General features: G+C 51.6%; 5 protein-coding genes and 1 long non-coding RNA gene across 9 annotated transcripts; 5 read left to right on the top strand and 1 right to left on the bottom strand.

Annotated features, from left to right (window-relative positions):
* The first annotated feature begins 3540 nt into the window (after positions 1-3540).
* Positions 3541-5394, top strand: Cldn4 (claudin 4). Its single transcript, XM_013120743.3, has one exon. The coding sequence runs from the start codon at positions 3765-3767 to the stop codon at positions 4395-4397; it is 633 nt and encodes a 210-aa protein (XP_012976197.1). The 5' UTR covers positions 3541-3764; the 3' UTR covers positions 4398-5394.
* Positions 5395-12172: 6778 nt separating this feature from the next.
* Mettl27 (methyltransferase like 27) lies at positions 12173-19470 on the bottom strand. 3 transcript variants are annotated; one of them, XM_013120714.3, is made up of 6 exons: positions 19419-19468; positions 19050-19163; positions 18421-18549; positions 17695-17830; positions 14893-14985; positions 12173-12628 (listed from the first exon to the last, which is right to left on the bottom strand). In XM_013120714.3, the coding sequence occupies exons 2-6, from the start codon at positions 19155-19157 to the stop codon at positions 12348-12350; spliced, it is 747 nt and encodes a 248-aa protein (XP_012976168.1). In that variant the 5' UTR covers positions 19158-19163; positions 19419-19468; the 3' UTR covers positions 12173-12347. The 3 variants fall into 3 exon arrangements, with proteins under 3 accessions (XP_012976168.1, XP_040587393.1, XP_012976169.1); XM_040731459.1 differs by lacking the exon at positions 14893-14985 and having other exon boundaries at positions 19419-19470; XM_013120715.3 differs by lacking the exon at positions 18421-18549.
* Positions 19471-25081: 5611 nt separating this feature from the next.
* On the top strand, positions 25082-25711 carry LOC101844947 (claudin-13-like). Its single transcript, XM_040731635.1, has one exon. The coding sequence runs from the start codon at positions 25082-25084 to the stop codon at positions 25709-25711; it is 630 nt and encodes a 209-aa protein (XP_040587569.1).
* A 4313-nt stretch (positions 25712-30024) lies between these two features.
* Positions 30025-31040, top strand: LOC101844687 (claudin-13). Its single transcript, XM_005080459.3, has 2 exons — positions 30025-30733; positions 30812-31040. Exon 1 carries the CDS (start codon positions 30109-30111, stop codon positions 30730-30732), a length of 624 nt encoding a protein of 207 aa, XP_005080516.1. The 5' UTR covers positions 30025-30108; the 3' UTR covers position 30733; positions 30812-31040.
* Positions 31041-39823: 8783 nt separating this feature from the next.
* On the top strand, positions 39824-46335 carry Tmem270 (transmembrane protein 270). 2 transcript variants are annotated; one of them, XM_040731588.1, is made up of 3 exons: positions 39824-39917; positions 44809-45246; positions 46032-46335. In XM_040731588.1, exons 1-3 carry the CDS (start codon positions 39867-39869, stop codon positions 46317-46319), a joined length of 777 nt encoding a protein of 258 aa, XP_040587522.1. In that variant the 5' UTR covers positions 39824-39866; the 3' UTR covers positions 46320-46335. The 2 variants fall into 2 exon arrangements, with proteins under 2 accessions (XP_040587522.1, XP_040587521.1); XM_040731587.1 differs by having other exon boundaries at positions 39824-39938.
* An 11635-nt stretch (positions 46336-57970) lies between these two features.
* Positions 57971-63724, top strand: LOC121133980. The gene is made up of 2 exons (XR_005870989.1): positions 57971-58172; positions 61536-63724. It is a non-coding gene; the product is annotated as an uncharacterized LOC121133980 (long non-coding RNA).
* Positions 63725-68561: the final 4837 nt, after the last annotated feature.

Below are 68561 nucleotides of genomic sequence, written 5' to 3'. Positions count from 1 at the left end.
GTACAGAGTCTTGCCATGAACTGAGGCTGGTCTCAGATTTGTAGTCAGTGAAAGGTTTTTTTTTTTTTTTTTTTGGTGAAAGTGTCTCAACAAGCCTGGCGGAATCCCAGCACTCGGAGGCAGAGGCAGGCGATCTTTCTTCCTTCCTAACTTCCTTCTTTCTTTCTTTTTGGCTTTTCAAGACAGGGTTTCTCTGTATTGTTTTGGAGGTTGTCTTGGAATTCTCTCTGTAGACCAAGCTGGCCTCGAACTCACAGAGATCCGCCTGCCTCTGCCTCCTGAGTGCTGGGATTAAAGGTGTGTGCTTCCAACACCTGGCTGAGGCGGGCAATTTCTGTGAGTTGGAGGCCAGTCTAGTATACAGAGCTAGTCCAAGGACAGTTAGAGCTACATAGAGAAACCCTGCCTCGAAACGCGCGCGCACGCGCGCGCGCGCGTACACACACACACACACACACACACACACGCTGTGATGGTGGACTTTATAGGTGCATGGAGCATGCGGATAGAGGGATTCGGCCGCAGTGGAAATGTGTTGCACTGGCTGCTGGTGAAGCTTTCATGCCAACAGTTGGTCTCATCTTGCCTCAGCCTACCCAGTGCTGGAATTACCCTCATGTTTAGATAACTTTGTTCTTTGGAACACAGTTTAGCCAGTTAGCCCAGTCTGGCCTTGAATTTGTGACAGTCCTCTCTCAAAAGCTGAGGTCACAGGCATTGGTTGCCACACCTAGCTGGAGCATTTAACTTGAATAAACCATTGCTCTAGGCTCCATGAGCCCCCAGGTCAGAAAGGGGCATGGAAGCGCATCTTCAAGGCTGCACTTGTAGCCTGGAGAGGACACCTGCTTCTTTGATCCTTCTAACCTTGGGGTTCATCAGGTGGCTCAGAGTCAGTCTCCAATGAACTCACGGGCCACACGGCATGACAGAAGACAGAAGAGGGTCTTCTTTAAGATCGAGGACTAGCCGGGCGTTGGTGGCACACGCCTTTAATCCCAGCACTTGGGAGGCAGAGGCAGGCGGATCTCTGTGAGTTAGAGACCAGCCTGGTCTACAAAGAGCCAGTTCCTGGACAGCCTCCAAAACAATACAGAGAAACCCTGTCTCGAAAAACCAAAACAAAAGAATGGAGGACTATGCATCCGCTGCACACAGTTGTGCACACCTGTAAGCCCAGCACCAGGAGGATAAGGAAGAAGCATGGAGAATTTGGGGACAGATTGGGCTACATCCTGAGACCACCAACCTCAAATACAGGGACTAAAAGGAAATATTTAAAAGGATTCTGAAGCCAGGTGGTGGCAGTGCACGCCTTTAATCCCAGCACTCGGGAGGCAGAGGCAGGCAGATCTCTGTGAATTCGAGGCCAGCCTGGTCTATAGAGCTAGTTCCAGGACAGCCTCCAAAGCCACAGAGAAACCCTGGCTCGAAAAAACCAAAAAAAAAAAAAAAAAAAACCCAAACCAAACCAAAACAAAAGACTCTGCTGTTTGGGTCGGAACTGGACTTGCAGGCAGCCCAGCATACTATCAGGGAAGATCTGTGGAAGCTTTGGTCTTTGTGGTGTTTACTTGGCCTGGTAAGAAGAAAAGCACAAGCCAAGCAGTGGTGGCATAAAGTTCGAGGCCAGCCTGGTCTACAGAGTGAGATCCAGGACAGCCAGAGCCACACAGAGAGGCCTTGTATTGAAAATAACTAAACAGCTGGGCGTTGGTGGTACACGCCTTTAATCCCAGCAGAGGCAGGTGGATCTCTATGAGTTCGAGACCAGCCTGGACTACCAAGTGAGTTCCAGGATACCAAGTGAGTTCCAGGACAGCCTCCAAAGCCACAGAGAAACCCTGTCTTGAAAAACCAAAAAAAAAAAAAAAAAAGAAAAAAAAAAAGAAAATAACAAAACAAACAAAAAAGACAACACACACATACATGACTGAGGCGTGCCCCACCAGGCCAGGGTAGATAAAAGGAGCCCAGATCTGGCTGATCAGGGTCTACATCAATGACACCCTCTTCCAGTTCCCCCTTTCTTGCATTTCCCAGATGCCTTTGGGATTCACGCGATCCGGTCTCAGCCTGTCCTCAGAAAGACCTGATCATCGCTGTCCTTTGCATCCAGGCAGGGTGGGGGTGAGGGAGCTTTTGAGACTTCTCCTCTGTACCCCCACCCCCCTAGGCCAGTCTCTGGTCAAACTAGATTCCTTGTCTTGCAAAACATCTGGCCCCCACCTTCGTGATGTCCCCTCCCTCAGATGTCCTCTTTGACCCAGTCCCTGCCGCTTTGCACAGTCCCTTGGAAGGGAGCACACTTCTCTCTTGAGCTCCCTGTCTCCTGTCTGCGTCCCTGGTTGGAGGGTCCCTTTCTCTCTCTCCTTTTTTTTTTTTTTTTTTTTGGTTTTTATGAGACAGGGTTTCTCTGTATTGTTTTGGAGGCTATCGGTCCAGCCCAGCCTCGAACTCACAGAGATCCGCCTGCCTCTGCCTCCCAGTGCTGGGATTAAAGGCGTGCGCCACCACCGCCCGGCAGGGCCCCTTTCTCTTGGTTGGCTTTCATGGAAATGGCTCCCCTGACTTGGAAGAGTAAACACCAGCTTACAGGATGAGTCGTCTTTCTATAGCATGGTAGGGGTTTTAAGTCCTCTTCACCCAGTTCTGACCAAGCACGCTCAGTCCCAGGAAGGAAGAGGGGACAGGATTTTGTCACTGCTACCACCTCCAATTTTAAATTACATGTACTTATTCATTGCATTTGTGTACCGGAGGACATGGGTGTCTCCTGTCACCTAGGTCTCAGGGATCAAACCCAGGTCCTTGCGGCTTGGCAGCAAGCACCTTTACCCACTGAATCCTGTCGTCAGCCTTTCTGTGCCTCTTGTCCTGGCCCAACGTGCCTCACCTCTAAACCCCGAGGCACTGGGGCTGGGTGGGGAAATGAGGACAGCAGGTGATCTGGCTGCCGGGCCCCCAACCCTCACCCCCGCAGGTCCTCATTTCCCCACACCAACTTCCTCTGGCTAATGGTTCGAAAGTTGCTGTGGAGGCAAAGTACAGGTGCCGGCTGGCACATTAATGACAATAATAGCCATGACGGCAGTGATAAAATTGAGAGGGTAAAAGCAACACTAAGACAGGGTTTGTCTTGGACGTTCCCAGGCATTATCCTCAGATTTCCCTGGGAAGTCTCCATTTTCTTGCCGCACTGGAGCCCAACCTGAGTCTTGGGGACCCTCGCCTTCGGCTCTGAACCCTTGATAGGTTCGGCTGCTTGTTTCTCCTAGTGTCCCCACCCGGTGAGCACCCAGGTGCTTTTGGTGGTGACTCAGTGTCTGTCTCTCGACTGACCTCAGCATGAGCCTGGGGGGGCTGGGAGAGATGATAGTTTCCTGTGATACCAGCAGGTGACTCAGGGGCCCAGAAATCGGGGCCACAGAATGCCTTTGTTGGCCTAGGTTCAGGAATCCGGAGAAACTGGTCAGGAGGCAGGCCTGGGGACTGAAACCCCTCCCTCTGCCTCCGCCCCTCCTCCACGGCGCTTTAACTGCCGCACCTGCCGTCTCAGGTCCTGGTGGCAGGTGCGAGCGGGAAGGCTCTGGGTAGCTGGTGTAACAGACTCAGCTCCTCCGGCTGGCTTCGTGACCCTGAGGCTCACCAGAAAAGGCTTGCTCAGCCCTCGGACTTCTATAGCTTCCAGAGAGGGAGAGAGAGAGAGCAAGAGGTATACTTTTTTTGTGGTCTCCAACCTTGATCCCTGCAGAGACTGAGCGATGGCGTCCATGGGGCTACAGGTGCTGGGAATCGCCTTGGCGGTCCTGGGCTGGCTGGGCGCGATCCTGAGTTGTGCGCTCCCCATGTGGCGGGTGACCGCCTTCATCGGCAGCAACATCGTCACGGCGCAGACCAGCTGGGAGGGCCTGTGGATGAACTGCGTGGTGCAGAGCACCGGGCAGATGCAGTGCAAGGTGTACGACTCGCTGCTGGCCCTGCCGCAGGACCTGCAGGCCGCCCGAGCCCTCATGGTCGTCTGCATCCTCGTGGCGGCGGTGGGGATGCTTCTCTCAGTGGTCGGGGGCAAGTGCACCAACTGCATGGAAGACGAGACCACCAAGGCCAAGACCATGATCGGGGCGGGCGTGGTGTTCATCTTGGCAGCCATGCTGGCCATGGTGCCTGTGTCCTGGACCGCACACAACGTCATCCGCGACTTCTACAATCCTCTGGTGGTTGCCGGCCAGAAAAGGGAGATGGGAGCTTCGCTTTACATCGGCTGGGCAGCCTCGGGGCTGCTGCTCCTGGGAGGAGGCCTCCTCTGCTGCAACTGCCCACCTCGCAGCAACGACAAGCCCTACTCCGCGAAGTACTCCGCCGCCCGCTCTGCTCCCGCCAGCAACTATGTGTAAGGTGGGCCACTCTGCTGCGTCCCCATCGCCCTTGTTTCATCCTCGGACTGAGTTCATAACAGCCTGTGATCTCCTGACTTCCCTCGGGTCCTGCCCTGCTCGGGGCCACTAACTGCTGGGGACAGCAAGCCCGGATCGTGCTGAAGGAGCCCTCGGGGGAGCCGTCTGCCCCGCTTGGACACATCTCAAGGCTCCTTTACTCCGGCAAGGACGAAAGCAAAAGTGTTTCCTTGCTGCCTCGGTTCAAATTGCTCGTGGGTACAGGGCTGGAGGAGGCAGAAGCTGCTGGGTACCGCCGTGGAGCGGGGAGCTAGGTCCTGCTGGCCGGGACAGCTCAGCTGTGACTTTGGCCCTCCGGTGGGGTCCTGCTCATGCTGGCACCTGCGCTGACCCTTTCCTAGCCTCCTCACTCTGCCCGCATCTGTTACTCCGGCGCTACTCATGCCGTTAGGCCCCATGTTTCTGAGCACACCTGGCCCTACCTGGAGCTTTGTGGCGGGATGCCTGGATGAGGGGGCTTGAGAGCCGGATGGACTCTGCCCTGGAACCCCAGTGACTGACTGACAACGACTGGGCCCTACCCACCCACCCACCCTCCAAAAGGAGTTCTGTGGAGTGGATGGACGGGTTTGAGGGAAGGGCGGAGGTGGATTAAACTGGTTTGGGGAGTGCTGGTGCGGGGAACCTAGAAGCAGCCCAGGCTGTCCCCACCCCTTTCTGGTACTGTCTTGCTAAAGGTCCTGCTCTCTGCACCCCCTCCCTCCTCAGCAGGACCCTGGGCCTCTTGAGCCGGCCCCTCTGAATTCCCTACCCTTGTCAATTTCAAGGACCCTGGCCAGTCTGCCGAAGGTATCCTGGCAATGGCGTTGCAAGAGGGAGTCTCCCCGGACTCCCCTGCTTTCTCTGCGGTTTCTTGTTTTGTAATTTAAGAAGGTCTATTATTCACAGCTGTAATTATTATTATTTTCTACAATAAATGGTACCTGTGTACAGGAAAGGTCTGCTCTGTATCTGTGGATGGGACAGGGCTGGAGGGATGGCTGGGGGTCCCAGGGGGACCTTGATGTAGTAAGAAGTTGAAGCGCTTTCAGGGCTGAGGATGTAGCTCAGTGGATAGTGTGCCCTGCGTGCCAGAAACCCCAGGTTCCATGCTTAGCCCCAAGTAAACCAAGGGCAGAAGCAAGAGGATTAGAACTTGAATGCCATCCCCCAGTACACCGTAGGTTCAAGGCTAGCCTGGTCTACTTGAGACCCTGTCTCCAGAGTGATTTCAGAGGATTGTAAAAGTCAGAACTAACTCTAACCTGGGGACCACCATGCTTGAGCCCTTTGTTTTTGAGACACAGTATACAGCCCACACTTATCATCAAGCTCAAGGCTATCCCCCTTGTCTCAATCTCCTGTGCACTACCACGATGGCAACCAGGTCTGAGGCTGTCACCAACCTCTTCCCCTTCTGTCTCCCTTTCCCGGAGCAGCCAGGCTGGCCTGCTCTGTATAGGCCACTCTGCAGGTGTCACCATTCTGCCCTTGTCCCTTCCCTAAGCTTGGAATGTCCTTTCCCCCACTGCTGAACCTTTCTGGTCTTACAGGTCCAGTCTGTAGCCTCCTCCCTAGAGTCCTCCCACAGCCCTGGAATGTCTTAAACCTGCACCACACCGAACCAAACCGCCAAAGGGCCACACCTGGACTTTCCCATTCCAGTCCCTTTGGCTTTTTTCTGTTTTGAGACAAGGTCTTAGTGTAGCACAGGCTAGCCTCCAACTGTGTTGCTGAGGGTGACCTTGAGCTCCTGATCCTCCTGCTTCCACTTACCCAGTGCTGGGATTAGAAGTGGGCACCACCATGCCTGATTTTTGAGGTGCTGCAGGTGGAAGATTTGTGTTGGGGGACCCTTGCTTCCAGGCTTGGATTGTCACTTTGATCTTTTTTCTGTTTTGGTTTTTTTGGGACAGGGTTTCTCTGTGGAACAGCCCTGGCTGACCAGGCTGGCTTCAAACTGACAGAGCTCCGCCTGCCTCTGTGTCCCGAAGGCTGGGATTACAAGCGTGTGCGACCACTGTCCGGCTTTGATTTTGAGAGAGGGTCTCATGTATCCTTGGCTGAACTCACATAGGATGGTTTTGAATCCCTCCGCCTCTCCAGTGCTGGATTTATTCAATTTATTCAGTGCTGGGATGGAACCCAGGGCTTCATACACTTGAAGACTTGCCAGTTTTCTAGTTTTAAGGCCCAGCCCACACACGGTTCCTTTGTGGAAAGGGAAACTAAGCCCTTCCCTGTTCATGTGACAGTGTGGCTCAGATCCGCATGTGAAGTCAGAAGACGATCATCGTGGGGAGTGGATTCTCAGCTTCCATTCTCCGAGGGTTTGGGGGCAGAACCCACATCACCAGGCTAGCACAGCAGGTGCCCCTACTGGCTGAGTCATCTCACCGGGCCACTTGTTGCTTCCTGACTCCATGGGTATAATAATTACCACATGCTGGTAATGAAATTATCCAAGTGTTTTAAAGTCGGGTGTGGAGGCCTGTGACAGAATCCCAGCACTCGGGAGGTAGAGGTGGGAGGATCATGAGTTCAAGACCGGCCTTCATTACATAGCCAGTTTGAGGCCAGTCTGGGCTACCAGAGACTCTTAACAGTCTCCAGCTGTCCATTTTCCTTCCATAGTTAATTTTTTCCCCCTCCGTAGTATTTGGGATCAAAATCCAGGGCCTCCCATGTTAGGCAAGGGCACTACTGATGAGCCAACCATGTCTCCTTCTAGTAAGCATTTAAACACTAGTTGGTTGAGTGTGGTGTCACACACTTTTACGCCTAGCACTCAAGGCGTGCTCTGTGAGTTCAAGGCCAGCCTGGTCTACAAGAGCAAGTTCCAGGACAGCCTCCAAAGCCACAGAGAAACCCTGTCTCAAAAAATCAAAAAAACCAAAAATAAACCAACAAACAAAAAAACAAAAACAAACATAAAACCCAACCAGCAAAACAAAGTAAACAACTCTCCCTCCCCCAAGGTGTAGAGATGTACCTTCCTGGGTGGAGCGCTAGCCTAGCATACCAGAGGTTTTGGGTTCAAGCCCAGCCCTGCCCAAAATGAAGTGGTACAGGCACGCAGTCCTAGAAAGTCATCCTAGATGTTGGGTGGTGACTGCTGGAGGGTCAGGCCTCAGCCAGTTAAAGTTCCACCAGGCCTATGTTTATAACAAGAGAGCTGTTACACCCTTGACCTTTCGTGGGCCTGTGAAATGGCTCCACAGGTAATGGGGCTTGCCGCCAAATCTGATGACCTAAATTGCATCCGAAGCCCTTATGATTCTGGAAGTTGTCCTCTGACCTCCATAAGCATGTATAGCTTGGCACATGAACACACTGACATATACATATGCTGTAAGAAATATATAAGTGAAAGCCAGGCGGTGGTGGCACACGCGTTTAATCCCAGCACTCAGGAGGCAGAGGCAGGCGGATTTCTATGAGTTCAAAACCAGCCTGGTCTACAAGAGCTAGTTCTAGGACAGCTTAAAAAAAGAAATATATAAATGAAAAAAAGGATGAAAAACATTTGACTTTTTTCTATTGTTTATTCTCCCCCACTGTGCTAGAGGTAGACTCCAGGACTTCTAGGCAACTATACCATTGCTGGAGCAAACCTTTATCCCCTCACTGGGGGATTCTAGCAAGCCCTCTCCATCTCTAGATCTTTTTTAAAATTTTATTTATGCGTTTTATTTTATATGCGTTGGTGTTTTGTCAGATCCCCTGGAAATGTAGTTATAGACATTTGGAGCTGCCATGTGGGTGCTGGGAATTGTCTGGAAAAATGTCCTTCAGAAGGGCAGTCAGTGTTCTTAACCAAAAGGTTATTTCTCTAGCCCTTCTAGACCTTTTGTTTTGTTTTTTGAAATAGAATGTCACCAAACGGTCCAGGCTGGCTTAGATTTCACTATGTACCCCAGGCAAGGCTTGGACTTCTGCCTCAGTTTCTCAGGTGGCTGGGGTCTGTACAACCAGGCCAACCTAGGCATAGCTCTTTGTTCCAGGCTGACCTAAAATATTCAGCCTCCTGCATTGGCTTCCCATATGACTCAGGAAAGCCAAATCCATGTCGTCATCCCTTTAGCCTAAGCACAGATGGGGGGGGCATGACAATTGTTTATTTTGCTCTCTTCCATCCGGGTTTGGATGTAGCTTTGCCTAGCTCGAACTGGTTGAAGTCATCAAGTTCCTTGCTTGGGGCTGTGCATGTGTCCATTGAAAGTTATTTTGACATCATGGGGCCCCAGACTACAATCTCAGAACAGGCTAGATCACAGTTTTCTGAATGTTTCTCTAGTCACCTTCTCCCACAAATCACAGCACCCCATTTCTTGGTCTTTAAATCATTTTTTTACATTTATTTATTTTCTATTGTTGTTGGTGTGTGTGTGTGTGTATGTGTGTGTGTTTGGTAGAGGACAACTTGCTGGAGTTGGTTCTCCTGTCATGTGAGTCCTGGAGATTGAACTCAAGTTATTCTCTGAGCTTGTTGCTTTGTCTCATAAATACCTTGAAATTCTCTTTACAGAGGCAAGTGAGAGACAGTCTGTGTGTGTGTGTGTGTGTGTGTGTGCACGCACTCGCACCTGTGGTGTGTGAGTATTTGTGCCTGTGTGTGTGTCTGTGTGCACCTCTGTGTGTGTATGTATACAAATACAGGTGTGAAGATTGTTGTGCCCAAACTCTGAACCCCAAAATCACCGAGACATGATCCAATGCAAAAGCAAAGAATCTTTAATTTTATGAGTTAACTCGGTTCCTCTGTCCATCCGACACAGCAGTTACTTTTATTATTTTTTAAATGTGTGTGTGTGTGTGTGCGTGCGTGTGTGTGTGCGCGTGTGTGTGCATGTGCATGCAGGTACCTGCTAGAAGGCTGGAGGTATCAGATCCACTGGGGCTGGAATTACAGGCAGTTGTGAGGCTCCCCACGCGGGTGCTGGGAATTCTCGTCCTCTGGAAGACCAGGAAGCTTTATTAATCCAGAGCCATTTCTCCAGTCCCTGAAATTATCATTATTGTGTGTATGTATGTGTGTACATGTGTATGTGGGTGCCAGCATGTGTGTGGAGGTCACAGGACAACATTGTGGGGTCAGTTCTCTCTTTCCAGCTTTATGTGGGATCAAAGTTGGGTCACTGGCCTTATAAGGTAAGGGTCTTTACCTACTAACCCATCTCAACAACCCTGTCATTTTTTAAAATGTTAATAACATTTATTTACTTATTGTGTGTGTGTGCATATGTGAGTGTATGTTTTCCATAACACATCTATGGAGGTCAGAGGTCAAACTTGTGGGTTTGGTTTTCCCTCTCACAGTGTGGGTCCTGTAAGTTGAACTCAAGTTGCAAGGCTTCAAAGTAACGGCCTGTACCTGCTGAGCCAATTTGTCAACTCTGTGTTTTGTTTCTTTGAGATGGGATCTCACGAATCCTAGGCTGGTTTTGAATTCTGTATGTAATGGAGACGGCCTTGAACTCCTGATCCTCCTGTCTCTACTCCCTGAGTGCTGGGATTGCAGTAATACACTACCATACCTACCTTGAGTTGAGGTTTTAAAGTAAACATCTACTAAAATTCATTTTATTTATTTGTAGTCAGACTTTTATTTGGACCACCAGTTCATAAATAATGACATGGAGGCTTATTATTATTAATTATGGAAGCTTAGTCATTAGTTTAGGCTTGTCCCACTAGCTTATAACTTTCATTAACCTGTTTTTATTAATCTATGTTCTTTCACGTGGCTTGGTTACCTCTATGCTGTACCATATGTCTGACCTCTTCAGTGTTTCCCTGGCATCTCCATACTGCCCATCCTGCTTCCTCTGCATCATCTGGCTGGTGACTCCGCCTTTCTTCTTCCCAGAGTCCTCTCTGTGGCCAGAAGTCCCGCCTAGCCTCTTCCTGCCTAGCTATTGGCCATTGAGCTCTTTACTAAACCAGTCAGAAGGTGCCTTGGTAAAGAAGCACCTTCATAGTATAAACAAACATTCTGCAACATGTATTCATTTAAAACTTTGTTTTGTTTTCATTTAGAAATATTTTATGTGTCTGAGTATCTTGCCTGAATGTGTGTATGTACACCATGTGTGTGCCTGGAGTTACAGTTGTGAGCTGCCACGAGTGTTGGGAATGAACCAGGTCCTCTGCAAGAGCAAGTGCTTTTTGATGTTGTTTTTGGGGGGGGGCGGGAGCATTCAAGACAGGGTTTCTTTGTAGCTTTGGAACCTGTCCTGGAACTCACTCTATAGACCAGGCTGGCCTCTAACTCACAGAGATCCACCTGCCTCTGCCTCCTGGGTGCTGGGATTAAAGGAGTGCGCCACCACACCCGGTACAACGAATGATCTTAACTGATGAGCAAATTCTCCAGCTTCCTTATTTTATTATTATTTTTTTTGAGACAAGGCCTCGTATGCAACCCACTTTGACCTTTAACTCATGGTCCTCAAGTATGAAAACTCATGTGATGTCTGGTTAAACCAACACCTTAGTACTTTTATCTATTAGTGTGTATATGTGTGTAGAGCATGAGTACATGTGTGAGTCCCACAGTAACTATGTAGAGGGCAGAGGACAACTTGCAGGTGTCATTTCTCTCCATTCACCATGTGGATCCTGGGGATCCAACTCAGGTTATCAGGCCTGGTGGCAAGTATGGTTTTATCCCCTGAGCCACCTTGCTGGTCCTAATTCAACATGTTTTGCAAAATCATTGCTTCAAGGACTGTCATACTGCTGGGGGATGGAACGGAACTCTGTGACAGTAGACAGTGGTCTCTTCATTCCTTTTATCTTTCTTTTCTGTGACTGGCATGTGCACAGCTGTTACAACTGAGTGTGGGGGTGCACGCACACATGTGCAGGCATGTAGACGCTGTCCGCAAGGGTGTTCCGTGCAGGGTGTGCCCGTAACTCAGTTCAGTTTCTCATGCTTTGCATTCTTACCCACGGAGCTCGCTCCAGCCCCGAGTTCTGGGTTCACAGGGACTAGAGGAGTTTTTTTCAGTCCCTCTGGGGTATTCCTAGCAGAGCATTCCTAAGGGGAAGCTTTAGGAAGACGTGTGGGTCTCCTTCTTCCTCGGGAATCGTTAGTCGCAGGTCCACGTGGGTGGAGGGAGCAGAAGCGGGGAACAGGGTTTGTACAGCTATGGATAGGTTGGAGACAGCTCTCTGGTAGATGACTTCAGTGAGACAACTCAACTTTATTCCAGAGTATAGGAAATATATAGGATTGGGATGTAGCACGAATAATAAAAACCTAGAGACAGATACTGGGGTTCGAGCTGAAGATCAGAAAAGCAAAGCAGCCGGCCAGTAGCTCTCACCTCTACCAAGGCTGAAATGGAGATCCTGTCTTCCCTGTGACTGGAAACCGAATCTCACATGAGACTCTTTGCTTCTTCTTTGTATACTTCTCTAGTGTTGGGATTAAAGGCATGAGCTGTTACGCTTTAGACTGACTAGTTTTGCATTCTGATCTTCAGTGGTTTTATTAGGTCATAAACAACATACCACCACATTGGGTGGCCTGCTCCTATCACACAGCTGAATTAGTGCAGCATGGCCCTGTCAAAATGGCTACAGCATTAACCTAATTACCATGTGGGCATCAGGGGAAGAATGTGTTCAAGGATCTATGTCAAGGTCATCCTTAAGATAAGTTAGGCATCTGGGCCCAGAGACATCGTCCCGATAAGGCTAGGTAGAGAGCAGGAAGCCCCTGCTGGTGAGGGGTGGGGTGTGGGTGGGGTTGTCCTTCATGTTTCCAAGTTTGGAGATGGCCGATTGGCAGACTGCGACCTCTGACCAGCAGGGCCTCCCAGCAAGATGGACCCATTTCCACAGACAGTACAGACAGTAGAGAAGGCCAAGAGGACAAGCCAGGCTAGGGCCACACACAGAGGATCAGGGGTGAACTGGGGCCTGGACACTGGGCCTCCCTCCCTCGCCCTGGCCTCTCTCCTGCTTTCGGTAAAGGTAGATGATGCCTGGGATGAAGCCGCGGTCGGCACAGGTGCCCTGTCCCATCTCCTGCTCTGAGGTAGCCAGTTCCCAGTGCTCCACAGGCTGGGCCACCAGGCGCTCCCATGCTCCAGCCTGCTCCAGGGAGTCTAAGGTTGCCTCCAGCACCTCCTTGTAGGGAAGGTTGGATGGGTTGCTCCTGGTAGTCAGACATACTAGTCCACCTGGGGAGAGATGGGGGAGGGGGAGGTGAGCTGGATGAACTCAGGGGGTCCCTGCTCAAGACTTCAGTTCCAGGTCAGATTTCTAGGGTTTGGGGCTTAATGTTGTCTCCCAAGGAAACCCCTTCCGTTTCCTCAACCTAATGGTTTCTCATGACCCTCATTAAAAAAAATGTTTTTCAGGGTTGCAGATGAAAACATGGGCCTCAAACATGCTCAAAAAGACATTACAGCTGAGCCACCCCCCAGCCCCTCACTGGGGGATTCTAGGCAGGTGCTCTACCACTGAGCCACACCCCAGCCCCTCACTGGGGGATTCTAGGCAGGTGCTCTACCACTGAGCCACACCCCAGCCCCTCACTGGGGGATTCTAGGCAGGTGCTGTACTACTATATGCTCTCATTGAACAAAGTTCCCTGTTATGGAAGTTCCTAGGTGAACACTCTACTGTGGAGCTATAGCACCAGTTCTATTTATTTATTTGTCAGGGCTATTGGGAACAACAACAAAAAAAGCTGGGTGTGATGACCTAAAAGTTTCTTTATTTTTATCTCATGTGCATGAGTGTTTGTCTGCAAGTATGTATGTGTACCATATGCATCCTGGTGCAGGTGGGAACCCAAAAAGGGTATTGGATTCCCTGGAATTGTTATACACAGTTGTAAGCTGTGAGGATGAGGGTGCTGGGAATTGAACCTAGGTCCTCTGCAAGAGCAGCAGGTGATCATAACCCTGAGCCTTCTCTCCATACCAACATAGAACTTTAATTCCAGCACACAGGAGGCAGAGGCAGAGGTAGGTAAATTCCTACGGGTTTGAGGCCAACCAGGGGTACATAGTGAGACCTCGTCTAAAAAAAAAAGCCTGGCTGACTGAAGAAGGATGTCTGGAGGGTTAGGGACTTGTCCAAGCCACTGCAGTGTTCCCAGTACGGCTGGTTTCTGGCAGATGGGTTGAGTAAGGTCAGGATGCTGCTGGGAGTGGGGGTGGGAACTCAGGCTGGAACAGGAGAGCCCATTTCTTTTAGGTTCATGCAACGGGCATTTCCGGTGCTGCTGAGCCCAACCCATGCCACTATGAATGACCCTACCGATGTCCCAGCTCTTGTTGGCCTCTCTGAAACAGAATCCTGCCCGGACATGCCTAGGTTTAGGGCCAGGAGTGGGACTTGGAAGAGTAAGTATTATTATGTCACAACTTCCTCATTCAGTCCTCAGGCAGGGCAGGGAGACCCCTTTCTGGATCTTTTTAATCTCTTCCCTTGTGACTTCTTCCAGGAAATTCCTTACCACACCTTCTGTGAATGACCTGTTCCCAACCCTTGAAAATGCAACCTCTTTCTGAGAGTGCTGAGCCTTGGCTGCCTTCTCTCACTGGAACAAGTTCCAGGACAGAGCCAGGAATAGGACTACACAGAGAACCCTTATCTTTAAAAGAAATGAACAACAACAACAAAAAAAACAAAAAACAAAAAACTGAGGACACAGCTCAGCAGGAGAGTGCTCACCTAGAAATCCCCATGACAGTTAGGGGACTTTGTTCAACAGAAGAGCACAGTGTTAGAACCCCTGCCTAGAATCCCCCAGTGAGGGGCTGGGGTGTGGCTCAGTGGTAGAGCACCTGCCTAGAATCCCTCATGGGGACTGGGAGCATGGTTCAGCAGTAGAGCTTTTTCCTAGGATGGCCCAATGAGAGATTGTGGGGTACGGTGCCCACTTGAGGCCCTAAGTTCCATCTCTAGCACCACAAGAAAGAGGAAGCCCCAGGTCGCCCCACCTCTCAGTGTGTGGACTTGCATGTGTGTCATCTTGCATGAATAGACGTGGACCTATGCCAGGAAGGGACGATTATCTAAAAGATGCGAGTAAGGGTGGTCCCCAAATCAGTAAAGGGGACTGGACGCTGAAGCTGAACTGACTTCTACTGTGTGCCAGGGTTGAAGCAGGGACCTCAGGGACATGACTGCATCCAGCTGTCATGGTAGTCTGATGGGGAAGGGAACCAAGTCCAGAAGGGTGGAGCTCTTCCTAGCTGCCCATAGACAGGTGAGCTGGCCACCTGTCTGTCCTTATTGTGTGCCTGCCTCTGTTGGTGGCAGCCAGGGTGGAGCACAAGCCGGCAGATGGTGACCTAGGAAGCTGGGCGGGGATGGGTATCCCTATGCAACGCCCTACCCTTCCTCAGTCTGAGTGAATCCAGGGTCTGTGTGCTGTGGAGAGGGGACAGGAGTATGCCTCAGGGGAGGCGTTGGCTGTGTTGTGACTCACCTGGCTTGGTGACTCTTAAGAGCTCGGAAATGGCACTGCAGGGCACCTGTCCCTCACTGAGGGCTCCCACTATGATCACAGCGTCGAAGGTCCCTGCGTGTGGAGTGGGGTGGAGACGCGTGACGATTAGAACGGACTGTCAGCTTGACAGGAGCTGGAAGACAGGGCTCCGGCCTTGTCTGCGAGGGAGTTTCTAGACTGGGTTAATTTAGCAGGAAAGACATGCCCTAAGGGAGGGTGGCACCATCCCTGAGCACCAGCGCTCACCTCTCTGCTTCCCGGCTTCAGCTGCCTCAGGCTACTGATGTGAGACTTCTCCACCAGGATGTGGGGGCCAAAATAAAACCCTTCTTCCCTTAATTTGCTTTAAAATTACTTTATTTTCAGCTGACTAATCAATTTAGATTTAATTTTACGTGTGCGGGTGTTTTGTGAGTGAACGCTTGTGCTCTCTCTGCCTGCACATGGCCTCCACGGAGGTCAGAAGAGGGTATCAGACATTGCCCCTAGAACTGGACGTACAGAAGGCTGTGACCCGCTATGTGGGTGCTGGGAACTAAACCTGGGTCCTCTGCAAAATCTTCAGGTATTCTTAACGGCTGCCCCGTCTCCAGCTCACTTTGTTTTTATTTTTTTTGTTTGTTTTGGTTTTTCTAATTTTTATTTCCAATTATGTGTATATGTGTGTGGATAAATGCACGTGCCTGTAATGCCCTTTGAATCTAGAAGAGGGCAGTGGCTGCCTCGGGGTTGGAGTTATGGGGCCACGAACAGGGCTTGAGTTCTCTGCAAGAGCAGCATGAGATTTTCACTGCGGAACCGTCTATCCAGCCCAATCTTCATTGTTTTAAACTACGTGTGTCATGTGCGTGTCTAAGTGGGTCTGTGCACAGGCGTGCAGGTGCTCATGGAGGCCAGGGGGACATCCCCCTGGGATGGGAGTTACAGGGAGCTGCGAATCATCTGGTGTGGGCGCTGGGATCCCAACTCAGGCCCTCTGCAAGAGCAGAGTGTGCTTCTCACCGGAACCGTCTCTCCAGCCCCATCAAGTTACCGCAGGAACATGACATGGTTTGGTCCTTTCTCTCATCCTCCTTTAGCACCTGCTAAGTCCCTCCCCTGCCCCATTTTTTGGTTTTTCAAGACAGAGTTTCTCTGTGTGGCTCTGGCTGTCCTGAAACTCACCGTGTAGACCAGGCTGGCTCTGAACTCACAGAGATCCACCTGCATCGATATTGGAGAATATTAATTTAAGGCATGTGACTTTTGTTTCATGCTGCATTTGTTTAACTCTGTGAAGCTATGATTCTTTGCCTGTCTAAAACACCCGATGGTCCTAATAAAGAGTTGAACGGCCAATAGCGAGGCAGGAGAGAGGAATAGGTGGGGCTGGCAGGCAGAGAGGATAAATATGAGGAGAAATCTGGGGCGGAGGGGGGGGGAGGCTCTGAGATTGAGAGAGGAAGGAGGAGGACTTCAGGAGCCAGCCACCCAGCCACCCAGCCACCCCCCAGGCACCCAGCCACCCAGCCACCCCCCAGCCACCCAGCCATCCCCCAGCCACCCAGCCACCACCCTGCCACCCAGCCACCCCCCAGCCACACAGCCACCCCCCAGCCACCCAGCCATCCCCCAGCCACCCAGCCACCACCCTGCCACCCAGCCACCCCCCAGCCACACAGCCACCCCCCAGCCACACAGCCACCCCCAGCCACACAGCCACACAGCCACACCCCAGCCACCCAGCCAACCCCAGCCACCCAGCCACCCAGCCACCCACCCCCCAGCCACACAGCCACCCCCCAGCCACCCAGCCACCACCCTGCCACCCAGCCACCCCCAGCCACACAGCCACCCCCAGCCACCCAGCCACCCAGCCACACAGCCACCCCCCAGCCACCCAGCCACACAGCCACCCCCCAGCCACCCAGCCACCCCCCAGCCACCCCCCAGCCACACAGCCACACAGCCACCCAGCCAACCCCAGCCACACAGCCACCACCCTGCCACCCAGCCACCCAGCCACACAGCCACCCCCCAGCCACACAGCCACACAGCCAGACACAGAGGAAGGAGGAAGGAAAAGGCATACCAGAACAGAGAAAGATAAAAGCCCCAAGGCCAAAGATAGACGGGATAATTTAAGAAAATCTGGCAAGAAACAAGCCAAGCTAAGGCCAGGCATTTATAACTAAGAATAAGCCTGTGTGTGTGATTTGTCTGGGAGCTGGCTGCTGGGTCCCTCAGAAAGTTAGAAGGGAACAACCAAATGCACCTCTGCCTCCTGAGTGCTGGGACTAAAAGGCATCTATCACCTCCTCCACCCTTGATACGTTCACGTCTTTGTTTTGTTTGTGACCCCAGTGAATTTAACTGGGAGTGGGCTGCATGAGCTTGGTGCGCGCGCGCGCGCGTGTGTGTGTGTGTGTGTGTGTGTGTGTGTGTCTACCGGAGTGGAGCATGGGCAACCTACCAGTGGCTACGCCACTGAAGAAAATGACTGTCCCTCCCCCAACAACTGCCTGTAGCTCTTAGGGATGGGTGGGGCCTCATGATTAAATTGCTTTTGTCTGATACTTTTGTCAGAGCAATACGAAAAGTAATTAATAGATGTCACGCATGCACTGGCTGTAGCAGGACCTCAGGCACCTGTAGGACCTTGTGTGTGAGGTGAGGTGACTTCAGACTCCGCATTGGAGGGGAGGGAACCGTGAGAAGGCCCATGGAAGACTCCGGAGTGAAGATGGACAGTAGGGGGTATTCTTGGCAGCCTGGGAGAGGGTGGGGTGGAATGGGAAGTACCTTCAGGGTCAGGCAGCGGCTCCGGGCCCAGGGTGCAGAGGCTGAGGTGGCGGTACAAGCCGCGTGCCTGGGCCTGCTTCAGCATTTCTGGGCTTCCATCCACCCCGTGCACCTGGAGGAAGCCCCGCGCCTGCAGCTGGGAGAGAAGGTGGCATCCGTCACGGCTCACCCCTGCCACGGCCCACCCCTGCCACGGCCCACCCCTGCCACGGCCCACCCCTGCCACAGCCCACCCCTGCCACGGCCCACCCCTGCCACTGCTCCGCTGGGTCCTCGTAGGTTGTGACCAGTGAGCCAGAGGCAGAGGAGTGGCAGGGAGCTAGATGTGGCGGCTCAGTCCTGTCATTCCAGCTACCATGGAGGCAGAAGAATCCTAAGTTCAAGGCCAGCCTGGGGAAACTTAGTGAGATCCTCTCTCAAAATATAAAAAGCAAACTAAAGGACCAAGGGTATGTCTCGTTGGCAGAGGGTTCATCAGTAATCCCCCAGTGAGGACTGAGGCGTGGCTCAGAGGTGGAGCACCTGCCTAGACTCCCGCGGTGAAGGCTGGAGCGTGGTTTAGCGACAGAGCACAGGCTCAGACTCCCTGAGTGAGGGGCTGGGGGTGTGTGTGGAGATCCCCTGCCTACAGTTCACTAGCCAGGGGCTGAGGGCTGCTGATTCAGCCCTAGCATGTTGGAGGCCTAGCATGAAGGGAAGGCAGAGAATCAGATCAGAAGGGCTTACCTCCACAGCCACCAGGCCGGTGCCACAGGCCACATCCAGGATCAGGGCATCTCGGGGTGGGCCCAGAAGGGCTCCACTGAGACACTCCACAGCAAGGCAGGGCGCTCGGTACTTCAAAGCAGCCACATCCTGGGGGCAAGGCACTTAGTCTACCACCCTCTAATGTTTGGAGGACTCATTTTGTCTGGTACCTACCTACACACCTGTTGGATTGAGCTGATGCGTGTTTTGGTTGGGGTCCTTCTGGGACCCCAGTGATAGAAGACCCAGGCTTGAGCTGTCTTTTACTGTCAAGGGACCCCACTCAAGCTGGCAGAAACTGGCTACTACTGGCTGTGGCCCGGCTGTGTATACTGAGTGACGTGTAGATAGCGCCTCCTGCAGGCGGTCTCCCTGTCTGGGTTGCAGAATTGAGGTGGGTCATTCTTGGGGGACGTCCAATCCACAGTTAGAGGGAGTGATTAGGGGCCAGTAGGTGGGCAGATCGCTAAGGATCAGGTCTGGAAGGTTCCTTCCCAGGTCTCTTTTCAGCTCCCAGCCTCCCTGGGATGAACGGCTACTATTCTCGCTTTGCAGATAAAAACACAGGCTGGGCCCCCCAAATCAAGGGCCCACGTGCTTTCTTTCACCTGGTCGTACTCCGGAGCCCAGCTGTCATAGAAGCGGAGCTTGCAGGCCTGGTCGGTGATGCGGTGGGAGGCCCCGACCCGGGCCAGCCCTTGGGGACTCCCAGCCATCCTCCTCTGTGGGGACAGAACCCACCCTGTGACGGGGTCCACCACAGTATCCCGTCCTCCCTCACCTGGCGGAGGAGGCTGCCAGAGCTCCAACGCCTTCTTCCCACAGACAAGACTCCGAGTGGGAGACGGCGGGAGCTGACTTGTACATCACGGGACTGTTTGTAGGGGAGGGGTGGGCAGAGGGGTACTCCCGCCCAGGGAATGGGGACTGCGCCTCAGCCCGTCACCCCCGGGCGTGGATCGGGGACTCTTCCTCACCGCAAGGGTCTCCAAAGAGCAGAACGTTCAGAACCCACTGCGCGGATTCCCCCTTTCCGGGTCAGGAGGGCGGTGGGGCTGGAGGAGGGGCGGCACGGAGAGTCTGGCCCCGCCTCCAGAATCAGATGATTGGCTGTGCGTGAGAGAAAATAGCCAATCAAAGAAAGATCTGATAGTACGCCCCCAACTATGAGCCAATGGGCGTAAAGCTCTAGTCTTCATGCTTGGGAAGGTCTCAAACTCTCCCAGCTGGGTTTGTTTTTGCTTTTCACAAATAAAATAAACAAATACATTTCTTAGAGATAAGGTTTCTCAATGTAGCCCTGGGTGACTTGGAATTACTTACGAAGACAGGGCTGACTTGGAACTCATAGACTTCCCAAGTTCTAGAAATAAAGCCCTGTGCCACGACTCCCGGCTACAGTATTTTGTAAAAGATTATTTATTTTTGGGTGATAGTGTGTGGTGGTCAGAGAGAAGCTTTTTCGAGTCTCATCTGTCTTCCACCGAGTGGGTTTCTGGGGTGGGACTCAAATTTACTTTGCTGAACCACCTCACGGGTCCCGGTTTTTTATTTTTATTTTTTTATGGTTTCAAGTAGCTCAAGTTGGTTTAAACTTGGTATGTAGACAAGGATGGCACTGTACTTCTCAGCATCCTGCCTCTAACTCCCTAGTGCTGAGATTTCATCGTTCTCATGGAACTTCCCAGAAGCACCTGAAACACCCTGTGTAGGACAGGGATGTCTCTTAGAGAAGAGTGCTTGCCTAGCATGGTTATACCCACAGGTTCCGTCACCAACACGACCAAAAGACAGTAATGACTATCCTAGCTGTGGTGGTCAGTGCATGTGACCATTTTTAGACCACTCCCCGGATCTCAGTGGCATCCCACAATGCAACTCTGGATCTTAGTCTAGAATATTGCAAGTGGGTGTGGAGAGCCCTGCCTCCCACACACATTTGGGAATCCAAGCCCCTTCATCCAGTGACCCCATTGTCTTTGGGGCTTTGGAGATGCCTCCGAGAAAGGTCATATAGATGGATAGATATTCATGCCCCAGATGTGCTCAGCGGACATCCAGTTTCTGGGCACGTGGCCTCACCTCCATGACGGGAATCGTCCAAAACTCCAAATCCTTGCTCAGGTCTCAACTCCCTCTTTTGCAGCATTTAAAAAATATTTATTTGGAGGAGGTGTGGTGAGCCACAGGGCACAGGTGGAGTCCCAGGGACACGGGACTTCTGATCCTTCTGCCTCCGCCTCCTGAGTGCTGGGATCACAGGCGTGCACCACCACACTTTGTTGATGTCGCGCTGGGGACCGGAACCCAGGGCTTCAAGTCTGCTAGGCAAGCTCTCTACCAACCGAGCTACACCCCAGTCCCACAAAGCCCCCTTTTCTAATGTCCCGTGAAGTCCTGGAGGTCCTCACCTGCATCCTGAGCCCCTCTTGGCTCGCTTGTCACCAAGCTCAGTTTGGAGTTACTGGTGCCCTGTTGCTCTGGCACCTCGCATGCAGAAGATAAGCCTGGGCATTGATAACCACCTACTCCTACTCGGTGGTCGCTAAGGTACCGTGTCAGTCAACACATGGGGGCTTCTAGACTGGCTCAGTGCATTCAGATGTAATGCTTGTACGTGTGATGTTAGGTGTGTGTGTGTGTGTGTGTGTGTGTGTGTGTGTGTGTGTGTGTGTAGGCCAGATGTCTGTGCGCTTTCCTCAATCACTTTTCCGTAGACTGGGGCCCAGACGAAGACCTCTGAAACCCAAAGTGAGCTGAACCTGAGGTCACTAGAAGTATGGAAGTCGCTCAAATGGAGCAGAAGTGACGGCAGAGCCCACAGAGGCCCAGGGGAGGTCAGTGCACGAGGGGAGGTTGAAACCGCAAAGCAATGGAGATGAGCTGACCCAGGCCAAGTAGAGAGGGCTGCCCATCTGCACGGAACACAGCCGTGGGTTGGAGAACTCGAAGAAGACATTGTTTTACCTAGCATACTGACACTATTGGCGCTGGCCATGGAGAAACTGGTGTTTCCATGAGAACGATGGCTCAGAGTCAGTTGGTGGAGGGATTCGAGAGACAGTGGGAATTTGGCTCTGGAGCTGCAGGATTCCAAGGATTAAATCCTTTTTTTTTTTTTTTTGGTTTTGTTTTGTTTTCTATCCTAGATCTTATTCTGTAGATCAGGCTGGCCTCGAATTCACAGAGATCCACCTGTTTCTACCTCCCAAGTCCTGGGATTGACTACTTGTGCCAACACTGCCTGCAAAGATGGACTTTCAAAGTGTCCAGAGAGAGCCGTTACCTGTGAGGCTCAGTTGCTCAAAGTGAGCGATGTCTCTGCTACCCAGTATCTCTACACAGTCAGATGCTTGCGCCAGCCCTCGTGACCACAGCAGGTGACATGGGATCTGGCGACAGAGACCCTGTTTGTTCGAGGTTCTGAAAGAGTGGGCAGATGGAAGGGTGCTGAGTAGACCTTAGCCTCACATTGACTTTTGGTGTGGGAGGTGCTGCAGGCTGTGAGGAAACCCAGATTTTAGAGGCAGCATCCACACTACACATAGGAATCTGCCCTACTTAATGGCTATGAGGTGAGTATGCGGGGACACCATCAACTCCTCCTGTGAATGGCAGGATGGTGTATAGCAGGCTCCAAGGAGGGAGTATGTTCAGGTCCAATGTGGAAAACTGAGACTGTTCAATGTAGTCGGGGGTTCAATGATGCCATCAGGGACCCAACCATGACACTGCCCCTCTCTGTCACCTTGCACTCCTAAGCCTTGGTGCCCAGTCTGTCAACTCATCATGCTGGGACATTACTCTACAGGGCAAAGGGAGAGTTCTGGGCTTGGTGGCATACACCCGAGAATCATCATTGTGGAGGTAAAGACAAGAGGATTGTGAGTTCAAGGCTGACCTGTGTTATGTCACAAGAGCGTGCTGTTAAAAACAGAAAGTGGGAGGAGGGGAAACAGAGAACTTGACAATGTGAATCTAATCCTAGCTGCCAATCACCATGCTAAGCCTTGCACTATAGCCCATTGGCCAGAGAAGGGTCACTGGCCTATGCCTGGGCATTTGATGGCCGTGAGCTAGCAAGGGAAGTTGGGGACAAAGCAGGTTGTTATTGCCACCTTGTCTCCACTTGGACCAATCAATTAGGAGCAGACTTGATCTTTCTTTCTAAATTATCATTCTATATAATGTATATGTAATTATATAAAGATGTTACATTTAATGTGTATATATGTGGGCACCCATATGGAGGGAAGAAAGGAGATTTTTTCAGAGGACTTTCATGCTCTGGACTTGGACTTCAGGAGATTCTGCTGTCCTGAGCTCAGAATAGAGAGACTCATGGCTGGGCATCTATCTTGGAGGACCTGAGATCAATCTGAGAATCCTGGTAATAATGCAGCATACACAAGCATGTGATCATAAATCTAGTGCCAAAGAGGAAAAGACAGGTGGATCCACAGGGCTTCCTGGCCAGCAGGTTTTGCATAGTTGATGTAGTTGATGAGCTTTGGTCCAATGAGAAACCTTGTGTGTGTGTGTGTGTGTGTGTGTTCTTTTTTTTTTTTTTTTTTGGTGTTTCGAGACAGGGTTTTTCTGTGTAGCTTTGGAGCCTATCCTGGCACTCACTCTGTAGACCAGGTTGGCCTTGAACTCACAGAGATCCACCTGCCTCTGCCTCCCGAGTGCTTACCAACGCCTGGCAAGAAACCTTGTCTTACAGGATATAGATGGCATCCTGAGGATGACACCAGAGGAAGTCCTCTGGTTTTCATATGCACACCCCCCCAATCTAGGCATGCACACACACATACACACACACACACACACACAGGCACACACACAGAGGCACACACACATGTACAGAGGTACACACAGGCGTACACACACATACACAGGCACACACATACAGACACACACATACAGACACACAGAGGCGCGCGCGCGCGCACACACACACACACACAGAGTTTTAAAAAAGGCAGTATAGCCGGGCATTGATGGCACATGCCTTTAATCCCAGCACTCGGGAGGCAGAGGCAGGTGGATCTCTGTGAGTTCGAGGCCAGCCTGGTTTACCGAGCAAGTTCCAGGACAGGCTCCAAAACAATACAGAGAAACCCTGTCTGGAAAAACCAAAAAAATAAAAAAGTAAAAATAAAAAAAAGAAAGAGAAGGCGGTATAGACTTGTCCTGAAGCCACATGATATGACGCTCCTCCCTGTGCCCCACCCCCATCATAGCCTCGCACACCCTCAATCTATATCCCAGATGTCAGCGTCAACTGCTGTCCTCACACTGCTGGCGTGAACATCTGCTTCTACAGAGGTAATCGCTGGTGGGATGGAGTCTCTGTCTGCTTTTGTGTCTCTTTGCCCCCATGAAAGCTTCCTCTGGACACTTGAGATGTCCATCTGCAGCTCAGCCCAGATCCCCACTGTCTCCCCTCCCTAACTGCAGTGACTCTGGACCATGGCTCTAAAGCACTGCAGTGGGTCACCATCTCTGTAGGCAGAATGGCCTCGCTGGTGGCCCTTCGGAGTTGCCCATGTGAAATGGGACAATGTTTCCAAAAAATCGGAAGGACAAAATTAGTGAGACAAAAGTAGAATCTAGTGTTTGGCGGGGGTGGGGGGGTGGGGGGAGTGAGGGTAGGGGTGGGGGGTAGGGGTGGGGGGTGGTGGTTTATGGCAAACATGCTAGGTTCAAAGTCTATGTGGCATACTAGGACCATGGCTAATGGGTCACATTAGCTCAGGGCCCACAGGTGTCTCAAGTCCTCCTGGGCATCTGTATAACGGAATGGGTTTGCTGCTGTGTGTGTTTGAGGCTGAGCGCGATCACGGCTGCCTCAAGGCAGAGCTGATGCCACGATTGTAAGGTGGGTGGGCGTCTTGATCCTGGCGCTGGCCCGCAGCTGACGGTGTCCACGTCCTGGAGAGAGCACCACTTCATCTGTGATTGTAAGGTGGGTGGGTGTTTGGATCCTGGTGCTAGCATGCAGCCAATGGTGTCCACGCCTTGGAGAACACACAACTTTCTTCTATGGCTGCTCCAATCCACTGCTGAGCTCCATGCAGAAAGCAGAGCTGGGTGTCTTGCTCTACCCAGGCTGGGCCGGCTCCACACTGCTGATGCTTGGAGGAGCCCTGCCCTGCAAACCCCAGGAGAGAATGAACTGCTCAGTCCCAGCAACAGCCCTGCCTTGCTCCACCCAGCGGGAGAGCAGAAGGTGGGCCTCTCTCTACACGTTGGGTTTGTTTATCCATGAGCTCAGCTCAGACCATGTTCTCGTGTGCCTGAGCTGTCTTGTGACCAAAGTCTTGGGATGACTACAAAGCTCATTTAGCAAAAACAATCCCTGTTTTCCACATAGATTCTTCAAGGTTAAAGTATTTCTAAAGAACAACTGTTTGTTCTAATATGTACCCCATACAGTGACTCTGCTGAAGTCCTACACCCAACATATCCCTGTGTCAACTGCTGATGTCGCCCCCGCTGGCGGTGTGTCTGACTCCAAAGAGACCCGGTTCTCAGGACAGCTTGTTGTGGACACATTAAAAATCCATTTCCAGCCCTTTGGGTCCTGCAGCTGAGGGCCAGATCTGCGCTGTCTTCTGAGTCCAGCGGAAAGTGAGCCATGGCTCGCCCGGAACTGGAGGCAGCCAGCTTCTCTCTGGCTATGCTGGCCTGGATAGGCACCATCGTGTGCTGTTGGCTGCCCACGTGGCGTGTGAAGGAAATTTCTGAACACACATTCATTTGGGAGGGCCTGTGGAACCTGTGTGAGGCTGACAAATTTGAGAGCCTGAAGTGCATGATCTACAACTCACGCCCGGTACTGCCGCAGGACCTGCAGGTGTCTCGAGTCCTGGTGGTCACCTGCATCTTCGTCACCTGGCTGGGTTTGCTCCTGTACATGATCGGGGATGAACGCATCTGGTGTGTGTCGAGTATGAAGAATGAAGAAAAGATCATGATGGCAGCAAGTGTGTTATTCCTGGGGGTTGGTCTGTTGCTGCTGGTGTCTGTGTCCTGGGTAACACACAATGTCATCCTTGGCATTGCCAACCCTCAAATAGTCTCCCAAAGCAAACCAGAGATGGGAGCCTCACTCTACCTGGGCTGGCTCAGTTCCCTGCTGCTTCTGCTGGCAGGGGCCCTTCTGGCAGCGGCCCACATGTGGTGTGAGGCCCCAGCTAACAACGAGCAGCCCAGTCGCTCTGAGGGCTCTGGGGAAGGGCCCTCCTCAGACAACAGCCGTGCATAAGGTGGGCCGATCTCTGTGTTTTGGATTTGTTTATCTGTAGCCAGCTCAGGCCGCCTTGTGACTGAGTACAGTAGCTGCTTCCCTCCGACTGAAATCATCTTTGGCCTCATGGAAGAAGGAGAGTCAGGAAGCTCCTTTCACCTTGAGTGACCTGTGTTGGGGATACAAGGGGAGACTCCTCCCCTGGAACAGACTGCAAATGGCTGGGCAGGGGACCTCCTGGATGTGGTCCTCAGGAGTCAGCACAATGTTCTGGTGCAATCCCCGTGACAGCCGCTCCCTGAGTCATCCACGAACATGGGACCCCATTAAAGTCACTGGTCCCTTAAGCTGGACTGGGATGGAGTCATTTCATGATCAGCAGGTACCCTCTGTCGTCGAGGTGACTAGACTCAGACTGGCACTAGGATGTCAGTGCCAGAGTCCCAGGCTGTTGGGGGATGGGCAAGCAGGGTCTGAGCCCCCTCTGAAACCCTCCCAAACATCTTCTTGTCACAGAGTTCACCTCTGAAACTGCTCACAGTCTGTGTCCCGGGCACTTCTGCCATTTGTTTGCAGAAGATAAGCCTGGGTATTGGTAACTGCCTTCTCCTGGCTGGCAGTCGCTGTGGTACTCTGGGAACACGTAAGTCAGCCCATGGAGGGTGTGTGTGTGTGTGTGTGTGTGTGTGTGTGTGTGTGTGTGTGTGTGTGTATGTGTGTAAGAGACAGAGGGGGGAGAGAGAGAGGGAGAGAGCGAGATCGAGAGATAGAGAGAGTGAGAGCTAGAGAGAGAGAGAGAGAGAGACGAGAGAGAGAGAGAGAGAGAGAGAGAGAGAGAGAGAGAGAGAGAGAGAGAGAGAGAGAGAGAGAGATGGAGAGAGGAAGGACTATGTCGGGTGTCTCTGTGTAATCAGTTTTCCCACTGTTTTCTGAGACAGGGTCTTTTTGGCACCCGCCCTAGGCCTGCTGTGTGTTCTCTACAGAGCATGCCCTACACCTGTGTTTCACATGGGTGCTGGGTTCTGAGCTCCGGTCCTCCATCTGTAGCAATTGCAATCGCTGGCCCCTTTTCAGTGTGTGGCTCAAGGAACCATCCAGCCACTGAGCGTCTGAGTTTGGATGGTGTTGCTTTATCATTTGTCCTTTTTTTCCTTTTCTCTTTCTCTCTTCATAGTTGGGAAATCCTACGTGATCCTGAGCTGTTCTGGAAGGTGTGACCCTCCTGGCAGCTGTAATGACTGGTGTCACCTGCCTTGCTTTTTTGTTTTTAAGACAGGATCTCATGTTCAGGCTGGCCTTGAACTGGTTATCTCTGGGGATGCACCCTCACTCTCCTGCCTCCACCTCCAGAGTGCTGAGACACAGATGTGCGCTCCTCGTCTGGCATGTGGGGCTCTGGGGATGGACCCCAGGGCTCTATGCATGTTAGGTCAGCACTGTCCGTCCCTCTCCAGGGGTCCCTCTTATTAGCTGAGCCATGAGGTCAGGAGGGAGGTCAGGCTGGAGAGGATGGAGGGTGGGCATGACTGTGCCCTTGGTGCCAGGGGTCAATGGCCTGGGTCCAGTGATGGGAAAGGCTGAGGAGGGCTCAGGATGTAGGATGCCTATGATGTGGATAGGTCAGGAAGTGCAGCCCCTGGAGTCCTGGAGAAGTCACAGAGCATCAGCAAGGAACCAAAGGATATTTGACCGTCACGGTGGGAGGCTGGAGGCCCCACGTTGTAGAGGAGCCATCAGGAGAACATAGAACTGAGCACGGCGTGGATCCAGGGTCTCTGGGAACCCACTAACGTGGGTGTGTCCACTGGGGCCTTTCATGGAGGGCAAAAGTAGAATAGCCGTTGACCGGAACCCTGAAAATCGCATGCATCACACTGTGTGAAGATGGTTCCATCCGCCTGCCACACTGTGGAGCCAACGATGAAGGTCTCTGTGACCTCAAGTGAAGGCTCACGGTGGCTTCCTCCTCATCAACGACACCGTCCTGCCACATGAAGGAGAAGCAAACGTTCCTGCGTGAGCAGTGAGATGACATTTGTCTAATAAACTATCAAACCTATTGTACACAGTAACCCCTTCTCCTTTGTATTATTTTTATCGCATGTGTGGTGCTGTGAACAAGAGTGGTCCCCACAGGCTCATGTATTTGAATGCGGAGTCTCAATGGAGTGGAACCCTCTGGTGGGCTCCAAAGGATTAGGAGGTGTGGCCTTGTTGGAGGAAGTGTATCGCTAGGGATGGACTTTCGGCTCTCTTTCCCGCTGAGGATCAGGCTGCAGCTCTCAGCTCTCAGCTCCAGCTCTGGCGCCATGTTTCTGCCACGCTTCCTGCCGGGATGATAACGGACTAAGCCTCTGAAAGTGTAAGCAACCCCAAGCTTTCTTTTACAAGAGCAGCCTTGGTCATTTCCTTTTTTCCAAGACGGTGGCGCTGCCTGGCTTGGACCTTGCTGTGTAGCCCAGTGTGGGCATTTGAATGAGGATGGCTCCCATAGTCTCATGCCTAGTTCCCAATTGGTGGAACTACTTGGGAAACCGAGGTTTCAGATGTTAAGATCCAAGCTCCACACCTGAATCCATCCTGCTCCAAACATGTAAGATGAGTATGTGGGGGACACACAGAATGGTGCGTGGCCAGCCTTGAAGGAGGGACAACGTTTGTGTCCAGTGTGGGACACAGATTGGCCAGTGTGGTCTGGGGGCTCAGTGAGCCACCAGGGACTCAGGCATGTAAGCATTCCTCTCTGTCACCTCCTGCTCCCAACCAATCTGTCAACACACCATGGTTGAGCCCACTGCTCCAATTAGAAAAGGGAAAGTTCCAGCTGGTGGTAGCAGGCACCTTTGATCCCAGCACTCGGGGAAACAGAGGCAGGCGGGTCTCTGTGAGTCGGAGGCCAGCCTGGTCTACAGAGCGAGTTTCAGGACAGTCAGGGCTACACCGAGAAACCCCGTCTCGATTAACAAAACAAAACAAGAAGGGAAAAGTTCTGGGCCTGGTGTGTATGCTTGTGTATCCAGCACAGGGGAGGAGGAGGGGAAGGGTCTTGAGTTCAAAGTTACATCAAACAACCCCTTTTCTAAAAGGTGAGGGGGCATTAAGAAGGACAGCAAACCCTGTAAGGAGAATCTTGTCCTATCTGGGAACCTCTGTGCTGAACCTTCAGGTTCATTCCGTTGGCTCGAGGGGGTGCCATGGCCAACCACGCCTGGCCAGTTCCTGGGAGTGAGCCAAGAAAGCAGGCTGGCGCCAGACCCTGCTACTGGCGCTGCCGGGCACTCTACTTAGACCACTACGCAAGAGCGGGGAGGGGCTTTCTTTCCCTAGGTTATGCTTTATCTTATTACTAGTCTGTGTGTGTATATATGATGTTTGTGTGTGACTCTGTGTACCCATTAGAGAGAAAAAGAGGTTTCTCAATATTAGATGGAAACTCTTGCTCAGTTTAAATTGACTTTTCTGGGTCTGGGCTCAGAATTCCATAGATCCAGGGTTGAGAGTATAGCTTGGAGGACCTGAGTTCAACTCTCAGAACCCACATAAAAATGTTGGGTATGGTGGTGTTTGCTAGTAAACCCAGTGCAGTGAGGTCTGAATATGAAGCAATTCTAGGCTCACCAGCCAGCTAGCTGGTTGCCTAACTGGTAAGCTCCAGGCCAATGAGATCCCCAACATGCAGGTGCACCCACACATTCATGCATGCACACAGAAACATGCACATAGTTTACAAGCATGCTTGGGTACACACACACATTCAAGCATGCACACAGAAACATGCACATAGTTTACAAGCATGCTTAGGTACACACACACATTCAAGCATGCACACAGGAACATACACATAGTTTACAAGCATGCTCAGGGGCACACACATCCATTAAAAAAGAAAGTAAGAGCCAGGTGTTGGTGGCACACGCCTTTAATCCCAGCACTCGGGAGGTAGAAGCAGGTAGATCTTTGTGAGTTCAAGGCCAGCCTGGTCTACAGAGCGAGTTCCAGGACAGCCTCCAAAACAATACAGAGAAACCCTGTCTCAAAAAACAAAAAACAAAAAACAAAAAGAAAGAAAGAAAGAAAAAGTAATACAGGGATCTGGTCAGGCAGGTGAGGTGCCAGGGACTGGAGCTCTTCCCTCTGCCCCGCCCCCCTCTCCCAGAGCCTCACAAAAGCTCCATCTGTTTCATGAGATAGGTCCCTGTGTGGACCGCTGTGGCCACACTTGATAGAGTGGGACATCTGACTCTACTGAGATAGCCGTTGGTGGCAGCGGCATCTCTTACCTGCTCCGTGCCACTACGCCTCACAGGGAGAGGCTTTAGGTGTTTTAGAAGCCCACCTTCAGCTCTTGGAATCCTGCATCCCTAGAGTCGGACCCCCACTCTCTTCCTGGTGCTGCCCCCAGCAGACTCTGAACCATGGTCAGCATGGAGCAACAAGCTATCAGTTTCTTGGTGGCTACCCTGGGCTGGCTGTGCGCCATCGTGAGCTGTATCCTGCCTGTTTGGAGGGTGACATTTCCGGAAGATGAGACGAACCCAGATGCCAGCATTTGGGAGGGTTTGTGGTACATGTGCCAGGTTCAGAAAAACAGCCAGATACAGTGTACATTGTACGACACCCTGCCAGCAGTAACTCAGGACCTAAGTGTGACTCGAGTCTTCATGGTCATCTGCATCATTGGAACCTGGCTAGGTTTGCTTCTGTGCATGATCGGGGATGAGCGTCTCAAGTGTGTAAGGAACACGCAAGTTGAAGACAAGATCATGAAGGCAGCCAGTGTGCTGTTCCTTGGTGTTGGCCTTCTGGTGCTGACGTCCCTGTCCTGGGTAACATACAACACCAGTCATGGCTTCTCCAACCCACTGCTGGGCTCCAAGAAGAAAACAGAGACAGGTGCCTCACTCTACCTGGCCTGGGCCAGCTCGCTGTTGCTGTTACTGGGAGGCACCGTGCTGTGTTTCGACTTCCGGTCATGCAGTGACCTCAGTTCCACCGCGGACTCGGCTGACGAGGCCTCAGAAGCCAAGAGCTGTACATAGGGTAAGTCTCTCTCTCTCTACCTTCTGAGCTGTTTAGTTTTTGACTGGCCTCAGACCGTCTTATGACCCTATTCTGCAGGTTTTTGATTCCTGCCGTGAGCAGGAGGTCCAGTAGATTTACAAGACTCAAGACTTCTCCCCAGGTGAGAAACATGTCCGTGGAGGTGCCCACAAGCTGCGTAGGGGTCCCCAGGGACGAATCTAGATGAGTTGTCACCGTGGTGAGGCAGGCTTCTTGCTGGTGAAGCTACCCGAGCCGCCTGTGAACCTGTAAGTGACCCCAATAAAGTCATTGCTCCTCCAAGCTGGAGTTGCTCGTTTGGGCTGTGGTTGATTTCTTAGTTTGGACTAACTGGAAATAGGCCAAATGGGAAACAGAAGATGCTTGCTGTCTGTCTGGGGATGGGTGAGAAGAGGCTGGCCCACTGTGACACCTTCCTAAAGGCCTTGTCACCAGGCTCAACTCTGAGATTACTGATAGCCTACGGCCCTGGCACCTCTGCCCCTTGCTTGCAGAAGATAAGACTCAGATATTGATAGCCACCTGCTCCTGGCTGGCAGCCACTAGGGTACCATTCCAGCCCGACTCTATGCATCGTGTATTGTTCTACACGTATGCGTGTTTGTCCACATGTGTGATGTAGAACATATGTATGGAGGACATATGCGAATGTCACTTTTCTGCCCACTCTTTGAGACAGGCACACACTGAATCTTGAACTCATGGAATCTTCTAGATTGATGGCCCTCCCTCATGCTCCAGGGATCCTCTTGTCTGTGTTCCCCAGGGCTAGGGTTACAGGTGTGTGCCTCCACATGCTTTCTTTTACATGGGTGTTGGGTCTGAACTCGGGTCCTCACACTCAAGTGGCCACATGTTTTAGTGGCTGAGTCCCTCAGATGGACTTTGGCCCAGTGATCACCGCTTCTCATAAAACTGTTGGCTTGAGTGCTGGTCCAAGCAGGGCTGATCAGAACTCTTTCTTCAGAGGTTCTGAGCTGTGTGGTGAGGACGAGGACTGTGTGTGGAAGGGGAGGGGTGGGTGTTCCTCACGTGGCTTGGCCTCCTATGAACCCATGGTTTTTTTTTTTTTTTTTTGTTATTCGGCTCACAGCTGTGACTAAATGGCTGTCAAAACGACTTCAGGAAGGAAAGGTTTACTGTGGCCTGCAGTTGGAGAGCATGTGGTCCATCATGGGGGGAAGGCGTGACTGTAGGAGCAGATCGTGAGGCAGCGGTCACGTGGCATCCACAGTCAGGAAGCAGAGAGAGATGGATGCTGGTGCTCGGCCCACTTTCCCATTTTTATTCTTTCTGAGGCCTCAAAGCATGAAAGGGCGCCTCCCACAGTTAGGGATGGTCCTCTCATGTTGGTTAGCTCTAGGGAAATTTCACAGGCATGCAGATCCTAAATCCCAGAGATTGACAAGATTAAGCCTCACCAGGGTGTGCCCCTGCAGGGGACCTGGCTGTCTCTGAGGGCACTCACCGTCAGAGCTTCTTGGAACCCCCCTCTGTGGAGTAGAGATGGTGGCTGGCCCTTTATGTACTTTGGTATTGGATTCCCATTGAGGTGAGAGGTCTAAACTTCTCCCCCATTTCACAAGCAGATCCAGGTTTTAGTTTCCTAAGAGCAAACAAGTCTTTTGTTTTCTTTGTTTTCCCCAACAAAGGGCCATTAGTCAGCAATGCCCCTGACAGCAGGGATGAGGGAGAGAGGACAGAGGCGCCTGAGCCAGCCCCCACAGTATCTCAAGATGGTGACCAGAAAAGGACTGTTCCTGTCATCCCCTAAAATATGCTCCGACTTATCCAAGAATGTCCAAAGATGAAAAGACTAGAACCCCAGCCTATCAACCATGTACTAATATAACTGCTGCCTGCTTGCTCCGCTGTGTTTGACATGACCTAACTGTTCTGGAATTCCCTTAGCTACGCTTAAAAGGAGCCTGTGTATTCCTCTCAGGGTTGCTATTTTGTACAAATGGTTGACCTGACCCCACATGCTGGATGTTTCTGAAGGATATACGTTTTTTCTTTTTTCTTTTTAGGTTTTTCGAGGCAGGGTTTCTCTGTATTGTTTTGGAGGCTGTCCTGGAACTCGCTCTGTAGACCAGGCTGGCCTGGAACTCACAGAGATCCGCCTGCCTCTGCCTCCCGAGGGCTGGGATTAAAGGCGTGCGCCACCACCGCTCAGTGATATACGCTCTTTGTGTTTGCATATTATTCCAGTCCAGGGTCTTCAGCGATTCTCAGACCCTTTCAGAGGCCAATAGCACACGATGAACATAGGATGAATGAGGTCTGACTACCTCTCTAGCACCTTGGGCGGCAAGTCTAGCTTAGTCAGTCAGGGCAGGTCCAAGGAGAGACCCAGACTCAAAAGAGGGAGACAGCACTGCTGAGGATCACACCGCTGGTGGTCCTCTGGTACCCGCGCACATGGATACAAACCTGAACTCGGGGACACACTCATTTACGTGCACACACACATATGTACACACACATGTGCAAGCTCACACACACACACATACTTTTATAAGAAGAAATGTATGGATCTGATATGGGGTCAGGGCCTGAAGCTCCTCCCTCAACCCCAGCCTCTGCCCCACACAGACTCTGAGTCGGTTTCACTGGATCCCTGTGTCCTGACCTGGGCGGACTCTGAGCCATGGCTCCCCTGACACTGTATCTAGCCGGTCAGCATGTCTCAAGGCCACGCTGGCCTGGCTAATTTCCATTGTGAGTTGTGTGCTATTCAGACGGTGAGTGATGAAGGCTCTGGAAGATGAGACGGCCATAGCGGTCTAGGTTTGGAGTGTTGGTGGGAGATTTTTCAAGGTTCAAGGATGTGGCCGGATGGACTGCAGGATACGATTACCAGGCAGCTCTGCCATGCCACAGAGCATTCAGGGTCGTCACCTGCATCATTGTAGCAGGGTCAAGTTTGCCACTGGGGGTGACTGGAGACAAGTTCCGAGAGTGGAGGCTGAATGATAGAATTGGGGTCACAGTCATGATGGGGTGGTTTAGGGGCTCCTGGAAGTCAGCTTGCTGCTGCTGGCGTCCATTATGGCTTCTCTGACTCCCTGTTGATCAGAAAACAGATACAGGGCCTTACTGTACACAGCTGGGCCGATTCAGTGCTCCTGTCTCTGCAGCAAATGCCTGTCCTGACTTCCTTGATGATGGACAGCGTTGTGGAAGTGGGGGCTGAATGAACCCCATACATGAACAAGTGTAATTGAAAAGTAAACTCAATTGTGATTCCTTCTTAAATGTTTAAAGTTTATTTATTTAGTCAGTTATTGTTTTTTTGGTTTTTTTGAGACAGGGTTTCTCTGTGGCTTTGGAGGCTGTCCTGGAACTCGATCTATAGACCAGGCTGGCCTCAAACTCACAGAGATCCGCCTGCCTTTGTCTCTGCCTCCCGAGTGCTGGGATTAAAGGCGTGCGCCACTAACGCTTGGCAAGTTTACTTATTTTTACGTTTGTCATGTGCAGGTCATAGGGGTCAGTTCTCTCCTTCCACCAAGCCTGCCCTGGGGATTGAACTTAGAACATCAGGGTTGGTGGCAAGCCCCCTTGGCTCACTGAGCCATCTCACCAGCCGGCTTCTGCGTCTTTAGCATACCCTGCCTGCTCACTGCACCATGACTGGTTTACAGTTCTTTTTGGCTGGAGGATATGGCTACCTGAATAGAGATCCCCAGGAGATTAAGGGAGCTCTCCAGCTGCTGCCGGCGGCGACAGTGTGGGGCCGTGTCTCTGCACCTGCCGCAGGTGCAGGTCCCCAGGCTTTGTGGCTCCAGGCTGGAGACCTCTTTCAAACCCTATCTTAGGGTTTCTAGTGCTGTGATAAAAACGCATAACCAAAAGCGATTTTGCAGCTTGTAGTCTGTCTTCCTGGGAAGTCAGGGCGGGAACTGGACAGGAACCTGGAAGCAGGAGCTGATGCAGAGGCCGTGGAGAGATGCTTGCTTATTGGTTTTCTCTCCACAGCCTGCTTTATTCTTTTGTTTTTTGTTTTGTTTTGGTTTTTTGAGACAGGGTTTCTCTGTATTGATTTGGAGCCTGTCCTGGAACTCGCTCTGTAGACCAGGCTGGCCTGGAACTCACAGAGATCCGCCTGTCTCTGCCTCCCGAGGGCTGGGATTAAAGGCGAGCGCCACCATCGACTGGCACAGACCTGCTTTCCTATAGCACTCAGGACAACCAGCCCGGGGATGGCCCCACACAGTGAGCAGGGTCCCCTCACACAGTGGGCAACCAAGAAACCGCCAGTCTGGTGCGAGCGTTTTCTCAGCTGAGGTTCCCTCTTCCCAAATGACTCTAGCCTGTGTCATTCAGGACCTAAAACTGGCCAGCATCAAATCTGAGAGAATTACGTGTTGAGCAGCCTGTTTGTAGGCACAGAATCAGTTCTAGAAGGAGCTGGGGAGAGTGACAGGGTCGACCGCCTGCCACTAACAGGACTAGGCTGTCCCAGAGCAGAGTAGGGTGACACCAGTGGAGAGGGGGAATCACGGGGCAGGCAGGTTGTGGCATCGTGGGCAGAGAGACAGGTGTTTCCCTTCACCCGCGTTGTCTGGCCTGCTTCATGATCAGCTCCCCCCTTGGCTGGGCCCCTCCCCCCTTTTACTTTTCATTTTATCTCCTAGGTGATCTCATGTTGCCCAGGCTTGACTCACTGTGTCGTCAAGGATGAGTGAACTCCGGGTCCTTCTGTCTCCAGCCTTGGAGTGTGTGTAGGGATTACAAGTCACCACATCTGCTTTATACGGGGCTGAGGACCAAGCCCAGGGTCCTCAAGAATGTGTGATAGGCAATCAATCAGTCTATCAACTGAGACGCCTCATTCCCAGCCTAATTTTTAATCTAAACTATCTATCATCTATCTATCACCTATCTATCTATCTATCATCTATCTATCTCCCTCCATCCCTCCCTCCCTTCCTCCCTCCCTCCATCCCTCCATCCCTCCCTCCCTTCCTCCCCTCCTTGTTATACTGGGGATTAAAGTCAGGCCTTGCACATCCTAGGCTAGTGCTCTACCCTGAGCTCTACCCCACTCCCTTTGAAAAAAATTGATGGGGAGGCCAAGTGAGATGCCTTAGTGGGTCAGCATCTGCCATGAAAGCCTGATGGCCTGAGTTCGATCCCCAGGCCCGTATAAAGGCAGAAGGACACAATCAGCTCCGCACAGTCACCCTCTGACCCCTGTGCTCAGTCTTCCACGGCTCAGAAACATATTGTGGTGGTTATAACGGGAATGGTCCCCACAGGCCGGAATGTCTGGCCACGTGGTCCCCAGTTAGTGGAGATGTCCTGGAGGATTAGGAGGTGTGGCCTTGGAGTAGGCGTGTCATTTAAGACGGGCATTGAAGTTTTAAAAAACCCGTGCCAGGCTCAGTATGGCTCTCTGTCTCCTGCCTGCTCCCCAGCCTGCCCACCTCCCAACGTGCTCCCGGCCAAGATGGTCATAGACTCGTCCTCTGGGATGGCGAATAGCCCCCAGTGGCACGTTTTCTAATACAAGCTGCCTTGGTGACAATGTCTCTTCACGGCAACAGAACAGTAACTAAGACACACACCACAATAAGTAAAAACTAAAGATTCTGACAGGATCTCCAGTCTGGTCTGGAACTCACCAATCTCCTTGCCTCAGCCTCTCGAGGGCTGGTATTGCAGGCATGCTGTTGTGTGATATCTCATTTGTGTTCTGACAAATTCAGCTTGCCTGGAGGTCAGAGGGCAGAGTTAGCTGGCCTCCAGTTAACCATAGAAGCTGGGCGGTGGTGGCACACATTTTTAATCCCAGCACTTGGGAGGTGGAGACAGAACACGATTAGGTGGGGTGTAGACGGACTCTCAGCTCCTTTTTAGACTGAGGAACGAGAGAGAAAGAAGCAACTGGTGGCCTGCTCCAGGTTCTTTGATCTTTCAGTTTTTTAACCCAATACTGACTCCTAGTTTTGTTAATATTATTTACACTACGCCTCAGCATGCACCCCCACACTCAGCTAGGTTTTTTTTTTTTTTTTTTTGGTTTTTCCAGATAGGGTTTCTCTGTATTGTTTTGGAGGCTGTCCTGGAACTTGCTCTGTAGACCAGGCTGGTCTCGAACTCACAGAGATCCGCCTGCCTCTGCCTCCCGAGGGCTGGGATTAAAGGCGTGCGCCACCACTGCCTGGCTTCAGCTAGGTTTTAATATATTTACCATGTGCACTGCATACCCAGAACAATGCATGTAGTATTTCATAATGATCTGAAAAGAAAAGAAAAAAGAAAACCATACATGAATGCTGTCATGCTACAGCTAGCTCCCTGGAGCTTTCCTTTTTCAACTAACTTTTTCTGGATCTTCCCATGCCCGTAGAGCTCTCATTTATTCTAGCACCCTTGAGTCATCCCTCAAAGGACTTTCCAAGTTTATCCTTCTCTCCACCGATGGGGAGAACCTTCTGTAGTTCTGCTCTTGTTACTCACGAGTAGATGTTTCTGTAAGGGGTTCTTTTGCCAATGCGTGATGTGAAGTAAGATGAGCAGAAACTAGAGCACTAGTCCTTTTTTTTTTTTTTTTTTTGACTCCCTCACTGGGGGATTCTAGGCAGGGGCTCTACCACTGAGCCACACCCCAGCCCCTCACTGGGGTATTCTAGGCAGGGGCTCTACCACTGAGCCACACCCCAGCCCCTCACTGGGGGATTCTAGGCAGGTGCTCTACCACTGAGCCACACTCTAGCCCCTCACTGGGGGATTCTGGATAGGCGCTATACTGCTGAACCACCATTCAGCTCTTGGTCAATTTCCAGTTTTAGTTTCTCATGTGTTTTGTGGGCAACTTTGCACAATTGTTTCCTGTAAGGATCTCTGTGACCCTGTGTCAGGCTCTGGGCTCTGCATGATTTTCTATTTGTCCCATAAAGCCATTGGTGCATGGTGTACGACTCTTGTTTTTCCCTAAGAAAGGGGAGATAGATAGTATCTCACTGTGGCTTTGATCCACATTCCTCCCTGGTTACTAATGAGATTTGAGCACCTTTACACAAACTTGACGGTGCTTTCCATTTCTTCTGTTGTTAACTGATTTGCCCTTTGCTCTATCGGGTCCTTTGATTTAAAAAATGTTTTAAAGCTTTTCTTTCTTCTTTCCTTCCTGTGGGTGTGGGCAGAGAAATGACAAGGGTCTCTCTTGTGGAAGTCAGAGGACAACTTGGGGCAGTGGTTTCTCCTTTTCCACAATTTGGTTCCTGGGGCTGGGACTCAAGTTATCAGGCTTGATATTAAGTGCTTTATCCAAGACCTCTGGCGTTCCATTCACTCGTTCCTTCCTTCCTTCCTTCCTTCCTTCCTTCCTTCCTTCCTTCCTTCCTTCCTTCCTTCCTTCCCAGTGGTGGGAGCAGAACACGGCAACCTGTCGCTGTCTCCCCAATGTTAGTCTTAAGAGCATGTGCCACCACACCCAACTCCATTATTTTATTTCTAATCCTTTCTTCTATTGTTTCCTGGAGCATACAAATTGACCCACGTGCCATTATACATATCCATATGGAAACTTGTGCGTTTTCTTGCTAAACATGGCTTTACCCAAGTCACACAAATACAAATCATGCTGAAAAACTTGGAACGGGGGTGGGGGGTTGGGGGGTGCAAGTCAGAAGAGCCGGAAGTTAGCCTCAGATACACAGGGAAATGGAGGCCAAGCTGGGTGCAGCTCTTGTCTGGCATGTGCAAGGCCACGGTTTCAACCCCCCAGTTCTGACAAACGAAGAAGGGGTTAAACTAAGGGGAGACTGGACGGGTTGTAAGTGTGTGTGGGGGTATGGGGTGGTAGTGCATGCTTTTAATCCAGTACTCAGGAGGCAGATCTCTGAGTTCAAGGCCAGCCTGGTCTACAGAGTGAGTTCCAGGACAGCTAGGGCTGCAAATAGAAACCCTGTTTCGAAAAACCAAAATAAAATAAAGGGTGGAGTGAGAGAAAGACTGTGAGTCTCATTATTTCTGGGTGGTTCCTCTTCTTGTAACCCAGGCATTGACTGTAAATGCACAAGCAGTGCTCTCAGATGCCCCAAGAGGCTGTTACCAGGAAACTGGTTGGGCAAAAATCAGAAACGTTTTCTCCTGCATGCCTGCCGAGCGCCCTGCTCGCCCCGCGGTGTCATCCGCCCCCTCGCGGCAGCGTTGCAGTACCGCACCCGCACGGAGCGCTCCCAGGTCTCGCTCTGGGGATGCGATTATGCTTCTTCATCCGGGATCCAGAATGGTGCTCCCTGGCGTGGTGGTTCCTCGATGCTCCCAGCTGTTCATCCCTGGTCCTCTGTATGGGGAAACTCCAAGACTGCACACCACCAGAGTGCAGTTCGTTCTCCAGACCGATGTTGATGGGGAGAGAGAAGGGGCAGGGAGGTAGGCGGGGTGGGGGCAGGGCTGAGGACAGATGGGTCTCAGTTGAGGGAGCTAAACTGGGGCTCCTTCTGCGGCAAATCTGCCACCCTCGGGCCCAGCCTGGAGGGTAAGGCCATACAGATACCACCCCACCCTCTATTTTCCGTCTTCCCTCCCTACCTCCCCACCACCCATGCCTGGCAGGTAAACTAGACTGATTCTGAATGTGGTCTCAGCTGTTTCCCCGGGGGTCTGCAGCCACAGGATGCCCAAAGCCCAAAACCTGCTATTAATGCACCTGCTGGGAACGGCTATCCTGGACTACAGGATGAGTCTGTCCCCGAACACAAGTCAAGTCAATGTTAAAAAGGCTAGGGGTCACTCCAGCTGCTGGGAAGTAGAGGCAGGAGAATCAGGAATTCAAGTTCATCTTTTTCGCTACATAGCTAGTTTGAGGCCAGCCTGTGCTCCCTGAGACCCTCTCTAATAAATAAGTAAATAAAAAGGTAGAAAGATGTACAGACAGGTAGAGAACTGATCCTAGAGCTCGGCCGTCTCTCTCTGGTCCGTGATCACAACGTAGCCAGATGTGAGCCAAGGTCTCAGAGGAGCAGGAATGGGGGCCTAGGGAAAGGGGTTGTGGCTCATGTGGCAACCGGGTCCCCATGGTAACTAACCCCCCACCCTGTGGCATCTGTGAGGTCACCCTGCCTCTCCTGGCTGGAGGAATGGATGGAGGCCAGACATGGAGGCCGCTCCCCGGGTCAGATCCGGCCTCCTCAGCATTCTGCTGCAGGTCGGGAGTCTCTCTGTGATGGTGAGCATGGTGGGGAGAGGGGACCTGTAGGGATTCAGCGCTTCCTAGCCACCAGGGAATAACCAATGACCTCCTGGAAGCCCCATCCCCAACTACTGTGGCGTGGTCTTTATCAGCAATCTTCCTCCCTCCCCTCCCCTTCCCTTTTCTCCCTTCCCCTTCCTTCTTTTTGTTTATTTATATATATCTATTTTGAGACAAAGTCTCCTTGTGTAGCCCCAGCTGTCCTGGTACTTGCTATGTAGCGCAGGCTGGCCTTGAACTCCCGGAAATCTGCCTGTCTCTGTCTCCCCCAGTGCCAAGACTAAAGATGTGTGCCATTACACTTGGTCCTTTCTTTCGTTTAAAAAGGTTATATTTGATTGATTTATTGATTGATTGTGTGTGTGTGTGTGTGTGTGTGTGTGTGTTGGGAGTCAGTTTTCCCCTTCCAACATGTGGGTCCGGGGGCTTGAACTCAGGCCATCAGGTTTAGCAGCAAGTCCCTTTACCCACTGAGCCATCTCATGGGCCCACTCCTCCCCCTCCTCTCTTTCTTCCTCCCTCTTCTTATTTCCTTCTGGTGTTAATGTGTGTGTGTGTGATGTCTGTGCAAGTGTGTGTGATGTCTGTGCATGTGTGTGATGTCTGCATGTGTGTGTGTGTGATATCTGTGCATGTGTGTGTGTGATGCCTGTGCATGTGTGTTTGTGATGTCTGTGCATGTGCATGTGTGTGATGTCTGTGCATGTGTGTGTGTGATGTCTGTGCATGTGTGTGTGTGATATCTGTGCATGTGTGTGATGTCTGTGCATGTGTGTGTGTGATATCTGTGCATGTGTGTGATGTCTGTGCATGTGTGTGTGATGTCTGTGCATGTGTGTGGGTATGATGTCTGTGCATGTGTGTGTGTGTGATGTCTGTGCATGTGATGATGTCTGTGCATGTGTGTGTGTGTGATGTCTGTGAATGTGTGTGGGTGTGATGTCTGTGCATGTGTGTGTGATGTCTGTGCATGTGTGTGTGATATGTGTGGGTGTGATGTCTGTGCATGTGCGTGGGTGTGATGTCTGTGCATGTGTGTGGGTATGATGTCTGTGCATGTGTGTGTGTAATGATGTCTGTGCATGTGTGTGTGTGATGTCTGTGAATGTGTGTGGGTATGATGTCTGTGCATGTGTGTGTGATGTCTGTGCATGTGTGTGTGTGATGTCTGTGCATGTGTGTGATGTCTGTGCATGTGCATGTGTGTGATGTCTGTGCATGTGTGTGTGTGATGTCTGTGCATGTGTGTGTGATGTCTGTGCATGTGTGTGAGTGTGATATCTGTGCATGTGTGTGTGATGTCTGTGCACGTGTGTGTGAGATATCTGTGCATGTGTGTGTGTGATGTCTGTGCATGTGTGTGTGTGTGATGTGCATGTGTGTGATGTCTGTGCATGTGTGTTTGTGATGTCTGTGCATGTGCATGTGTGTGTGATGTCTGTGCATGTGTGTGTGTGTGATGTGTGTGGGTGTGATGTCTGTGCATGTGTGTGTGTGATGTCTGTGCATGTGTGTGGGTATGATGTCTGTGCATGTGTGTGTGTAATAATGTCTGTGCATGTGTGTGTGTGTGTGATGTCTGTGAATGTGTGTGGGTATGATGTCTGTGCATGTGTGTGTGATTTCTGTGCATGTGTGTGTGTGATGTCTGTGCATGTGTGTGTGATGTCTGTGCATGTGTGTGTGTGATGTCTGTGCATGTGTGTGTGTGATGTCTGCATGTGTGTGTGTGTGATGTCTGTGCATGTGTGTGTGTGTGATATCTGTGCATGTGTGTGGGTGTGATATCTGTGCATATGTGTGGGTGTGATATCTGTGCATGTGTGTGTGTGATGTCTGTGCATGTGTGTGGGTATGATGTCTGTGCATGTGTGTGTGTGTGATGTCTGTGCATGTGTGTGTGTGTGATGTCTGTGAATGTGTGTGTGTGATGTCTGTGCATGTGTGTGTGATGTCTGTGCATGTGTGTGTGTGATGTGTGTGTGTGTGTGATGTCTGTGCATGTGTGTTTGTGATGTCTGTGCATGTGCATGTGTGTGTGATGTCTGTGCATGTGTGTGTGTGTGATGTCTGTGCATGTGTGTGATGTCTGTGCATGTGTGTGGGTATGATGTCTGTGCATGTGTGTGGGTATGATGTCTGTGCATGTGTGTGTGATGTCTGCATGTGGCATGTGTGTGTGTGATGTCTGTGCATGTGTGTGTGATGTCTGTGCATGTGTGTGTGTGTGATGTCTGTGCATGTGTGTGTGTGATGTCTGCATGTGTGTGTGATGTCTGTGCATGTGTGTGTGTGATATCTGTGCATGTGTGTGGGTGTGATATCTGTGCATGTGTGTGGGTGTGATATCTGTGCATGTGCGTGGGTGTGATATCTGCGCATGTGTGTGTGATGTCTGTGCATGTGTGTGTGTGATGTCTGTGCATGTGTGTGTGTGATGTCTGTGCATGTGTGTGTGTGATGTTTGTGCATGTGTGTGTGTGATGTCTGTGCATGTGTGTGATGTCTGTGCATGTGCATGTGTGTGATGTCTGTGCATGTGTGTGTGTGATGTCTGTGCACGTGTGTGTGTGATGTCTGTGCATGTGTGTGTGTGATGTCTGCATGTGTGTGTGATGTCTGTGCATGTGTGTGAGTGATGTCTGTGCACGTGTGTGTGATGTCTGTGCATGTGTGTGTGTGATGTCTGCATGTGTGTGTGATGTCTGCATGTGTGTGTGATGTCTGTGCATGTGTGTGATGTCTGTGCATGTGTGTGTGATGTCTGTGCATGTGTGTGTGTGATGTCTGTGCATGTGTGTGTGTGATGTCTGTGCATGTGCATGTGTGTGATGTCTGTGCATGTGTGTGTGATGTCTGTGCACGTGTGTGTGATGTCTGTGCATGTGTGTGTGTGATGTCTGCATGTGTGTGTGATGTCTGTGCATGTGTGTGTGTGATGTCTGTGCATGTGTGTGTGTGATGTCTGTGATGTGTGTGATGTCTGTGCATGTGTGTGTGTGATGTCTGTGCATGTGTGTGTGTGATGTCTGTGATGTGTGTGATGTCTGTGCATGTGCATGTGTGTGATGTCTGTGCATGTGTGTGTGTGATGTCTGTGCACGTGTGTGTGATGTCTGTGCGTGAGTGTGATGTCTGTGCATGTGTGTGTGTGATGTCTGTGCATGTGCATGTGTGTGATGTCTGTGCATGTGTGTGTGATGTCTGTGCACGTGTGTGTGATGTCTGTGCGTGAGTGTGATGTCTGTGCATGTGTGTGTGTGATGTCTGTGCATGTGTGTGATGTCTGTGCATGTGTGTGTGATGTCTGTGCATGTGTGTGATGTCTGTGCATGTGTGTGTGATGTCTGTGCATGTGTGTGATGTCTGTGCATGTGTGTGTGATGTCTGTGCATGTGTGTGTGATGTCTGTGATGTGTGTGATGTCTGTGCATGTGCATGTGTGTGATGTCTGTGCATGTGTGTGTGATGTCTGTGCATGTGTGTGGGTGTGATGTCTGTCTCACTATGTGGTCCATGCTAGCTTCAAACTCAATGTATAGCCCAGGCTGGCTTTGAACTCCTGACTTGCTGGGACACCAGGCATGTGCCTGATGCTTGGCTTACTGTCCTGGTCCTTCAAGAGTCTGCAGACCCTGGACGCTGACACTCCTGTGGGTCATCCATGAGTGGAGGCTCTAGGCTCTGCCAGGGAGGCTTCCTCTTCAGGAAGGCAGTCTCAATTACAGCCTCAGCCCCCATTAACCCCACTCTGTGGTGAAGGGAAGACACTCGTGGACAACCTGCCATTCAGATGAGAGGCCTGGAAATCTTGTCTCTCCCGCTACACCCCTAACAGTAGGTCTGTCATCGAACTCTGTCACCCCGTCTCCCGGTCTCAACATCTCTCTGTCTCGTGATTTCCAGATGCCTCATGATGCCAAGGCAACCAGGGGCATGCCCTGGTACTTAGGGGAAGTCACACAGCCTGTGTTCAAATCCTGAAGAGTTAAGGGGGAGGTCACATCGACTTACTTAATTGTAACTTTTTGTTTTTTGTGACAGGGTTTCTCTGTGTAGCCCTGGCTGTCCTGGGACTCCCTCTGTAGACCAGGCTGGCCTCGAACTCACAGAGATCCACCTGCCTCTGCCTCTCGAGTGCTGGGATTAAAGGTGTGCACCACTGCTACCCGGTTTGTTTTTATTATTTATTATTGCTGTGTGATGTGTGTGGTGGGTGCTTGTCATGGCACCCATTTAGAAGACGGAGGAAGATTTTAGGGGCGTTGGTTCTCTCCTTCTGCCTTTACATGGGTTCCAGGATTACACTGAGGTCACCAGGCTTGTGGGGCAGGAGTTTTAACCACTGGGCCGTGTCCATTTGTTCGTTTGCTTGGTTTCATGCAGACCAGGCTAGCTTTGAACTTCCTATGTACCCTGCTCCTTCTCCCTCTGCCTCCCAACTGCTGAGACGTCAAGTATGCGCCACCTTTCTTGGTTTTAACCATGGCTGAGCTACATCTCCACGCTTGGAAGTCACTCTTTAAAGATTATAGGCTGGGCAGTGATGGTACACACCTCTAACCCCAGCTCTCAGGAGGATCTCTGTGAGTTCAAGGCCAGGGTATTCTACATAGTGATTTCTAGGACAGTCAGGACTACATAGAGAGACCCTGTTGCAAAAGAAACCAAAATCAATCAATCAATCAATCAAACAAACAAACAGATGAGGGGCTCCTTCTGTATATTCGTAACTAAACTGAGACATGACGCATAACGACTGGGCAGCCCCTATGTCTGCAGCACAGGTTGGGTCCCGCCCCAGGTGGGAGGCACTGGTAACACTGGTGTCCCCGTCTCCCTGCAGCTGATCGAGAACCGCACACATTTGTACCGCTTTCTGCTTCTGAAGATGGCGGCCTTTCAGCACTGGGTGTCGGGGCTGGCCCAGGAGGCCCGGGGCTCCCGCAGTGACCAGGCCCACCTGCTTCCGGGAGTCATCATAACCTGTCCCCTGAGCTTGGCCCTTCAAGCTGGACTGGCACTGCTCTGGGTCCCCCTGTGGCTGCTGCTCTGGGGACCCAGGCTGACATACAAAGTCGGGCAGTGCAGTGCTCGCACCGTGAGACTGGCCCTGTGGTACCTAGGTGCCTGGGAACCTCTGGGAGTGTACGCAGCCACCTTCAGGGACCTGTTTATCTCCTGTCTGCATAGCCTGATGCTGGTGGCCTTGCTGATGTTGCTGTTGACCTGGAGGCTGGTGCAGAAAGTCCATCACTTTAGTCTGGGCTGGTTGCCCAGCCAGGTAGGTTGATAGGGATTCAAGCTGGGGATGATGAGAGACTGGGGACTCTGGTGTGTGACTAAGGCTGCTCAGTACCAGACCTGGAGGCCACTTAGCATGCTCTCTCTCTCTCTCTCTCTCTCTCTCTCTCTCTCTCTCTCTCTCTCTCTCTCTCTCTCTCTCTCAAGATTTACTTATTTATTATGCATACAGTGTTCTGCCTGCATGTATGCCTGCATGCCAGAAGAGGGCACTAGATCTCAATATAGATGGTTGTGAGCCAGCATGTGGTTGCTGGGAATTGAACTCAGGACCTCTGGAAGAGCAGCCAGTGCTCTTAACCTCTGAGCCATCTCTCCAGCCCCTAGTTTGCTCTTTTTAATTTTTTATTCTTATTTTTAAATTGAGAGAGAGAGAGAGTGTGTGTGTCTGTGTGTGTCTGTGTGTGCAGGTGTCTCCAGAAGCCAGAAGAGGGCATCAGATTCCCTGGAGTTGGAGTTACACACAGCTGTGAGCCACTTGATGTGGGTAATGGAGACCAAACTGAAGTCCCCTGCAAGAGGACTTCATATTCTTACCCACTAACCCATCTTTCCAGCCCCATAGAATGTTACTGAAACATTATCATTTATGTGTGTGTACACAGGTAAGCATGTGGGCATGCTTGTGCCTGCACACAAGTAGGCGTCAGAGGAAAGCAGGATTTTTTCCTCTTCTATCATGTGGGTGCTAGGGCTCGAACTCAGTTTGCTGAGCCATCCCTTGGGCTCTCACCAATGCTCTTGCTTGTCCGGACCCTCCTGCAGAATTCTGTGTTGCTGGAAGCCCTGACACTGCTGAGACGTGTCTACCTGTGGGTGGAGCACACAACCACACTCGCTTCCTGGAACCTGGCCTATCTTGTCACGTGGACCACCTGCCTTGCCTCGCACCTGCTTCAGGCTGCCTTTGAGCACACAGCCCAACTGGCCCAGGCTCAGGAGGCCAAATCCCAGGAGACCCCAGGATCCCCATCACCTCAGTTCTTAATTCCAGAGCCCTCCACCACTGAGGCTGGGCACTCCCCATCCCAGCCTGGAACCCCCGGAGAATAAATGTGCCCCCACCTGCCTTTTGGACTCGCTGTCCTCCTACCTAGCTGGGCTGGAAGGCTATTCTGTTTCATATGTGTGCATGTATGGATCCGTGTGGGCCTGTGCATGTGTGGATCCGTGTGGGCCTGAGCATGTGTGGATCCGTGTGGGCCTGTGCTTCTTGGCACACATGGCTGAAGTCCCAGGCCCAGGCACCTCTGGGATGGAAATTACATTCCCCAAGTGCCTTTCAGGTATCACAAATCAACCTCCTTAGACACTTTACATGTCGTTTGCCTTGTCTCCTAGCAACCCCAGCATCTGGCTTGACTTTCATGTTCCACACACACAAAAAAAATTGAGCCTCAGGGATTGGCTATTTCCAAGGTCACAGAACATGTCCCAGCCCACTCAGGTCTCCAGGTGGCATTGCTTCCCAGGCCTCTAACTCTAAATCTATGCCCTTGGTTCGTAGTTCTCCAGGGAATAAAGGGAACTGGGCAGTTAGCGACTCTGGCCTCTGGGGGGTGCCAGGATCCCACAGTTTAGAGATGTTGAAAAATTCTTTTGGGTATCACTCTTTTTTTTTTTTTTTTTTTTGGTTTTTCGAGACAGGGTTTCTCTGTGGCTTTGGAGGCTGTCCTGGAACTCACTTGGTAGTCCAGGCTGGTCTCGAACTCACAGAGATCCGCCTGCCTCTGCCTCCCGAGTGCTGGGATTAAAGGCGTGCGCCACCAACGCCCGGCTTTTTTTTTTTTTTTATTTATTTTTATTCTTTTGGGTATCACTCTTAAGAAGGTCTGGAAGTAGATCATTCATTCACTCTCACAAAGGTATAGATCTACCCACTCCTCATTCATCTACACACCTGCCAATCAGTCCATAGGACCTGACCCTCCCTCCGCCCTCCCTCCCTCTCCCCTCCCTCCCTCCCTTATTCCTCCATCCACTCAAAATTCATCCATCCATCCCTCCAGCCATCTCAAATCCACCCATCTGTCTTCCATCTAAAAGTTCACCCACCCACCCCACCTATCCATCCATCCCTTCCCAAATTAATTCTTCTATCCCTTCACCCCCAAATCCATTTATTTATCCCAAAATGCATCTGTCCACCCTGCCCTCCATTCATTCACAAATCTGATAGCCTATTCTTTCCTCTATCCAAAAATGTCACATCACAGAAAGACTGCCAATCTACACCTGTCCCCACGCCCCAACCCAGACAAGAGAAGACTTATCCAGTCTCCACAGCCTCTCACTGGTCCTTCCAACACATTCTAGCTTAGGCTCTGACCTGGGCCTTAGGTGAGTGATTCTTAGGCTGGTTTTCTGAGAGTCAATCCTCACCTCCCACCCCTTTCCCTAGTTCAAGGCCTGGCGCCTGTGTGTGTGTGTGTGTGTGTGTGTGTGTGTGTGTGTGTGTGTGTGTGTAGGTTTGGAGAACCTTGGTTCCCCCACCCCAACCTATTCCTCATTGTCAGGGCAACTAGTGCCTCCTCCCTTATGGCTGTGAACGGTAAGCTAGATGTGTCTTCCAGGTCCTTCCTCCACATACAGAAAGCAACTTACCGGCCTTTGAGAGACAGCCGAGCGGGCTCCTTTCCTTCAAGGCAGAACAGTTGCTGGCGTGTGTGTGGGATGGCCTACCAGCTCCTGTGTAAATCACACCTCTTCTAGATTCCAGAGCACCCACAACTTCCTGGAGAACCTGGGTTCCCAGTCCCGAGAAGGTGTTTGAGCTGCCTGGGGACACAATGCTAAGCAGGGTGGGGCTGGGGGCTGGCATGGCGTCAGCCCTGGCGTTGAGCTGCTGGGGTAAGAGTCTATGTGTGGTACTGGTGTGTTTTTCCTGTTAGCAGCTTGTTCCCCCCCTTGTGTGCGTGCGTGTGTGCGTGTGCGTGTGTGTGTGCACATGCACACATGCAGGTACTTGTGGAGGCAGAGGTTGACATTCGTTGTCTGTCCCCTCTATCATGTTCCACCTCTCTCTGGTCGCATCTGAAGATTGCTGGTTTTGCTAGACCCGGCTGGCCGTGGGTCCCCAGGGCTCCATCTGTCTCTCCCTTCCCAGGGCTGGGATTGAAGTCATGTGTCCCGCACCTAGACTTTTTTACATGGGTTTTAGGCGTTGAAGCCAGACTTCACACACACATAACATACACTTTATAAACTGAGACCTCTCTACAGCCCTTATTTTATTTTATAGGCACAGGCTCTGGTTACATAGTCTAGGCTTGCGTTGAACTTAAACCTCACACTGAATTCTCCTGCCTCTGGTTCTCAAGAGATAGGATTACAGGCATGCACCACCATGCTTGCCTAACTTTGATATTTATTTACTGTCTGTGTGTGAGATACAGGGTCTTCCCGTGTAGCCCAGGTGGACTTCAACCTCACAAGCATCTTGCCTCAGCCTTCCAAGTATTTGTTTTGTGTTTATTCTCATTCCTCCAGGAGATGAAATTCAAGGCCATTTCCAGGGTAGGCAGGTGCTCTACCACTGAGCCACACCCCAGCCTAGGCGGGTGCTCTACCACTGAACCACACCCCTGGCCCCTCACTGGGAGATTCTAGGAAGGTGCTCTACCACTGAGCCACACCCCCAGCCCTTCACTGGGGAACTCCCAGCCCCTCATTGGGGAACTCTAGGTAGGTGCTCTACCATTGAGTCACACCCCAGCCCCTCACTGGAGGATTCTAGGCAGGTGCTCTACCATTGAGTCACACCCCAGCCCCTCACTGGGGGATTCTAGGCAGGTGCTCTACCATTGAGTCACACCCCAGCCCCTCACTGGGGGATTCTAGGCAGGTACTCTACCATTGAGTCACACCCCAGCCCCTCACTGGGGGATTCTAGGCAGGTGCTCTACCACTGAGCCACACCTCAGCCCCTCACTGGGGGATTCTAGGAAGGTGCTCTACCACTGAGTTACACCTTGAATCCTGTGACTCTTTTCTTGCCTTCCCATGTGGCCTTGGATCAGGCTCTGCCCTGTCTGGGTCTCAGTGTCCTTGTGTCTACAACACGATGAGGGAGAACTCACCAGGCCTCCTCGTCCGATATACCCCAGCAGAAAACTAGCCCAAAGCTGCAGACTGGTTAGGCCTCTTGTATACACAGTCCTGGCCACTGGACCTTAACACAAGCTGCATGGAATCTGACCCCTGGGATCCCTGGCCCCAGGATATTGCTGTATTTGCTTTAGAGCCTTGGAGATAAATTCCCCAAATCTTTTAAAGACCCTGGTGGTCTGGGGCCTGGATTTGGGAGGAAGGCTTAGAATAACCTTCCTATTGCTGCCCTCCCCCCTCTCCCTCCCCCTTCCCCTCTTCTTCCCCCTCCCCCCTCCTTTCTCCTCCCCACATTGTTGTATCATCGTATCATCATCCAAGATGAACAACCAGCCCTCTTCCTAGGACCAGCTGTGACTGTGAGCAAGAGATTCTCATGACTGGATTGGCTGTCTGCTGGCATTCCCCCGTAAGGGGTGGGGAGACTCATGGGTTTCTCTCACCTGAAATTTCAGCCATCCCTCGCCGCCATTTGTATGGAGTTCTGCCCTAATTGCACATGGCTTTGGGGGGCAGAGTACATAGGCTGGGGAGACCAGTGGGAGGGGGCTCCGTCTATACAGCCACAGAGGTGTCATCAGACAGACAGGACGCAGAATTTCGGGGTGGCTGCTTTGGGGTCACCCATTCTCCTGCCTGAAACCCTTCGCGCAAACTGTATAGGTAAGCCTAATAAACTCCCTGGGGTGGACTTCGGCTTGTTGCTGGGGCCTCACGAGGAGGACTATGTGTTCACATTTCTCACAGGGAAGGACTTTTACTTAGCAACACAGGTCCATGTGCGAGTGTAGGCATGTGGACCACTGCGCATGTGTGGAGGTCAGAGGACAATCTTGGGTGTTGGTTCTTGCTTCTTTAAGATGGGTGGTGGCGGCGCACACCTTTAGTCTCAGCACCCAGGAAGCAGACACAGGTGGATCTCTGTGAGTTCGAGGCCAGCCTGGTCTACAGAGTGAGTTCCAGGGCAGCCAGCACTACATAGTGAGACTCTGTCTTGAGAAACAAAAACAACAAACTGAAAACCACAGCCTCGTGCTGCCCACTTCATACAGCAGGGCAGCTGGCCAAGAGATTCTCATGTCCCGAGTTTCCTATCTCACACCAGGAGCACTGGGGCTGGGTGCTATTACACCTGGTTTTATGTGGGCCCTGGAGATTTGAACTCAGGACTTTATGCCTTTGTAGCAAGCATATCCACTGAGCCATCGCCCCAGTCCTTCAGGTGCCTTGTAACGATGTATAAAGCAGACATCCTGGAGTAAGAACACCTTGGGCTGGAGTCTCAGCTGTAGACATTTTTAGCTATGTGAGGTGACTGGGCAAGTTAATTCTGCAAGCCTCAGTTTCCCCGCTTGTGATCAGCCATTGCGCCCACCGTCACAGGGCTAGTTTAGTCTATGCGCTTGTCATGATGCCCCCACGGCCCTGGCTGTCTCCTCTAGAACCACTCACTGGCTTCCTAGGTGCCACAGTCCACTGATAGAGACTCTTAGGCCCTGTGGCCGAGGGTCGCCAGTTCTTCTTTCTCAGGCCTGGAATGTGGAGTGGCCTCTGGCTTTCTGGAAGAAAGCAAGTGGGGAGTAATAGGGAAGGCGGGGAGGCCGCGGGCTGGGTGAGGGGGGGAGCAGGCTGGAGGGCTGGCCGGCAGTTCCACGCAATCTGTCTGCTATGCAGCCTCGGCCCGGCCTGTATTTATTTATGCTTCGCGTATATTTATACCAACCCCTTTCTCATTATTACGGCAGGAAACGGCTAGAATTGTTACATACCTGGCGGCCTAGGGGTCTCGCTCGGCCAAGACACACAGGGCCCTTGGCTGTGCCGCCGTGATTGCCAGAAGGCCCCCATCCCCAGTGTCTGGCCCCTTCACTGACCCGCTTGCCAGCCCCGGCTCTCAACCCTGTCAGCCTGGGTGAGGGACTGATGTTTAAGTTTCTCCCCGTGTCCTTGCTCCTCACCCCATCTGACCCCAAATAAGGCAATGGCTTCAGAAGTTATATAGGGGCTGACTGGAGATGAGCACCTCAGGAAGAGTGATAGAGAAGGGGGCAGTAAACGATCAAGTCCCCCGTGTAGGGAGGGAATCCTGGTTACCCTGGTGTGAGTGTGGGGCCGGCTTCCCACCAAGCCCACCCAGCTTCCGTCTGAAGCTATCTGCTTCCCTCACGCCGTGAGAGCGGTCTCCACGGTCTTTCCTGGTTGCCCCAGGCTTGTCCAGAGTTGGGGGGCTCAGTTGTGGATTACATGCCCCCTCTGGGGCCCTCAGACTCCACTCAGAACCAGCTCTGCGCTTGGCCCCAGGTGGGGCTTGCCAGAGCCGAGAGGCGCGGCCCCCTCCCCAGAGCTCTGGCTTGACACACCCTATTAGGGCTTCATGCCTCAGCCTGGAGACTCCCTGGCCAGACTCCCCACCCAGGCCACATGATGCCAGCCCTGCTGTCCCCAGCGGGCCATAAAGAGCCCACTGTGCACCTTACATCCTCGATAACTGTCCTTCCTAGCAGGACTTAGGGGATGCTGTCGATCCACAGCCTCTACTGCCTTGTGGTTAGGTTGGCTTGACCTTAGACCTCTGCCTCCTAAGGCCCACCATGCCTTCCTGCCTGGGACTCAGGAGAGGATGTAGTTTCCTTCTTGTCTTGTGACCTTTGCTTTTTAATTTCTGCCCCTGGTGGTAGGAGATTGGGGGTTGGGGAGGATCTACTTGGGCAATTTTTAAAACTTAGAAAAGAAAATACATATTTAGGGGCTGGAGAGATGGCTGTGTGGTTGAGAGCACTGGATACTTTTCTGGAGACCTCAGGTTCAAATCCCAGCATCCCCATGGCAGCTCACAATCATTTGCAACTCCAGTTTCAGGGGATCTGGTACCCTCTTGTGACCCCCACAGGTAGTAGGCACACGTGTGATGTACAGACATACAGGCATGTCAAACACGCATAAGAAACAGTAGTAAAATAATCGAAATATTAGAAATTTACATTTGTTAACAGGCTGTGTGTGTGTGTGTGTGTGTGTGGAGGGTGTATGTGTGTGTGGTGTGGTGTGTATGGTGTGTATGTGTGTGTGTATGTGTGTGTGTGGTGTGGTGTGTGTGTATGTGTGTGGTATGTGTGTGTGGTGTGTATGTGTGTGTGGTGTATGTGTGTGTGTGTGGTGTGTGTGTGGTGTGTATGTGTGTGTATGGTGTATGTGTGTGTATGGTGTGTGTGTGGTGTATGTGTGTGTGGTGTGTGTGTGTGTGTGCGTGTGTGGTGTGTGTGTTCAGACAAGCTGTCTTGGACTTGCTGCGCAGCTGAGCCTGACCTTGAACTTCTCATCCTCCTGCCTCTACCTCTCAAATGCTGGGACTACAGGCAAGAGCTGCCAGGACCAGTAGATATGATGCCAGGGATCAAATCTAGTGCGTCATGCATGCCAGGCAAACACGCTACCAATGGAGGTCCATCCCCAGCTTGAGGTACCTACACTCTGAGGGACCTCAGATCCTTTGTCTCCGCTGGGGCTCAGTTTTGACCAGTCTCTGGCTTATAGAGCCCTGGGCAGGTCAGGCTTGGTCCTTATTTCCACCACAGGGCTCTGCCGGCATCTGCAACTTAGCATTTGTGAATCCTGAAGCTTTCCTGATCCAGGACCAGAGTGCTGGGATTAGGGGTGCTGGATGGCACCCTCTAGTCTAAATAGAACAGAGAAATTCAAGCCCAGCCCTCAGGTCCCTGATGCAGCAGCTGGATCCTGCAGCCAATCTTGTTCACAAAGTGCACATCTGGGGTGATGTACTCCCCACCCCCCAGCCCAGGCCCACATCTGGAGACCAAAGCTGGCTCTCTGGCTAAACACAGAGCATCTGGACATGAAGAGCTGTTTCTAGGTTAACACGGCCCATCTGGGCCCCTTGCTGCTGCTCCGCCCCGTCTCCACAGCGGAATGCTGGCTGCACATCTGGAGGGCTGGAGCCCGTGTCCAGCTGGGTCAGGAGCTGTCTCTGTCACCATCACCACTGTCTGTCTGGGGTCCTTGCCCTGAGGTAGGGGTCCTGTTTCCATAATTTCCCCAGACTTTCCAAAAGGCACTGTTCTCAGGGCTTCGCCTGAAGGGCTTACCTTGGCAGCAGACTCATCTCCACATATTCTGTACACATGTATCTTGTCCGGATTGGTGACAGCTGCCACTCTGCACCAGCCCACCCGAGAGAGGCTGTTGGCATTACTTAAAAGAGCCTCTGGGACCACTGGATTGCCTGTCCAAATGCCCTCTCCTGGAGTTTCACCAGCTGGAGGGGAGGGGGGACAGCCTTGGGCTCTGCCTTGGAGCCCGCCTCATGGGAGCAACCCTGAGTCTAACCCTCCATGCCAACATCCGTGCTTGGCCAGTGGGAGCAGGTGGTCTCCCCAGAACCTTGAGATGCAGTTGAGGAGAAACCAGGAAAGAAGACTACTAGAGGGACCTGGGCTAGCCTGCAGAAAAGATGACCACCCCAAAGGTGAGTGACCTCCTGAGCAGGGACTCAACATCACAGCTGGATTTTTTAAAAATGAGACAGGGCCAGGCTGGAGGGATGGCTTAACTGTTAAAGGCCAGGCTCACAACTACAAATATAAGAGACAGGGCCTCGGTTAGCCCAGGCTATCCTCAAATTCCCTTTGTTACTCAGAGGGATTCCTGGTCTCCCTGTACACTAGGCAAATACACCACTGGCTGGGCCTCATCCCCAGCCCTTTAACCTGCTCGTGTTAAGTTCAGCCACTGACAACTATTTTAAAAAATTACGTCTACTCCTGGGCAGTGGTGGCGCACGCCTTTAATACCAGCACTTGGGAGGTAGAGGCGGGAGGATTTTTGTGAGTTTGAGGCCAGCCTGGTCTACAAAGCTACACAAAGAAACCCTGTCTTGAAAAACAAACAAAAAAATTGCATCTGTCTATTGGATGTGTGTGCACGCACATGCACGCATGTCATATTGCACACGTGGCACACATGTCATATTTAGAGAGTTAGAGGACAACTTCTGGGGCCAGATTCTTTTCTTCTACCACATGGGTCCTGGGGGAAACTCAGGTGACTTTACCTGCTGAGCCATCTGGCTTTGCTTCAGGATATACAACCGTCATGAGCTAAAGCACTTGGGACTCCAAAGTCACACCCCCTGTCATGAAGGGATGGGTCCAGGCTTCCCTGTTCAGGATATGGCCGACATCATTCTTATATTTTGTATTAGTATATATTAAATCCATAGTAATGGGTTTTGTTATGGCATTTTCACATGGATGTCACCCTCAGTACCCTGTTTTGTCCCCCTCCTACTCCTGGTGGTCCCCTTCGTCTGTCTTCCCAGCTAGCCCCCCTCTGCTTCCGTGTCACTTGTGCTTACAGGAGTATAGCTATTTACCAGAGCAGAGGTGCTTACCGGCAGCTACACCACTGAAGGAAATCTCTCTCCCTCCCCCAGCAACTATTCCCTGCACATAGATCTTTGGAGAGGGGCGGGACCTTGTGAGCCCCTCCCGCACCCATGATGGATGCCTTGAAGGCCCGATCTTGTGCAGAGGAGTTGAAGAGTGTAACAGCCACGGCGTGCCTGGAAGACAGCATTTCAGAGCACTTATACCCCGTCCTCGGCCTGTTACATTCTCTCCATCCTGTCCTGAGTCTGTTGACACCCACGCCCTCTTCAGGACAGAGCATCCAACAGGCAGAGGCTACTCTTGCAAGGATGTTGGACAACCTTTAAAGGTCAGGCTTTGGGACTTTCACTGGGAGAGTCCTGTGGAGGGTGCATGCAAGTGTGTGTGAGTGTGCATGTGCGTGTGCGTGTGTGTGTGTGTGTGTGTTTATACACAAAACCATGGGGTAGAGAATAGATGTTTGGTGTACAGGGTGGATGAGTGGATAGGTATGAGGAAGACAGCAAGAGAATGGTACTGGACCACAGAGAATAGATCCTCCCGCCCCCTCGCCCCCTCCCTCATCCCAGTCCCCACCCTCCCATCCCCCAGTCCAGAGCCTGACCACTTTGATTGGCCTTTGCTCTGGCGCTGGCTTACAGCCTCCTCAGCCTGGTGATGCTGTATCCTGTGGTCCAGGCTTATCGTAGCATCACTGGACCCGATTGAAAGGAATTCTTTACAGCTGCAGCCTCTAGCCTGGGGCCTTGAAGGAGCAAACAGCTAAGAGCAAAAGCCTTCTCTTGCCCCTCCCTGGCCACGGAAAATGTGAGTTAACCAACATGTGCGTTGGAGACACTTGTAATAATAATGGACACGGACAAGAATTTTCTTATTCATCTATTTTTTCATGTGTATGTGTGTATGCTATGCATGTGTGTATAGTTTCTTTCTTCCTTTTTTTTTTGCAGATGGCAGGCACACGTATGTGTGTGGTCATGTATGCATGTGTAAATAGTTCTTTCCTTCCTTTCTTTTCTTTTCTTTCTTTTTTTTTTTGCAGATGGCGGTCACACGCGTGTGTGTGGTACGTATGCATGTGGAAGCCAGAGGTTGATGTCAGGGTTCTCCCTCAGCTGCTTTCATCTTCATGTATTAAGATGGGGAATCATTCCCTGGGAGCTGGAGAGGTGGCTCATCAGCTCAGAGCACTGGTTGCCCTTCCTGAGGACCTAGGTTCGATTCCCAGCACCCATAGGGCAGCTCACAACTGCCTGTGACTCCAGTTCCAGAGGGAATCTGACACTCTCTTCCGGCCTCGGTAACACTGCCCACACCTGGTGCACAGACCTGCATTCATACGAAATAAAGCAGGGCATCCACTTGACCCCAGATCATGCTGATTTGGCTAGCCGAGCTTACCAACTCGCCCTGGAGACTCCCTGTTTCTGCCTCCAGAGAGCTAGCCCTCGACCTGCCAAGTGCCTTGATTACAGACACAAGCCACCACACCGGAGAGAACATCTCATCCCACACATTGCCCCCAACACCTTTGGGGGGAGAGTCCCTTGTCACCCCTGTTTTATAGTTGAGGAAACTGAGGGTCAGCAAAAGCAAATCACTTGTCCACGTGACTGACAAGTGTCCCAGCCAGGGTAGCAGCTCAGAGAGCTCCTACTTAGCATCCCTGTCAAGAGGGCTGAGAGGAGGCATCCCCCTTTCCCCGTCCCACACTCCAGTAGCAGGAAGTAACATGAGCTGAGCTCAGCATGGTGGCATGTGCCCACATTCCCACCCCTCGGGAAGCTGAGGCAGGGGGACCAAAGTTTGAGGACAGTTTGGGATATGTAATGAGATCCTGTCTTTTCTTTTATGAGACAGAGTCCCACATGGCCCAGACTAGCCTTGAACTCTCTACATAGGCAGGGGTGAATCTGAACTTCTGATCCTCCCGAGTCTGTCTCCCAAGCGCCGGGATGCACAGCTGGATAGACCCACGCCTTGCTAGGCTAGGCCTTCACACAAGCTCGGCAAGCAAGCGCTCTGCCAACTGAGCCCCCACCCCACAGCCTAAGACTGCCAGTCAACAACAACAAGAACAAAAAATCCAGAGCCCAGCCCTGGGCTCCCACTCCCTAGTGGGTTCTGCTCCTCCCAGCCTGGCCCTGAGGGCAGGTCAGGGCCTGCAGAAGCAAACTCAGGGAGAACAATGGGAATGAAAGGAACGGAAACCCTCTAGGAAGCCAGCACGGGGAAGGAGGCCAGGCTACACGCTGTCCCAGACGGGCTGGGTCCTGGGGTCCCTAGGGCAGGGGGCACAGTGAGGACAAAGTGTGCCCAGCTGGCCTCTGCTACTTCTCAAGGTTGAGAGGCTTGTCGTCTCAGCAGCAATATCAGCAACAAAGCTCCCCAAGTCCAGGTGAGCAAGTTCCAGCTGTCTGCATATCCAGAGCCCTCCTGCCGTCATCCCTGGCCGGATACCCAGTGCACACTGAGCATTGGTTATGGGATGCTTGCTCTGAGCTATTTCTGGTCTCTGGGGCTGGGTGTCTCTGAATCTCCATCCGTGAAAGGATGTGCCCTGCCTCAGTTTCCCAGGCTCTCTGTGTGGCCCTGGCTTGCATGAAGCCCTAGGTTCTACCCCCAGCTCTTCATAAACCAGCCACCGCTGGCACACATCTGTAACCACAGCCCCTGAAGAGGGGGAGGCAGGAAGGTCATGAGTTCAAGCTTGGGCTATGAGACCCTCTCCCCCAAAACAAACAGGAGAGAGAGAGAGAGAGAGAGACTCTCTGGTTCTTCTCTCCAGCTAATTCTCCCAGACAAACCAGGCCAGTCCAAAAGGAGGCCACCAAAACAAGGGAAGATTGCGAAACCCACATCCAGGGAAAGAGGCCACCAGAAGTATCTTTCCAGGACAGGGGGCCATGACAGGCAGCCAGGCCTGTGGGTCATAGCCTGCCTGGGCCCGAACTATTTTTGTACTGTCTGGAAGTGGGTGTGGGGGTGAGGGTGGGGGTTGATGAAACTCTTTCTTTGCTTGACCCAAACACTTTCCCCCTTAAGCCGGGGCTCCATGTGGTTCGAATTCATTGTCACTTAATTCAGCACTGAAGGCTCCATGCCACACCCCTCCCCCTCCAAGGAAAGGATGAAAACATACAGTTGCTGGCAGGCGGGCGAGGTGGGCGTGAGGGCCTGTGACAACCAGGCTGGCTGCTTGACCTCATCCGCCCCTGGCTGGCTGTCCCTCCATCGCCCTGGCTCCTTCCATCCCAGTCCCTGTGTCCCCGAAGGCAAGAAGAGAAAGGCAGTCATCCAAGTCCTGGCAGGGCTGAGAAGGGGCCCTGGGGTCACCAGCTTTTTCCTTTCTACCTCGGGACGCCTGGAAACGGGAAATGGACATGCCCAGAAGGTTTGTGTGCAGGAATGTCCGGGGTCACATGTGGCGGCGTCACATGTCACACATGGACCCGTTTGTGTCGTGAAGTTAAAGAAAGTCCTTGTCTTTCCTCCCCTCCCCTCCCTCCCTCCCTCTTCTCTCCCCTCCCCTTCCTCCCTCTTCTCTCCCCTCCCCTCCCCTCCCTTCTCCCATCTTCTCTTCTCCTTTCTCTTTCCTCTCTCTTTGAAAGAATTCTTTATCATTTTATGTGCACCTGTGTGTGCTTTGAGTAGTTTATGTGTATCATGAGTGTGCAAAAGTCTTTGGAGCCCAGCAGAGGGCATCAGATACCCTGGAACTATAGTTGCAGGTGATTGTGAGCTGCCAAATGTGGGTGCCCGAAACCAAACCTGGCTCTTCTTGAAGAGCAGTAAGCATTCTTAATGACTGAGCTATCTCTCTGTCTCTGTCTCTCTGTCTCTGTCTCTGTCTCTGTCTGTCTCTGTCGCTCTGTCTCTGTCGCTCTCTCCCTCCCTCCCTCCCTCCCTACCCCTCTCTTTTTCTTGAGACTGTCTCAATGGTAGTTAAGCATAGCCTTGAGCTTCTAATCCTCCTGCCTCCACACCCCAGCGCTGAGGTTGTGGGTGTGCATCACCACACTTAGTTTGTGTGGTGCTGGGCCCACCCAGGGCTTTGTGTACCTAGCTACATGCCAACACTTTATCTTTTCAGACCTGGCCTCACATTGTAGCCCAGCGGGTCTCAAATTCCCAGTGATTCTTCTGCCTCAGTCTCCCAAGAGGCGTGTGATTATAGGCACTGACCGAAACACTTGGTTTTCTCTTGTTATTGTTGAGAAGGATTTCACATAGTAGCTCAGACTAGCCCGGAATGTTCTACCTCCCTGCTTCTGCTCCTTGAATGCTGGGATTGCAGGTGTCTGAATGGGCCAAAATTATTCTACTTTTCCTGTTGGTTGGTTTACACCTGATGTTAGTCATCTAAGGACAAGAATACCAAGGCTCAAATCAGAGAGGATCATGGGAAGTACAGCAGAAAGAAGACCTACCCAAGGGAATGGGAATCTTTTTATTTACTTATCTGTGGTGTGTGTGTGTGTGTGTGTGTGTGTGTGTGTGTGTGATCCACATGCCTGTGCAGATGTGTTAACACCTGAGTATCATTCTTCACCGTATTCCTGTGACACAGAGTCTGTCACTGAACCTGGACCTAGGCTGATGGCCAGCAAGTCCCAGAGACCCTCGTGGACTACCCTCATTACCATACTGGGATTATAGGCACGCCCTTGACTGTGCCCAGCTTTTTACATGGGTGCCGGGATTTGAACTCAGATCTTCCTTGCTGAGCTATCTTCCTGGCTGTGACACTGAAAACTTTAATCAACCACAGTGCTGGGAGTTGAGATTGGGGCTCAGCTGGCAGAGGGCTTCCCCGACACGCGTGAAGCCCTGGGTTCTGTCCTTGGCATCATGTAAACTGGATCTGGATCTGGTGGAGGATCAGAAGTTCAGGGTCATCCTTGGCTATCTTGAGTATTTCAGGCCAGCCTGGGCTATATGAGACTCTGACTGAAAAAAATAAAAAAAAACTACAAATAGAGTGGAGGGCAGGGGCAGGGTGGGGGTGGAGATGGGAGTGGGGATCCGGGACCAGACATGAGGTGACACTTGGGGACAGAGACCGGCAGGTTTATAAGCTGCAGACTAGCCCTGCAGTTCATCTCTGGGGACCCTGATGGCACCCTGTTCTCAGCATGCTCCACCCTCGTGCACTCCTTTCTGGGGTTCTTAGCCAATACGAGCTTGGCATTTCTCAGGAGGAACCAGCTGGGGACAGACAAGAGACCTCCGATTCCATACACACACACACACACACACACACACACACACACACACACACACACACACACACGTCTGCCTCCATCCCCCTCCACCCCTCCTTCCATTGTAGGTCTTTCCAGGACAGGGTGGGCTGGTCCACCCAGGATCTCCAGTGCCCAGCTGGGTCCAAGGGTGCAGAATGCTTGTTGAATGAATTAATGCATTTTTCAAGTCCAGTCAAAGTGCTATTTTTATGGCTTGTAGGCCAGATTAACCCAGGGCCATGGTTTTCTAGATAAATATTGGCAAACCAACTGTAGTCGTTTTATATTGGGACCCTACTTGTCTCCCTCGTCTCTGTCCCCCCCATCTCTGTCTTCCTCACCTGTCTCCATCTTTACCTCTCTCCTTCTGTCTCTGTCTCCTGTTTCTCCCTTCCTGTTGCTATCCATCTCTTCCTGTGTTTTCTGAGTGAGTCAGGGACTTCCTATCAAGCCCAAGTTGGCCTTAAATTTACTCTGTAGCTCAGGGTGGCCTGGAGCATGTGACTCCCTGGCCTCAGCCACCCTAACGCTGGGATGACAGGGACCCCATTCTGTCTTGTCCAGGTTATCAAGGCAGAGCCGTCAGAGAGACCACTCCCGAACTCTCCTTTCTCCCACATCAGGGTGCCCATGGCTGCCTTTTGCTCTGGTGACCCCCTGCTGTGCCGTCCCATCCAGCAGACAGAGGCAGCCACAGGGTGGGGCTCCCGGAGTTGGCTTTCCTGGGCAGGGTCACAGTTCCTGGAGCTGCAGGGCTGTTTGGGCACAAACATTTCCCTGCATTGTCCTATTTCCCAAGACAGCCAAGAGACCAGAGAGAGGAGGGAGTTGTGGTTGGAGTTTTCTGCCCTCTGCTTCCAAAGAGGACAAAAGTCTCCACGCCGTCGGGTGCAGAGAAACCCTGAGAAGATGGAGTCAGGAAATGCAGCTGGGCATAGGTGGGGAGCATGTGCACACTTGAGCCAATCTAAGAACTCAAGTTCATCGAGACAGGGTCTCCAAGAGGCTGAATCTTTGTGTTCCTTTAAGTCCTCTGCTTCTCTACCTTAGACCTCTTAACAAGGTGTTCCTCTGATTTTTCTTTCTCATCCCAGAGCTCTGGAAAGTTCCTTTGTGTTTTGGGCATGTGTTCCCCAACAATACTCCATTGTCCTTGTTTTGGGGAGAGATAACACTGGATGTGAATCACACACACACACACACACACACACACACACACACACACACACACCTTGCATGCAGGACCTCTGAGAGTCTGAATGGTCATAGAGCTTTTAACCTTCTGAGAAGGAGTCTTTGACATCTGAGTCATTTTTCTCTTTGTGGATTCTTTTTTTCTCCTTTCAGGACAGGCAGGACATACTCTGGATATGAGAGTTTGAGAGGGCACCTTGGGGATTGCTGGGTGTAAAATAGCAATTTGTCCAGCAGCAGTGATGGCTTTGAACTACAGTGATGCTTTTTGGTTTTGTCATTGTTACTGGTTTCCTCTCTTTTTGCTTTTGTTTTAGACTTGGTTCTCCTGTGTAGCCCACTCTCGGGGTCTTCCTGCTTCGGCTTCCCGTGCTAAGATTATAGATACGTGTCATCACACCACAACTACACGCTTCTTTTTTGCTGTTGTTGAATGGAAAATTACACTTCCATTTCTAGATGACTCCAGTGTGGCCATCCATGCAGGCAATGTGTCCTCGCCCCTGCTCCTGAAGGGAGATGAGTCAGCTGGCTGATGGGACAAGGAATCAACACAGACCCTATCCATCTCTTCAACTTGTTCTGGAGACACAAGTCATAATTAGGTCACCTGTAGCCAAGGTTGGGCGAGAGCCAGGCAGCTGGGAAAGTGGAGGCTACTTCTGTCATCAGCAGATCTGAACTTTCCAGCCTCAGGTGGCATCTGATTCCAAGGAGAGACTTTGGGATGAGCTGACAGAGCTCACAGCATGTACAGGCTGGGGCTGGTGGCACAGGCTTCTAACCCCAGCAGTACGGAAAGCTGAGGCCTGCGGATGAAAAGTTTAAGACCAGCTGTGTTATAGAGAGAGTTCAAGGCCAGCTTGGATGACTTGAGACCTGCCTCAAAATAAGGAGTTGAAAAAGTATCCTTAGAGCCACTCACTGCCTAGAATCCCCCAGTGAGGGGCTGGGGGTGTGGCTCAGTGGTAGAGCCCCTGCCTAGAATCCTCCAGTGAGGGGCTGGGGTGTGGCTCAGTGGTAGAGCACCTGCCTAGAATCCCCCAATGAAAGGCAGCTTTCCATATCCTACTATGTCTGCTGTCCTTGAATCCCTCTCTCAGGGTAGAGACTCCGGAGCCCAACTTAGGCTTCATTGAGGGAGGTTTCTATTGAAAGGAATTTTTGCTTGCTTGTTTTTATTGCTGAGACAGGGTTTCAAAATGTAGCTTAGACTGGCCTTGAACTGTTTCACTTTCCTGCTGGTGTCACAGTCATGGTCCACCATGCCCAGCTGCCATAGAGGATTTATAAGCAAGTTAAGTGTGGTGCTCACCGGATTGGCATCCAAGCTGGTGTCCCAGTTCTCCTGATGCAGACTCAGAGTTTTGCTCAAACCAGAGTCTTCCTTAGTCCTTCCTTATACCTTAGTACCAATTAGACATGAAGGAACCATTCTACCGGAGCCGTATGTATGTGTGTGTGTGTGTGTGTGTGTGTGTGTGTGTGTGTGTGTGTGTGAGGCAGCGTCTCTCACTGGTCTGGAGTTCCTCAAATAGGTTAGTTGGGCTAGTCAGCAAAGTCCTCAGGGATTCACCTGCCTCTGCCTCCCCAGTGAGGGGATTATAAACTCACAGCTTTTACAAACAACAAAAAAATAAAGTGGATGCTGGGGATGGAGTCCAGGCCCTCACCTTCGAATATCAAGCACATTATGGACCGAGGCAGCCCTCTCCAGCTCTGGCTGGTTCAGTGATCTGACATGTCTATCAGTGTTGTCTGGGTTGACCATAAATGTATGTAAGTCAGCAAACCCTAGACTTGAACCTGAGTGTGTATCTGATCCCCTTGAAGGTTTGGTGAACAGGTTCTGATCCAGTTTGGGCCCAAGGACCACCCTGCCCCCAACAATTAGATGACTAAGTAGTCAGTCCTGAAGTCATCATATACATGCAAGGAACTTACGGATTTAGAGACTAAGTAGCTTGTAGTTATCTGCTTATATAACAACAAAGAGAAAGAGACTGGAGGCCATGAATTTGAGAGAGGGAGAAAAGGGGGATAGAGACAGGGTCAGAGGGGGACAAATAATTGTGTTAGTCACTGTTCTATTGCTGTGAGGAGCCATTATGACCAAGGCAACTCTTACTAAAAGAAACCTGTCTCACAGTTAGTCCATGATCATCATGGTGGGAAGCAGACAGGCATGGTGCTGGGGCAGTAGCTGAGAGCTTTGCATCCTGAGACACGGGGAGCAGGGAGAGGGAGGGACACTGGATCTAGTATGGGCTTTTGAAATCTCAAGGCCCACCCTAGTGACACACTATCTCCAAAAACCTCACAACTACCCCAGCAAGTCCGCTCTTCCTAATCCTTCTAATCCTTTCAAACAGTGACTCCCCGGTGACCAGGCATTCAAACATATGAGCCACCACAATAATGCATTTGATTTCAAGAGTAAAGATGTTACTAAAAGGGCAATATCCTAAATATAATGAAATTTCTAAATTAAACAAAATAAAACAAAGAATTTCCCTTCTCTTCTCTACTTTCCCTTCCCATCTCCTCTTCTAGTCCATGAATTTTCCATCCTTTGGTTCAACCTCCCATACATGCATCACCTACCTATCCCTGCACTGTGTGTGTGTGTGTTTGTACATGTGTGTGTGTGTGCATGCGCGTGTGCCTATGCCTGTCACCTGTGTGTGTGTGTATACATGTGTGTGTGCCTATGCCTATCACCTGTGTGTGTGTGTGTACATGCGTGTGTGCCTATGCCTGTCACCTGTGTGTGTGTGTGTGTGTGTGTGTGCATTGCCTGTACAGGCATGTGTGGAGTCCAGAGGTGCACTCTGAAATGTCTTCCTCAGTTAGCATTTTCACCTTGAAACATTTTTATTATCACTTTTTTTGTTTGATTTTTCAAGACAAGGTTTCTCTGTGTAGCTTAGGAGCCTGTCCTGGAACTTGCTCTGTGGACCAGGCTGGCCTCGAACTTACAGAGACCTGCCTGCCTCTGTCTCCGGAGCTCTGCGATTAAAGTCGCGTACCACCACCACCGCCGGGCTATTACTTTTAATTATATGTGTGTATGTCTGTGTCAGATCGGTGCACATGAGTGCAGTGCACTCCGAGGCCAGAGGTTTGAGATCCCCCTGTTGCAATTACAGGCAGTTGTGAGCGATTCAACTTGAACGCTGGAAACAAACTTGGGCCCTCTGCAAGAACAGTGCTCTTAACCCCTGAGCAGTGTCTCAGCAGTCCTCCATCTTTTGTTTTTGGAACAGTCTTTTAGTGAACCTGGGGCTCATTGTTCTGGCTAGTGTGGCTGTCCAGTAATTCTCAGGGACCCACGTGTCCCGGCGTCCCGGCTCAGGGATTACAGATACCCCTTGTCACAGAAACTTTTCATTTGGGTGCTGGGGTACAAGTGCTTGCTTTACCCTCTGAGGTCTCCCCAGGTTCCAGTCTTTCTGTTTCTGAGACACAGTCTGCTCTGATGTCCAGGCTGGTCTCTAGCTTGTGCTGGGATTCCAGATGTGAGCCCCAGGCCCCGTGAGCATCCATGTGCCTTTTAAGCAAGCATCTGGGGGGGATATCAGTGTCATCGATCATGGGGACCACACTTTGAGAGTAACAGGCATTAGCTATGCTCAGCTATTAGCATCCACACTGAGTCCAGAAGCTTCTATTTGCAGGAGATGTCTAAACAGAGTAAGACTTGGACTATGAGGTTGAGAGGGGCTATGTTGCAAGAGGCAGGCCCAGGTTCGTAGAACCAGTTGGGAGGCAAGGAGGTCAAGTGCTGTCTTTCCTGATCCAGGCTGGGGGCCTCAGACATGAAGGTCTGGGGCAGATGGGAGGCAAGCAAGCCTGGGGAAGTCTGGAGCCATGCTGCGATTGGGCCAGAGCCCAGTGCACCTGACCCTGGGTCTGGGAACAATGGCTGGGCCGGTACTGCCTGGCTGGCTGCCTTAGTACATGTCAGTCCTGTCTTCCCAAACTCTCCCCAGCTCCCTCTCCGGCGCCCATCCCTAGCCACTGGCCTCTGGACAACTGCATTCCTTCAGGCTGATTTCTTCTCAGTGGCTTTGAGCACACATTCTCACAATGAAGCAGGATGTGGGGACCAGGAACTGGGGGAATGCTAAAGAATGTGAGAGCCTGGACTCCCTTGCAGAGACAAGAGGGCCTTTAGAGGACTAGAAGTCTCCTTTTCCTTATTTGTCATACCATGGGGCTCCTTCTCTATGTGGCCCTTGAACAGGAACGTCAGCTAGGCACCTGCAGACTGAAATTTGTGACATGACAGGCTTAGCCACAGAGACAGCTTCTGCCCGTTGGTGGCTGACGGTGCCACCTCTAACTTCAAAGTGTTGCTGAATCACTGAGTATGGATTTGACATTGTGGCTTGGGGACAGGACTTGGTAAGGGGTCATACTTTTGTGCAAGACTTGAGATGTCCCAGCCTTCTTCTTGACACCTGCGGGGTCCCGGAAATGCCCCAAACAGGATCGTCCCAGGTCAGAGGAGGGGATGGCACTGGGCTCTGATTCCCTGCCCACCCTCTCAGCTCAGCCTCCTAATCTGCCCCCCTCCTGTCAAAGCCGCAGACATCGAAGACAAACCCATACTGACGTCAGGGGAAGCGCCCACGGGGCCTCGGTCTCTCCCAGAAATTTGGCTCCAGTGCCCACGCGTCGGATGTCTGTGGTTTTTAAAAGGTGAAAATAGCCCACAGACTTGATCCTGTTTCTATCAAAACCTGGCTAGGGCCTGGGGAGATGGCTTAGTGGGCAAGCGCTTGCCTTGCATAAGTGAGGACCCAAGTTCAATCCCTGTGCTAGACAGTATATGTTTATAACCGCAGGCTTGGAGGTGTATGTTTCTAAGTTCAGTGCCAGGAAAGCAGAGACGGGGAGATTCCTGGGGCTCGCTGGCCAGCCAGTGGAGCCTACTTGGTAAGCTCCTGCCCAATGAGGGACGCCGTTTCAGAAGCAGTTGGACAGTGCTTGAAGGATGACATCTAGGTTGTTCTCCGGCCTCCAGACGTACCTGTACACACATACACACAAAACCTGGCTGGCTAGGCTCTGGGGTCCTTGGGGGTCTCCCGTACTCCCACACTTGGAGACCTGTTTTTTTTTCTGTGTTCTCCTGGAAGCTTTGGAAGTCCCTGGTCCTGCTCTGCCTCTCCTGACCAAGGTTCTGGGTCATTCCCCAGTCAGTCCTCACCTGGGTTCCTCCAGGCACCTCCTTTCTCCTCTGTGGCCCAGTACATAGTAAATGCTCAGTAAACATCTGTGGGTGGGAAGGGTTAGATTTCTTTTTCCGTAGATTTTCTGTCTCTGCTCATTACTCCCACTTCCTGTGGACAATTGTACCACTAGCTTCTTGGCATGTGTGTGTGTTCAAGCACATGTTTGGGTACATGTGTGCACATGGAGGCCAGAGATAACTTTGGCTGTCATCCCTCAGAAGATGTGTGTCCACCTTGTTTGGGGGAGACAGGGTCTCACAGTTAACCTGGAGCTCGATGATTCTTCTAGGCTAGCCGGCCAGGGAACCCCAGGGATCCTCATGTTCCAGTCTCCCCAGCGCTGGGATTATAAACTCAAACCCCCAAGCCTGGCTTTTTCACATGGGTTCTGGGCATTGAACTCAGGTCCTTGCAGTCTACGGATTGAGCTGTTCTTGCCCAGCACCGAGTCACTGATTACTGTGAGGCTTTTTTTTTTCTCCTTTCTTTTTTTGTCACTTGATGTGGAGGCTGAGATTTGCTTAGGGAGCCAAATGACGCTGCTCCTGGATAAGGCTGCCTGTCAGTGATGAACTCGGTCAACCTGACCTGGTCCAGCTACAGCGAGGATGGACTCTTCGTCCGTGCAGAGGGCTGCAGTCATCAGGTTCGACCAGGGGTCAGCACACAGTTAACAGGCTTGCCTTGCTTCTTGATGCTGGCTCTGAGGACCGGCCCTCAAGGGACCTACAGTTTGTCTAGGATGGATGTGGGGAGAAAGACTGAGCCGTCCTTTTTATCTGGAGCCTATGTATGTATGTATGCATGTATGTATGTATGTATGTATGTATGAATCTGTGTATCTATATATGTCTATCGATCTGTCTCTCTGTGTGTGTGTATGTATGTATGTATATAACTGTCTACGTATTGAGATTCTTTTGCAGTCCAGGCTGGCCTCAAACTTGCACAACTGAGGATGCCCCTGAACTTTCAACACTCCCGCTTCTATGTTGAGAGTGCTGAGATTATTGGCATGTGCCACCACTCCCAGTATGTGTGGCGCTGGGATTGAACCAGGTACTTAGGCATGCCGAGCCTTCCAAACCTGTGTCGGGACATACGGCTTCGCCGCCGCTTGTCTGGACTCCTACGGCTCCTTCCCTGGACCGCAGGGAATCTGACGGTGGTTTCCTGTCATTATGAACTGTGATCTGACGCGGGCGGTGGTTCGAGCTCTCCCCACTGTCCACGCATCCCATGCTCCCTCTCCCTGGTTCATCCTTGGCTCCTTCAGCCTCTGCCGGCACAACGCTGTCTCCGGTTTTCTCCTAGTCCCTCCACAGACGCCACATCTCCGTTCAGCTAGCGGCAACACGCCTGCCACTCCAGGATGACCTCAAGCTTCCTATGTAGCCAAGGATGACCTGGGGCTTCGGATCCTCCCGCCTCTACCTCCCACGTGCTGGGAAGACAGGCTTGCACTACCGTGCCCCGTTTAGATGGCTATGAGGATGGACCCCAGGGCTTCATGCATGCTAGGCAAGCACCGTCTTTTGTCTCCTCCTCAGCAGTGCTGGGGACACAGGTGTACATGGACACATGTGGCTTTTTACATGGGCGCGGAGGATCTGTACTTAGGTCCTCAAGTTGCCAGGGCAACAACTCACTTTACTGACTGCGGCATTTCCCCACCCCCTCTCCTTCCCTTTTTCCTCCCTATTCCCTCCTTCCAGCTTTTTCTTGGGACAGAGACTCACCATGTAGGCCCAGACTGGCCTTGAACCCATGACAATACTCCTGCCACAGACTCCCAAGTGCAGGTGTGAGCCACCACATCTGGCTAAACTTAATAGGTTGTTTTTGTTTGTTTGCTTTGTTTTCTTTTCGAGACAGGGTTTCTCTGTAGATTTGGAGCCTGTCCTGCCACTCGCTCTATAGACCAGGCTGGCCTCAAACTCACAGAGATCCGCCTGCCTCTGCCTCTGTCTCCCGAGTGCTGGGATTAAAGGCGTGCGCCACCACCGTGTCAGCACAGAGTGTAACTGAAAGAATCCGGGTACAGGAAGAACAGAGGTCCTGGGTGAGAATCCTGCGTCAGAGTGCAGTAACTATTTGGCCTTA

This window comes from Mesocricetus auratus, unplaced genomic scaffold, assembly GCF_017639785.1.
Source record: "Mesocricetus auratus isolate SY011 unplaced genomic scaffold, BCM_Maur_2.0 Super-Scaffold_100025, whole genome shotgun sequence".
NCBI classification, from domain to species: Eukaryota; Metazoa; Chordata; class Mammalia; order Rodentia; family Cricetidae; genus Mesocricetus; species Mesocricetus auratus.
This window is presented reverse-complemented; position numbering and strand designations above follow the sequence as displayed.

Bases quoted from the DNA above. Each gene is read 5' to 3' on its own strand.
- Cldn4 (XM_013120743.3), top strand. From the start codon at position 3,765: ATGGCGTCCATGGGGCTACAGGTGCTGGGAATCGCCTTGGCGGTCCTG.
- Mettl27 (XM_013120714.3), bottom strand. From the start codon at position 19,157: ATGGCTGGGAGTCCCCAAGGGCTGGCCCGGGTCGGGGCCTCCCACCGC. The intron at 18,550-19,049 runs GTGAAAGAAAGC...CCTTGCCCCCAG, and splicing joins GGGCTCCGGAGTACGACCAG to GATGTGGCTGCTTTGAAGTA. The intron at 12,629-14,892 runs GTGAGTCACAAC...ATCTCTCCCCAG, and splicing joins CTTAAGAGTCACCAAGCCAG to GTGGACTAGTATGTCTGACT.
- LOC101844947 (XM_040731635.1), top strand. From the start codon at position 25,082: ATGGCTCGCCCGGAACTGGAGGCAGCCAGCTTCTCTCTGGCTATGCTG.
- LOC101844687 (XM_005080459.3), top strand. From the start codon at position 30,109: ATGGTCAGCATGGAGCAACAAGCTATCAGTTTCTTGGTGGCTACCCTG.
- Tmem270 (XM_040731587.1), top strand. From the start codon at position 39,867: ATGGAGGCCGCTCCCCGGGTCAGATCCGGCCTCCTCAGCATTCTGCTG. The intron at 39,939-44,808 runs GTGAGCATGGTG...GTCTCCCTGCAG, and splicing joins TCGGGAGTCTCTCTGTGATG to CTGATCGAGAACCGCACACA. The intron at 45,247-46,031 runs GTAGGTTGATAG...ACCCTCCTGCAG, and splicing joins TGGGCTGGTTGCCCAGCCAG to AATTCTGTGTTGCTGGAAGC.